This window comes from Aulonocara stuartgranti (assembly GCF_965226115.1).
Source record: "Aulonocara stuartgranti genome assembly, chromosome: 2".
Lineage (NCBI taxonomy): Eukaryota > Metazoa > Chordata > Actinopteri > Cichliformes > Cichlidae > Aulonocara > Aulonocara stuartgranti.
The window spans coordinates 15,515,173-15,587,261 of NC_138940.1; the positions used below are offsets into that span (position 1 = coordinate 15,515,173).

The window sequence follows — 72,089 nt, forward strand, 5'->3', positions numbered from 1 at the left end:
TGAGTCATGTCGGAAAGCCAGGCAGAACTGTCTTTATACAAGCCACTTAGGCGAAAATATCAAACTCTGCGAGTCCTTGTGGATGATTTGTGTGTGTGTGTGTGTGTGTGTGTGTGTGTGTGTGTGTGTGTGTGTGTGTGTGTGTGTGTGTGTCAGTGGGCGCAGAGGTTGAGTTCTTGCAGTATGACGAGGCGAGGGTGTGAAATGTGTGAAGCCAGTATGAATGAGCACGACTGCCTTTGCTTTTTGTATGTGAAAATGTCACAGAGAGGAGAAAATCATTTCCACAGATTACTCAGGAATCTGAGTAAAACCAGTAAAACTTATAATCAAGACCACTGTTGGCTGCAGAGTACTCAGATTACTTTTTATGGTGACAAGCTTTGGAATGCAAGTACACAGTTATTTACTTTTTCAAATAAGAAATCAATTGCAATAAAAATATAATTATATTTTGGAGAAATAGGAAATAGAAACCTGTTCATCCCCCTTTTTTATACAGCCTCTGTGGCTCTTTCAGTTCAGCTTGTTGTAAATTTGGCTGCTCACATCAGTTTCAGTAGCTATACTCTTCCACCACATTCACATCCTGCCTCAGGATAGACACAAGTCATATAGTCACCATGTTCCTTCTGAAATCAGTAACCACCTCTCTGGTCTTATTCAAATTCAGAAGTAGATTATTCCTCCCAGACTACTTGATGAAGTCATCCATTAGGACTCCGTTTACCCCACTCGTGCTCACTGTGCCGTAGATGAGGAGTACACAGTCCCCTGAGGAGCTCCTTTATGGCAAATTACCAAAAGTAATTAACAAAATTAATTAAATCTAATTGAAAAATACATTAAATGTTATTATGAAAGCTTTTTAGTTTGTAACTGTCAAGGTGGCTGCGTGACGGATAGTCGGGCCCAGACACAGGACTCAGGATGTGAGAAATAAAAGCAGCTTTATTGCTGAACTTAAATGTAATGTAAAATAATGCAGTAACAGACACAAGGAAAACAAATCTACAAATCTTATATGAGGAAAAAACTGCAAATGAGGACACGCCATAAGGGAGGACTGCTGTAAAAGGCACTAAAAGTGCAAACCCAGTTGGAAGGTCCAGTTTGGTGACTGAAATTAGCAGGGTAGGGGCCTAGCTGCAGATGCCTGTGTCAGCAAATTAGCCAATCAAAGCAGCCATGCCATTAAATAACCTCCTGTACGTTAGAAGGAGAGAGCATATTTCTCCTGGCTTCCCTTCATTGGCTCCTTGTTAAATCCAGAGTTGAATTCAAAATCCTGCTCCTCATATAAAAGGTCTTAAATAATCAGGCCCCATCTTTTCTTAATGAACTTATAGTATCACCCCAGAGCGAAGTGATCTGGGGTGATATGGGGTGACTTCACTCTCACACTGCAGGCTTACTTGTGGTTCCTAGAGTATTTAAAAATAGAAAGAGAGGGAGAGCCTTCAGTTTTCAGGCCCTGAGGTTTCCTCCTGTTAAAAGGGAGTTTTTCCTTCCAAAGTGCTTGCTCATAGGAGGTCATATGATTGTTGGGTTTTTGTCTGGATTTATTATTGTAGGGTCTACCTTACAATCTAAAGCACCTTGAGGCGACTGTCGTTGTGATTTGGCGCTGTACAAATAAAGTTGAATTGAAATCGAACTGGTCATGCCCCTAATTGTTTTTTTTTTTGTTTCATGAAAAAACAAAAAACATTTAGCTTTCTCTGAAATAAAGGTTTAGAGTTAATATTACTGTTAGAGACTGGGTTGGAGTTGACACTGATAATGAGTCCTTCAGCACATCTGAACTGTACCTCAAAACCGTAACATATACCATACCATTGCCCTCAGCAGTCCAGTCTTTTATTATGTATTTCAGCTTGTTTCAGCTGACTTCATCAGACTTCTTTCTTCCTTCAAATGAAGAGACTTGACTTCTTGGAGATAAATGAAATTCAGCAGCGTGACCACACCTCCAAACATGTCACTTCTGGTTCTTATCTATTTATGACATCCCCAAGGTGTTCGCTCTCTTTTTCATGCCCCGCCCTCCCTCCTCTTTTTCAATTCTTTCACTTCTCATTAGTACTTGGGGATCTGCTTGGCCCAGGAGCCACTCTGAGTCCCCTCTGAGACCTCCCCCAAACCGCATCTCAATTCATATTTGAGCCATCTGCCTTTATCTACTAAAAAAACGCTGTCAAACCTAAAATGAGGACCTGGGCCCAGCTAGTGAAGGACAAAATCTGTTATGAACAGATGGAGAGTTAGTCTGACAGTAAAGCCTTAATCTAAATGCTCATGACATTTTTGAAAACCAGTGATGTTGTGGTTATCCCCATTATTAGTCTCCAGCAGAACCAGTAGTTCTTCTGAACACACCTAAATGAAAACATTTTGCAGGGCAAATAAAAGGTTTTTAGAGGTTAGAGCAATTGTATCAACAGTGAATGCACCTCAGTTATATGTTAACAAGATAAATATAAAGTCTTTACTAGCTTCCAGAGTAAGACTATGAATGTTTCTCTTGTATTTAAGATTTCAGTATTTCTGTGTACAAAGTTAGCAGTGTAGTGGGCAGCTTCACCAACATCATACTATTTGGGTTTATAGCCTCTAAAGTTCAAGGTTTTCATGGAACTCTGCCCGAGCCTAGTGTGCTTCTTGTAGGGTGTTTTTCTTGCTACTCCAAAGATATCCATGTAAGAGTACTGTCACTGTGTACTGGCTATTTCTTACTTGTACCATTTTAGGGTCACGGAGAGTGGGTGAGCCAAGCCAGTCTATGTATATACTGTTCAATTACTGACAAACTCTATATTTTGCCATCACAAATTTTAATTCATTATATGTACCCAACAAGCTGCTGCTGAGCTACGACCAGTTTGACAAGTAAAAATAAATAAATAAAAATAATCTTGTTAGCCCTGATTTCTGGATTCTGATTTGGGTCTTTTCAGTTTATATGTTTGAACTGTTTCCAGTGCCATAACCACATCAGATATGTCACCTTCACTTAGTGTGCACACTTAAAGATATCTTTGTCAACTTTGTATGCTCAAATTGCAAATCAGCTCATTCACAAGGTGAGATAAGCAAAACTGTGACGTTATCTTTATAAGTGTCATAATTTTCAGACATTTTTCTGCTTCTGTTTAATGTTTTCTGTTCACTAAGGAAGATTCATGTTTATATTTATCAAAGTAAATTTAACTTCACTCTGTGCTTATCTGAAATGGCTCTCCAATTCTCTCATTGCTGACACATGTGGCAGCCACCATTCAATATATTTTGAGCACCGATTTAATATTATAATATGTTCAAAAGGTTAAGCTCTCAGTTTGGGTGGCTGTGGTAGAGCAGGTCACCTACTAATCTGAAGGTTGGTGGTTTGATTCCAAGATCCTGGTTTAAGAGTTTCCTGACTTTGCTTTGATCGATCCTTTAAAGGAACAATTCAGCTCAAGTGTGAGCTTTGAAAACACATCTTTCTCCAACACGAGTTTGAATTGGAGAATGAAAATAAACTGTAAACCACTTTGTATGTCAAGGCAGAAAAGTTCTGTAAAATTTATCATATTGCTATGACCTACTCACTGACCTGCAATTGCATACTGAGTAATGAATCACCAAGCACCGTGGATATTTTCCATGTTAATCTGATGTGTCAACCATAGCCTTTGAAAAGGTGTCCCTGTGTGTCTAAATCTGATTAAAATGTAAAGGTAAATAGCATTCTTTAAAGACTTGGATTTACCCAATGGCCTGTTTTCTGTTATTATCTTAAAATTCAATTGTGATCAGGGCAAACATCACATGAATTTTCTTTAAAAGTTTAGTAGACGATTGATTACACCTGGCCTTTGTTTCAAAAATGTAACTGTATTTGAATGAGTATATACAGACTTTGGAATGGCACTGTAGGATGATTTATTATTCCTCTTTCTGGATACCTAAGGTCAAGATGAATTATGCTGTTCTTATCCAATCAGGAGACCAGACCTCAATTTCAGTTATAGAGCAGCCTTCCTGCTCTGTAGCATTTATATTATATCAGTATTATTGGAATTACTCAAAAAAAAAAATCTAAGAATTCTGTTTTGAAAGACCAAGCAACCCTTTGAGAGTCCCTGCCAGAGTGCTAATGCAGATTATTCCAGTACAGTTCTGAGAGCAATTTGTTCTGGTTAAATCTTCTGTCTGTGGATGATTATACAATGTACCCACTTTCTAGCATGTTCTTCTTTCTGATAAATGTGTAAAAGACAGACATTCAGTTGGAGCAAATGAGATGTAAATGTTGATATCATTCTGTTTTTTAAAAAGTGGCTTAAACTTAGACTTTGTATTTTTCAGCACAATGAGAATTAGATGTATTGATCTTACTACTGCAATGCTAATACACACACAGTTAGTCCCTGAGATTCACTTCAGAAAGTTCTGTATTTTCTGGTTAGTTTTGTGTTTCTGCTTTTAGAGTCTACATAATACATATTTTAAGATTCAGACATTAACCTGACACAACAGTAATACAGTCACACTGACTGCTGCATTATGACAGTCATTTCAGTATGGCATGTATGGGTTTGACTGAAGGAGGTTTTAAAAAAAGAAACTATATTAAAATCTCTGTATGCACACTGCTGAAAAAACACATGTAGACATTTATTAATTATGCACCAATCTCCATATAGAAATGTGAATATTGTTAGAAATATCACTACTATTATTGAACAGCAGAAAGAAACTCACCTCTATACATGCAGAATGAGAGTTACATGGCAGAACCAAAGTTTTAACCCCGCACTCACAGCTTCATACAGCTGTTCTGACAGAATTTCCTCCATCATCCCCAACTATTAAAGATCCCACAAACAAAATAAAACATGCCTAATTGGACTCATCAGTCTCTTAGATTAATGTATGAATTACAGTATATAATACTGCCTTTAATAAATACCTAGCATTACATTTTACACACACACACACACATGCATATAAAAGCTGTAACACAGCACACTGGTTTACATAGTGGAATACTTAATAAAGTAGTCCTCCTCTGAATGAATCCTGCTCACCACCTGAGCTGTCAGTTATATCTATAAATCTAATGTTAATTCTGTGAAAAGCAGTGGAGTCAAATTTCATAAGAGTATACATGAGGGAAAGAACTGGTGTCAAAGTTAGAGAGAGAAAGGGGAGCTGTCCCACAGGAAAGAATGAAGACGAAAGAGAGAGCATGAGAGGAGACAGAGGAGAGGAGGAGAGCGCTGTAAGCAATATGTAAAAACTGAACAAGACATTCAGACAGATTTGATCTCTTTTGCTTCGTTTTAGTAACAAATAACTCAAATGTGCATAAGCAAACATGTGACTGATGTGCTTCACTAGTTAGACAAATAGCACTACATTGTGCTATTTGCCCATATTTGCCTCAAAGCAATTTATTTAAGTTCATTGTATGTGTGTATTAGTCTTTGTCACAAGCCAAAGACTTTAGCAAAGTCAAAAAGTTGTCCCTTGATTTCCGGAACAGCATACTGTACATAGTAAGCACACTTTAAGGCACTCTTTCACTTTTACTTGAAGAGAGAAAGTGCTAATACCACATTCTTTAGTTGCGAACATCCACCAACTGTGTATTTATTCTGCCTTTTCACACAGTAACAAATACCTTGAGCAACATTAACATTCAGCCTGAAACACAGATCTGACCACCTCGTATGAAGCTAATAATAATTCTCCTCTAAAGTTATATTCTGGTCTCCACCAGTTCCTGAGATGAACAGCTTCTTATTAAACTTATAACACAATAATACCCCGTTAGTGTCACGGCTGATGGAAGGTATGGACTCAAGCGCGGAGCTCTGGGTTGAAGCAGACAGTGCGTTTATTTAAAGTGCGTGAAAGATAGTCCTTAAACATCAATATATCCAATAATTGTCCTTTCTTTTTCAGTTCCCAGAAGTGGTGAAGGTGAGTTTTCCCGTGAGGTCTGTGTGCGCTCCTTCCGTGTGACACCAGTGAATCCTTTACTCCACTCCTCCGTCCCGTACTTCTCCAATCTGAAAGTCGAGCAAACACAACAATGGATGAGAAGGCTTGCCTGGCCACGCGGGTGACAAGATCACGCGCACACTTAGCTACCGAGCTCCGAGTACAATCCAGCGTCGACTGCCGTCTGGACACATCGTTAAATACCTCCGTCTAGTGAGGAAAGATTAGCGGCAGCTGGAGCCGAAGATTACACTTCCGGGTCAGAGATCGGCCTTTCTCACTCTCTCGGAGACGCCGTTCCTCGGCAGCCAGACCCGCAGAGTAGGGAGGGAGAGAGAAAGAGAGGAGGGCATACACACACACACAAACAAACAAGCAGGTCGTCCGGGAAGACCATCCGACCGTGACAGTACCCCCCCTCTAACGGGAGCCCCCGGGCGACCCACGAAACTTATCCGGGTGCCGGCGGCGGAATTCCCTCACCATACCATGGTCGAGGATCGCAGACCGCGGCACCCAAGAACGCTCTTCCGGACCGTACCCAGCCCAATCCACCAGAAACTGAAAACCCCTACCGCGCCGCCTGGCATCCATAATGCGAGTAATGTCATAAGCCGGGGCGTCAGCGACCATCTGGGCGGGCGGCGGGGGCTCAGGAGGCGGGCACAACGGGCTGGTCCGGACCGGCCTAAGTTGAGAAACATGAAACACATTATGCACCTTCATGTTGCGCGGGAGGGCCAGCCGGACCGTAACCGGGTTCAGGACAGCTTGCACCGAAAACGGGCCCAGAAACCGGGGACTCAGCTTCTTGGACTCGGTCCGCAGGGGAATAGTCCTAGAGGAAAGCCATACCTGCTGGCCCACCCGATAGGCCGGTGCAGGAACGCGACGACGGTCAGCAAGCTCCTTATTACGTCCGCACGTCTGCAGAAGAGCTGCCTTGGTCGCCCTCCAGATCCGTCGACAGCGCCTCATGTGTTGTTGGACGGAAGGCACAGCCACCTCGCCCTCGGAGATGGAGAGAAGCGGGGGCTGATACCCCAAGGAGGCTTCGAAAGGAGAGAACCCCGTAGCAGCCGACGTGCTGGAGTTATGGGCATATTCAACCCATGCCAACTGGTCACTCCAGGAGGACTGGCTGGAGGAGACGACACAGCGCAGCAAGGCCTCCAGCTCCTGGTTAGCTCGCTCCGCCTGTCCATTAGTCTGCGGATGAAAACCAGAAGACAGACTGACCTGGGCTCCCAGCTCCGCACAAAACAGCCTCCACACCCGAGCGGTGAACTGGGGCCCACGGTCCGAGACAATGTCCTGCGGAATGCCGTGAAGGCGAAAAACGTGCTGGGTAAGGAGCCGGGCGGTTTCCAGTGCGGTGGGGAGTTTGGCAAGGGCAACAAAATGGGCAGCCTTAGAGAAACGGTCAATGATCGTGAGTATTACGGTGTTACCAGAGGATGGCGGAAGGCCGGTGACGAAGTCCAGAGCGATGTGCGACCATGGCCGGCCGGGGACGGGCAGCGGTCTGAGGAGTCCCAATGGAGGGGAGTTCGATGACTTATTTCGAGCACACACTGGGCATGCCGCCACATAGTCGCGGACGTCCTGAGAAAGAGATGGCCACCAGAACAACCGTTGCAAAAAAGTGACAGTGCGGTTCTTACCCGGATGGCAGGCGAACCTCGCGGCGTGGCCCCACTGGATAACTTTACACCTGGCCGCCGAGGGAACATACAGTCTGCCATCCGGACCAGTCCCGGGGTCGGGTTCCTGTCGCTGGGCGTCCCGGATCACCCTTTCGATCTCCCAGGTAAGAACCCCCACAAAGCAGGAGGCGGGCAGGATGGGCCTCTCTTTCTCCCCCGGGTCGACGTCAGGTGCGAACTGGCGTGACAAGGCGTCCGGTTTCGTGTTCTTGGACCCGGGTCTGTAGGTAATGGTCAGGGTGAACCGAGTGAAAAACAACGCCCACCTGGCCTGTCGGGCGTTCAGACGCTTTGCCGCTTGGAGGTAGGCGAGATTCTTGTGGTCGGTCCAAACCACTACTGGATGCTCGCTCCCTTCCAGCCAATGCCGCCATTCCTCCAGCGCCAGCTTGATGGCCAACAGCTCCCGGTCGCCCACGTCGTAGTTCCTTTCCGCCTGGGTGAGACGACGGGAGAAAAAGGCACAGGGGTGCAGTTTACCGTCGAAGCGCTGTGAGAGGATGGCCCCAACCCCTGAATCCGAAGCATCCACTTCCACCATGAACGGTAAGGCGAGATCAGCTTGGGCGAGAATGGGAGCCGACGCGAACAGGCGTTTGAGACGGTCGAAGGCCTGCTGAGCTGCTGGAGACCACAGAAAAAACAGTTTGGGTGAGGTGAGTTGAGTGAGAGGCAAGGCTACCTTACTGAAGTCCCGGATGAAGCGCCGGTAAAAGTTGGCGAAACCAAGAAAACTCTGCAACTTCTTCCGGGTCGTGGGCACTGGCCACTCCAGAACGGCCTTGATCTTCGCGGGATCTGCTCGCAATCGGCCCTGTTCAACGATAAAGCCCAGAAAAGAGACAGAGGAAACGTGGAACTCACACTTCTCAGCTTTGCAAAACAGGCGATTCTCCAGCAGACGCCGCAACACCAGCCTGACGTGCTTGACATGCTCTGTTTGGGTCCTGGAGAAAATCAAGATGTCATCAAGATAGACAAACACAAAGCGGTTAAGAAAATCTCGCAAAACATCATTCACCAACGCCTGGAACACAGCGGGAGCGTTTGTAAGCCCAAAAGGCATCACCAGATACTCAAAGTGGCCCAGGTGGGTTTTGAAAGCAGTCTTCCACTCGTCCCCCTCACGGATACGAACCAGATGATAGGCATTGCGGAGGTCGAGTTTGGTGAAAACGGTGGCTCCCTGGAGGAGCTCAAAAGCTGACACCAGAAGAGGAAGAGGGTATTTGTTCTTGACCGTGATCTTATTCAGGCCCCGGAAATCTATGCAAGGGCGTAGGGTCTTGTCCTTCTTTTCAACAAAGAAAAACCCAGCGCCCAGTGGAGAAGTGGATGGGCGAATGATGCCCACAGCCAAGGAGTCAGTTATGTAGCGCTCCATAGACTCACGCTCGGGCTTAGCGATGTTATAGAGACGGCTTGAGGGCAAGGGAGCACCAGGGAGCAGGTCTATTCTGCAGTCATACGGGCGATGGGGCGGCAGCGATTGGGCTCTGTCCTTGCTAAACACCTGACTCAGGTCGTGGTAATCCGCCGGTACAGAAGACAAATCGGGTGGAGTGGGCAGCCCGGCCGGATCAGTAGTCACGCAGACAGGCACTGCAGAGCGTAAACACTGCTTGTGGCAATACGTGCTCCACCCAGTAATACACCCCCTAGCCCAGTCTATATGTGGGTTATGCTGCTGAAGCCAGGGAAAACCCAAAACTAAGGGGGTGTGGGGCGCCTTGAGGAGAAACAGGCGAATCCTCTCTGTATGATTGCCGGACAGGGTGAGAGTAATTTCTTGGGTGCGGTGAGAGACAGAAGCTAGTGTGCTGCCATTAAGCGCCGAAACCTCGAGCGTTTCAGGGAGAGGGACGACTGGCAAACCTATCTTGAAGGCCAGAGCCTCATCCACAAAACTCTGCTCGGCCCCAGAGTCGATCAGAACGTTACATGGGTGAATGCAGGAAAGAAACTGTAATTTCGCGGGACAGCTAAGGTGGAGAACCGAACTTGCAGGTGCACCCGTCAGTATCCCCACCTTTACTGACGGGCAGACTCTTTTGACCGAGAGGGGCAGGCATCCGCGAAATGCCCCCTCTTCCCGCACTCAAAGCACTCACCCACCAGTCGTCTTCTTCTCCGGTTGAATCTAGTCCGCCCCAATTGCATGGGTTGCTCCTCATCAGCTGGAGAGTCGGGTTCCTCCTCCCTCCATTCCAGCGAGGGAATTCCCACGCCCCCTGCTGACCTCCGCCCATCTCCAGATCGCCTCCCAAACTCTCGCATATGGTCATCCAGACTGATACACAAATTCACCAAGGCACTCAATGATTTAGGTAGCTCTTTGGATGCCACCTCACGTTTGATGTTCTCATTCAAGCCGTTCAAGAAGGCCCCTCGGAGTGCCTTCTCCTCCCAGCCGGCTTCTTCAGACAGGATCCAAAAATCCACGGAGAAGTCAGCCACGGTCCGCCGACCCTGTTTCAATGCAAACAAACGATGAGCAGCACTGTCTGGGTTAGACCCCTTATCAAATACACATCGAAACTTGCTTAAGAAGTTACTGTATGAGATAGAGGGCTGAGCGCTCAGCACCGCTTGAGCCCACTGCAGAGCCCTTCCCGTCAGTAGCTCGACCATAAAGGTGATTTTGGTAATGTCAGAAGCATACGCTTGAGTCTGCTGCCTAAACATCAAGGAGCATTGAATCAAAAACCCCCAACATTTATCCAGGTCCCCGCCGAATTTCTCAGGCACCGGCAACGCGTGTTCACGTCGTGGCGGGGGTGGAGACGGCGGAAGGGGAGACGCCGCCGCTTCGTCAAGCAAGGCTATAGGTGGTTGTGGTTGCGCAGGGCCCCCTTGTGGCTGAACGGGTGCCCTGGGTGTAGCGAGTAGCATACCTTTTAGCTCCGATACCACCTGTAGTAATGCGAACTGCTCTTTGGCGACATGCTGCAGCATTGTCTCGTGTCGCTCCAATCGTTCAGCCTGAAGCGCGATTTCGCGCTGGAGGGGGGTAGAGTCCGCTGAGTCCATTGCTGGCTGGATTGTTCTGTCACGGCTGATGGAAGGTATGGACTCAAGCGCGGAGCTCTGGGTTGAAGCAGACAGTGCGTTTATTTAAAGTGCGTGAAAGATAGTCCTTAAACATCAATATATCCAATAATTGTCCTTTCTTTTTCAGTTCCCAGAAGTGGTGAAGGTGAGTTTTCCCGTGAGGTCTGTGTGCGCTCCTTCCGTGTGACACCAGTGAATCCTTTACTCCACTCCTCCGTCCCGTACTTCTCCAATCTGAAAGTCGAGCAAACACAACAATGGATGAGAAGGCTTGCCTGGCCACGCGGGTGACAAGATCACGCGCACACTTAGCTACCGAGCTCCGAGTACAATCCAGCGTCGACTGCCGTCTGGACACATCGTTAAATACCTCCGTCTAGTGAGGAAAGATTAGCGGCAGCTGGAGCCGAAGATTACACTTCCGGGTCAGAGATCAGCCTTTCTCACTCTCTCGGAGACGCCGTTCCTCGGCAGCCAGACCCGCAGAGTAGGGAGGGAGAGAGAAAGAGAGGAGGGCATACACACACACACAAACAAACAAGCAGGTCGTCCGGGAAGACCATCCGACCGTGACAGTTAGAGCACTTTGTTCTCAGACTGATTTCCCTTTTGATAAAGCTCAAAGTTAGGGCTGGATTACTTTACCCTGAATCCCCTATTAGTTATGCAACAATAGGCCAAGACTGTTGGAGGCCTCCCATGATGCACTGAGGGTTTCTTTATCACTCTCCTCTATTCATTCATGTTTCATTTCATGTGTTTATACAACACTCTGCATTTAATTATTTTTAAGCTTTGGCTCTCTTCCACAGTCTTTTGTCCTGTCACCCTTCCCTCACCACTAATCAGCGGTGGCAGATGGCTGAGTCTGGTTCTGCTGGAGTTCCTATTAAATCTTCCTATTAAATGGGAGTTTTTCATTCCCACTTTCCGATACGGGGCCCACACAGAGGTCACCCGATTGTTGGGGTTTTCTCTGAATTATTCTAGTGCATTTACCTTACTGAAACAAAGTGCCTTGAGGCGAGTGTTGTGATTTGGTGCTATATAAATAAAATTAATTTAATTGACTTGAAAATATTGCTCCCACTATTTCCACCAGCTAATCACTGGCAGTGTCATTCTGCATTGTACAACAAACAGTGGATTTATGAGAAGCTGTTTTGGCTAAGAATACCTGGGTACTGCACAAAATGAGCTCGTAAAATTGGATGTAAGCACTTCGGGAGCAGGTAATGTAACTACAATAAGAGATTACAATATACTAAAACCTTCTGCTCTGAGCTGCAGAGATGAGTGGGAGCTTTGTCTTTGGTAATATAAAATAAGTCATGTTACATCTGGCTTAAATTGCTGAAACACAGTTTTAATCTTTCTCAGACAGTGCAATCATTTTCAAGATTTTTTTATAACAATAATATATATATATATATATATATATATATATATATATATATATATATATATATATATATATATATATATATTAATAATATAATAAAAGCTACTGGTTTTCACTTCTTGGGCATGAACTAGAAAAGTAAGACAACCAACAGAAAACTCTATTTTAAGGAGACCTGTTGTCTCAGAGAAAATAAATCTTAACCAATAAAGGCTGAATTGTGTCTTTTCTTCCCTGCTGAATTTGATAGGATGAAAAAAAAACTTGCCACAGAGAATAATTGGGGCAGGGGATTGCTAAAAAAGTGGAAGAGTAATGGAAAAATCAAATGATTAAAGCAACATAAAGTCTGAGTATTGCCTATTTCTTGAACCATGCTCGATTTAACAAACAACAAATACAGATGACAACAACCAAAATACCATGGGTCCATTTTTGTTTGTTTTTCAGAATGGATACACAGTTTCTTATCACTATAGCATACATATATATTTACACACAGTGAAGGTTTTAAAAACGTCAAACACTGTGATGTGTAAGATGGTAGTCATTGGCTGTCATTAGGTAGTCATAGATTATTACAGTCTTTATGTGTCATATAGATGAGACACTGCTCTTATGGGGTGCGTACAGTGAAGGTGATGATGCATTTTGGTTATTGAGAGTAAATAGTAGCTTTAGGCCAGAACTGTTTTCTTTTCTTTTTTTTTCTAAATATATTTCTAGAAAGTAACGTGGCATCTGGCAGAAGATGAAATGCTGATTGCCTATGGGGAACACAGAGAAATAAAATAAAGCAAGAAAGTGGGGCAGGAGATTGAAAAAGAAAACATTGCATTAATCAGCTGGCTGTGGTTTTGGACCAGCAAGCTACGGACGACAATGGAACTTTGAATTAGTTGTGGAAGTCAGCTCATTCCAGCTGCCCTACTTTTCACAGAAAGCCCTAAAAAACTGTGCAAGCTCATATCAAACACATATCCCAACTGTTCATAATAAAGGTACTGGATATTGCTTTTCATTTTCAGGGCAAATACAGTTAACTACAATTGATCTCTGAGTGTGTACTGAGGGATCCTCTTTATTACTTCTACTTCTAAAAAAATGATTATTTGCAATCATAACCATGCAGCAATAACTTTCAGTTAATGTAACTGAAACCAAAGCCTTATTTATTGAAACAATTGATAATTAGGGAAGATATGCTTGGTATAAACTAGATTTACACCAGTCAAGTAAATTTGACCGAGATTCTATTAAATTGTGTACTTTATTTTAAGTTTCCATTCAATATAGCAGTTTACTCTGTTCGTATGTAACAAATTGACATGAAAATATACACAGAATCAAATTACTTAAACTCAGCATTTTGGATATAAAGATGTTTTTAGTGTAGTTTGATAGTTTCCTTCCAAAAACAAATGAAATACACGAAACACAAGCTTGACAGTGGTGTTTGAGCTATTTCTTTGTGACATATCTTGTTTTCTAATATATTATTACTACTAAATTGATGTTATCATTCATTCTGCTTTTCATTGTGTAACAGTGATGATTTAGCTCATGTGCAAAGTGGTGGATTTGATCATATCTTTTTGAATGATGTTTGATAAATTTAAAACCACAGCAACTGGTGTAAAGTAAAAATTAAACGGGGAAAAGTGAAATGACAAGATTGACGTTTTAAGAGCAAGAATTTGAAAAGCGTTTCTGTCTGTCCCTTTGTTGAACTCAGTAGTAAGCTCATTATAACTCTAGAGCAAACACCTCTAGCTTGAGGTCAAGAATGGAAGCACCAAGCAAGTGATTCCAGCTTTGCCTGTCACGGCGGGGTGCGCCGGTGTGTGTGTGGAAAGAGGACCCAAAAGCAGATGACGATGAGGAGTAGTAAGGTTTTAACAGAAGGTGAAGCTTTATTGCGATGCCGGCAGGAAATAAACCAAGAGACCAAAACAAGCTGGCAAAAACACTAAGAAACAAAAAACACTAAACTGGCAAGACACTAAGAAACAAAACACTAAAGGTACTAAGACCAAAAAACTATAACTATGACTGAGGTGAGATTAAACAGACGAAAACTATAACCATGACTGCGGTGATGTAAACAGACGAACCGACAATGGCATGGAGAAAACAAAAGGCTTAAATACAGACATGAGGTGATCAGGGGAAGTGGCGACACATGGGGGAAAACAGCTGACAGACATAAACCTAATGACAGGACCAGGAGAGGAAAGCTAAATACAATAAACAAAGAACACATGACATTGCCAGAATAAAACAGGAAATACTAAAACATGACAACACAACTTAACAGACCTAATACGTGATGAATAATTACAAAACCCCAAAACATAGAAAACCAAGAACAATAACTGCCTAAACTAAAGGAAAATACGAAATAACACAAAACTGATCACATAACAAAATGAGACAAATACAAAGAAAACTCAGAGTGCTGGGTCGGAGACCCAGCCTGTGACATTGCCCCCTCCCCTAGTCATTTTTTTGGCTTTTGTAGAGTTTGTTTAACTATTAGCAGATGAAATGCAAATTATGTTTTTATGCTTAACATGTGACTGATCATTTATGAGTGAACGAATGAGTTGCACACTTAATATTCACAGTAGTGGATTAACACTGACTGGAAAATAAACAGCAAATTAAAAGTGTGGTTCCTAATGTAATTTCTTTACCAGCATGCAGTGGGTGGAAAGAGAAAAAAGGTTCCTTGGAAAGGTTGCATGTGTATTCATATTGGTTTGTTTATTAGGAATTGCAACTGTGAGACTTCTGGAGAAGACTGGACCGGAGTCTGTACCTCATTATACCATTAAATAAGCACGAAAGGTGCTGATTTCCCCCGTTCCTGAAGTCTGACCCAGCTCCATAATATATTCTTCTCATTTATAATATATTCATTTATTTCACATCCACCACAATGTGCAGTGGTTAGACTTTTGCCACACCCACTCACAATGCTTGAATTTTCACTTGCACCCAGTTTTAGTATATGTCCTTTAGAATACACATTAAACAAATCTGTAGAACTTTATTAATTTGTGTAATATCACTAAAATTAGAAACATCCTGTCTCAGAGTGGTGTTGAAGAGCTAGCTCATACATTTACTATTTTAAGGCTGAACTGTTGAAGTAATTATTTATTATATTATTATTATTACACTGAAAAAAAGGGATTGGCCATCTCTTGGATTTATGTGAGCATATTGCGTGTATTCAACACAATTGTCTCATGCTTTAAAGTGAAGTGTAACTATATAGTGTGTTGGGGGAAAACTCTGTAAAAGACCCAGGAGAAATAAAGACACAATGAGACAAAGTTACTTTCTTTATCAAACGTGTACACGGGTGAGCTGCTAAGGACAACTCACACCATGCACAGTGGCTTGGTAATTTTTATAGGAAAGACAGTGAGAACAGGATAAGAAAATACAAAACAAATAAAATAAACAACTCCATATGTGGCGCTAGTCTCGTCAGCAGAGAGCTGGGAGAAGGCTGTGAGAGATAAAACAATCTAAAACAATATGTCCCAGAAACAAGATGTCTTTGCTGGGAAAGTCTAAAAAGATCTGTAACATTCCCTCCTGTTTTAACTTATTTTAAATGTATACAACAATTGTCTATGAAGGTTATTTATTAAGTATCTTAGGCAATTTTTAAATTTTCAAAATTTTCAAAATGTCAGCATAGCAGAAATGGCAGTCATTTGGTCTAAAGAATAAAACAAAAGAAAATAATAAAAAGAAAAACATAGTAAATGAAAATCATAGTAAATGAAATAACAAGTGGAATAAACAAGAAAAAATAATAAAACTAAAACTACAAAAAATAAAAGGATGAAAACCTTATATTTTAAAACGAAAACTTACAAAAAATAAAAGGATGAAAAGTAAAATGAAAACTTTATATTTAAAAATGATGAAAACCTAATATGTAAAATGAAAACTTCAAAAAATACAAGGATGAAAACCTTATATTTAAAATGATGCAAACCTTAAATTGAAAACTTTATATGTAAAATAATGAAAACTTCATATTTAAAATGAAGACTTCAAAAAATAAAAGGATGAGAACTTCAAAAAATAAAAGGATGAAAACTATATTTAAAATGAAAAACTTTATGTTTAAAACTCAAGACTTCAAAAAAAATAAAAGCATGAAAACTTGCATAACCTACTAATGTTTTAATCAGTGCATGATCACTTGACAAGTCATTTTTAATCACCACGTCATTTATTAGCAGCTAGTACAAGTTCTCCTCTAACAGAATTGCAACGGGATGTTGTTCTTCTTCAGGCACGGCAACATAAGCAGTCATTGTAGTTGTTATCATCTGTGAAATCATTACTCTTAGGCATGGCAACACACACAACACTAATATGAGCAGTGCTATCATGATGAGACCTAGAAGGAAAAATGACTTTGCTACAGCAGCCAGCCATGAACCGCTGAACAGCCAGTCCAGCCAGCTTTGTGCTGTAGCTGCTCCAGGTGTGTGGTCAGTGACATATTTTTGCAGAGCGGTCAAATTCTGCAAAGCTTCATAAATGTCTCCTCCAGTTTCGTATCCATCAGGGATAAAAGTGCAACATGTTTCCCCGATCAGCTTGCAAACTCCTCCTTGTGATGCTGTTAGCAGGTCTAGTGTCAGTCTGTTCTGCAGCACCATCGTTCTGATGGCCTGCTGTTCTCCTGCTAAGGCGGTTCCCAGGGTCTTAGTCAAGTTGATGTGTCGTAGCAGAGCATATCGGTTGATTTCCACATGATCCCGCACCTCGGCAACTCCAATGCCGGGGATCAAGCTCTGTAAGAATTTCACTCCACCTCCCCAGATGCGAAACTCTCCCGGCACTCCAGTGTCCACAGTAATGCCGAAAGAATTGGGGGAGGCGATGTCCACTTCACGTCTCTGCCGGCTGCTTGGATGATGTGCAACACTTTGCATGAAGAAAACGTGATCTGATAATTCCACCAGGGCGCACAGACCTCCCCAACCTTCAGGGAGTGACAGATAAGCCTTGTTGCCACATAGGAAGTACCAGTCAGCCAAAACTCTGGTTCCTCTGCTGCTGGGTGCCGTCCGTGCACATCCTGTCTGGTACTGAGTCTTTGTTTGTAGTGGCATTCGGTAGCTGTAGTCGGAGCGACAGTTTAGGCCCATCAGCGTCGTGTTACTGGCACAGGTTTCGTTGAGTGAACAGTCCATACACTTCCTCTCGTTCCTCGGTGGGCAGAAAGTGTATATGTATTTGCATAGCAGTCAGTTTTATTATTCAAGTAAGCTGTAGTGTTCATAAACTGCCACCAGAAATTAGTGGCATAGCCATGGGGAAACTTGGTGTACTTTCCTTTGTCATACAGTGTCTGCCTTTTCTTCATATAGCGTGACTTATTGTCCCTCACGGAAGCAAAGATGAGGAGCCCGGCCATGGTCAGGGCCGCTGCAGTTGTTAAGAGCCACCACCTCATGACGACGGAACACACCCTCCTGTCGCGAGTAGACCCCCCGGCCAGGAAAGCTGACCCCTCCACCGGGCGAGATCACAACAAGCGGGCAAGCCTGCCGTCAGCTGTGTTTAGATGGCTTCACTGACTCGCCTGCAGTGACTCTGATGGATCCAGGATGGTCGTTCCGCAATTTTGCAAGCTCCAGTTTTTCCTTTGGAGCACTTTGATCAGAACCCAGTCACCGGGCTGTGATCTGCAAGACACTTGATAGACATCATTACATTCTTCGTCATTTACAATCATCTCTTTATTTTCCTACAACTTAGACATACATTTTGCTACTGAAATTGTATCTGCCTTTTTCACTGGGTAGATTTCTGGCCACTTTGAGAATACATCTATAACCACTAGGGTGTATTTTTACCCTTGGCATTCATTTAGCTCAATAAGGTCCATATGGATTGTGTGGTCTCAGGTTTCCCTGAGCATTATATTTTTGACACGTCATGCACGTTCTGACAAATTGTTTTGCTGAGGTTTCAAAATTTACAGTGTAGAATTTACAGTGTAGAAATGAGAGTTGACAATACTGGTCAGTCCCCCCGTTGACAAATGCGTACAGCCATGAGTCACTAATGCCGCCATTTTGTGGAGGAATTTTGGCAACACTGGCTTGCCATAACACATCATTAAATCGTTTGTCAGAACTGCACCGTGTTTTAGCCATTTTGCCTGCTCTGCTGTGCTTGCTGCTTTTGTTCATTTTTCAACACATCCAGTGGAATCTGATGTGTGTTTACTGCCATCAATGTCATGTTTGTCTTTTGTGCCGCCTGTTTTGCTGCTCTGTCAGCAAAATTGTTGCCTGTAGCAATAAAAGAGTCAGTAGGCTTTGTAAGAGGTTGGCATGGTGAACCTGTTTTCCAGTTGGTGTAATCATTCCTCTGTTATGCCAAATTTTTTGCAAAATGATGCACAGCAGAGAAAACATACTGGCTGTCTGTATGTATGTTTATTAGTTTGTCTTTGTGTATTTCACTTTCGCGTATCACAGCTATCAGCTCAGCGCTCTGTGCAGAACATGAAGAAGAAAGGGGTTTTGCTTCTATTATTTTACCATCTGTGGTTACTGCGTAACCTACAATCTCGTGTGAAGTGACCTTCCTCTCCACGGTTCTAGCAGGCGTTGTCTCTATGTTATCTGCTGTTTCTGCGTGGCTGTCTGCAGCCTTGGTGTTTGTGACTTTGCTCGCCTCTCTGTTCCTGATAGCCACCTGCGAATTAGTGTTTTAGTCTGTTGTCAACACGTCAGCCTTATTTCTAAGTTACAGAATGCTTCTTCTCCCTTTTTTTTTTTTTTTTTGTTTGGGAGAATAGATGCAACTCTACATTTTCACTTAAGGCAGTTTTTAGGTAATTTCTAGTTCTTCAAACAATTCATGGATCTCACACATTTCAAACTTTCAAGTTAGGGTTGTTTCCCATTTATACATATATATATATATATATATATATATATTTAACTTTGCATTGCTCACAGCTCATAGCTCACAGCTCTAAACCTAGGCATTTTTCAATCATATGCCTAATCACTATGTGTCACTGTGAGTCTCAAGTATTGTCACAAGTTCGTTTAAATTCGTTTCCAAAACCAACAAAATAATCAAACAAAAACAAAAAACATAAACGTGTCAGGACACAAAAGAAAAAGAAAAATGCTGCCACCCGAACAAGGCAGAAGTCTGCATATGTTGGCTTGTAATAGCATGCAGCTTGTAACATGGTAGACTAATGTGCCTGTGTTAATTCAGCTCCATATTATTGTGTGAAGTTGCACTGGGTTTGGGAGTGGTTTTGTGGTTGTCACATTTTTGGTGAGCCAATGGCTGGAATGGGGTTGGACTAATTAGAGGCAGGTGTACTTGATTGCACTGATACACTGGTCTACTTATAGCCCACACTACAACCACTGCTGTTTTGTTTTGTCTCTCTGTGCAGGTATGTAATGTGATGAAATCAGATATGATTGGGATGGATTGGTTTTGCGCTATGAATTTTATATTAAGTGTGTCGTTTTGTCTCTCTGTGCAGTCCAGGGCCTATTATATGCCACAGCCTAAAGGCAGCAGGGTTGCAGAGGCTGGAGTGACCACTGACTATATGCTTGCAGGGTGGTGGGTCTCCAAGGACAACTTCTAACCCTGTTAAAGGCAACATGTGGGGTGCAACTTGGCCGTGTGGCATAGCTGGCTCTGGCCTTGGGACTGTGTGTTTTTATACAATTCTTAAGTGGGACACTGGACTGTTTTATCTTTTATCTCTTGATATATTTTTTGTCAATAAATTATCTTTTAGAATTTTATTGACTGACATCTTTTTGCCCACGACTGAGACGGTTGGTCAGACCTAGAGTCTTTCTTTGGGTGTGTTACAGCAGCTTCTGCTCTAAAAGAAACAAATAAATAAAAAGAAAAGAAAATGTGGAACATGCTCATCAGCTTAGCAGTGTCTACATATTTAATTCAGCTTCTCAATCCTGTAGTTTTAGCTGTTGTCTACAGGGTTTTGCTTATTGGTTGTTATTATAGGTGTGCTCTATATCTCAGCAATGTGTCATTCTAGGATGATAAGTTTCAAGCTGGTCAAGTGCCTCTATGCACTTCATTAGTTTAGTTATTCTCTGTATTGTCTTCATCTCACATGTCATTACACTGAGTTTCAGCAAACCTTGATGCAGACTACTGCTTAACAATTATCCACCTCACATCATAACCGATTAAGGTGCCTCTTCATATTAATATTATGTCATTGTTAATATTATCCTCTTTGTCTTATATAACAGCAATATCATATTATAATATTTTATCAGTGTGTACCACTATACTACTACTGAGCCAATTTGTTAGTTAGGATCATCTTATTCAGCAAACAGATAATTTAGAATTCATCCAATCTGCGGTCACATTTGTTCTCTCTGTTGCATGGCGGACCAGGCAGTTCTATTATAATATATTATTTATATTTTATTTTGTATCCATCAAGGGCTTCAGATGACCTGCAGAATCATCCTTTTCCCAAGGTGGAGACAGTTACCTTTTCACACACTGTCCTTGGCTGAACAGTGACACAGCCTTAATATACTTTATTTATGTTATTAAAATATTTTCGTGTGAATTATTTGCTTTATATTCATTTTATACATTGTGGGCATGGTCATCATGCCAACTGTGTTTCATTGATAATATCACTTTACAGGTTGTTATCCTTGCTATTATTAATTTCAAATACTCTAAAGATAATTTCTACTGTAATTTTCCCTTCATCTTTATTTCGTACTTTTTATATTTATATCTACTCAGTGGGGTCTGTTTTCAACCCTTTTAAACTACTACAAAACTACTGTGATCTCTAGTTTTCACTTAATAAGGGATTATTATGTTCTTCCTGATATGGGTGTTGCTGCAGATGCGGCTGCAGGAGTGAGTGATGGTTTACTAAAAGGATTGTGGGAACTGCACAGTGTCTCGTCTTCTGGTTTTACTAAACTGGCAGTTGAGTTCTGTTCTTCTGACTGTTTATATTTTGTTTTCTTAAATCTCTCAGTTTACAGACACTGTTTTTGTCCGGCGTCTGGACTTTTCTTTTCTCACCACTGCTCGTCAGCAGTATTTACTTATTTTTGTTTAAGTAATATATACACGATACAGCTGCTATCACCTTCGCTGGTATTAGAGACGAGAGTGGTTGCTCACACGCCCTTCTACTTTCGGACTATTTCCAAAAGCGGTGTGAACTTTACGAGACGGAACTCGACCGTTCTCTCAACTCACCAGCACGTCAGTGAACAGCAGTAAAAGAAAAACACAGTATGAGCAGCTCAGTCTCTTATTGGACCGTGAAAATTCAGCTTGCTCCGTTAATTAAAACAATACACACACATACATTCACATTCACACTTATTCGCGCGATCGGAACCCTTATCATAAGGGGAGCTGCCAGTCTTTCTGTAGACGAGCTACTTATTCCCTTGACCCAGCTGGGGGAGCTACCCAGAGCTCCAAACCTAACCCACAAGAGTGGGGAGCTTCCAGTCGACGAGCTCCAAGCTACCAGCCGACGAGCTACTTTAAACCCACAGAAGTGGGGAGCTTCCAGTCGCGACGAGCTACTTTCGCTATTTTAAATTCCCTGAATTTAAAATACGTTTTTACGCAAGATTGTGTCAGTGTGTCTGTATCTACCTGGTCAGTGTCGCCGGGTCTGGTCCACCTCGATCGGGTCCCACCACCGTGGGTCGCTTTCTAAGAACGTTGGCCAAGACTCGAATTTAACGCTCTTGGTCTTTTATCACACACCTAGTATGTGAGCTGTCGACAGGCGAGCAACGTGGACTGGTCACGGAGATGGGACACGATGGAGGCGCTCCGGCTCCGAAGGACCAAGAAATGTTGGGGGAAAACTCTGTAAAAGACCCAGGAGAAATAAAGACACAATGAGACAAAGTTACTTTCTTTATCAAACGTGTACACGGGTGAGCTGCTAAGGACAACTCACACCATGCACAGTGGCTTGGTAATTTTTATAGGAAAGACAGTGAGAACAGGATAAGAAAATACAAAACAAATAAAATAAACAACTCCATATGTGGCGCTAGTCTCGTCAGCAGAGAGCTGGGAGAAGGCTGTGAGAGATAAAACAATCTAAAACAATATGTCCCAGAAACAAGATGTCTTTGCTGGGAAAGTCTAAAAAGATCATTCTAAACTAATCTAACCATAGGCAAAGGGCAGACAAAAGGCATCTTTGTACATTTAAAAGAAGGTAAAGAAACATAGAATCATTTTTCCTGTAACATAGTGTAGAAACTACATGATATGCAGAGGGTATATTAAATTGTTCATATCATGTTGTGAAGTAAGTCAATAATATAGCAATGTTAAATCTTGCAACGCTGCATGTGATTTCATCTCGACGGCTTTGGATCGTGGTTTGAGGAAGGCATCCATCTCAGTCAAGTCAAGCAACAGAAATTGGGTGGTTGTTACATTAAAAAAGTCTAACTTGTAATTTGAACAAAATAATTTCATGTTTCTATGGTGAACATAATTAAATCATGTAGGATTTGTATGAAATTCAACAACTTAATTTATTCTTGTTGAGATGACATGATACAATCTAGTAAGAGTGGTTAGTTGCTGGACTCATTAAATTCACAAGATCACATGAGATTTCAAACTTCAGGAAAATCACTGGAGAGGAAGAGAACTACACACACCACGTGTATGCTATTGCTAATTATCGTGGTTTATCATAACTTTCCTACTGAATGATTAAAATATTCCAGGAGTTTGATTTGATTTGACCTTGGATGGACATGAAGAACCAATCACAGTAAACCTTTGTATTAGGATGCAGCGTTTGAGACAGACGAGACTGACCAAGCCTCCCAAACCCAGATCCCCTGGTTCTTCAACCTGCTCAAGGAGTGCAGGAATTTTTAATATTGTACATTTATTATTATGCAGCGTACTGCTCATAGCTCAGATGTGTTTACATTACATTGTTTTTGTTTTCAAATTTGTCAAACTGAGCACTTGGTGCAGCAGTTGAGCACACTGTTACTTTCTATTATCTCAACAACTTTAATGTCCCATGAGTTCAAATGACTGCTCCCTTGTTCCGACCAGAAGCTTCTGTTTTTTTTGTCTATCACCTCTGTAAGGACAATAATTAGGAACACAACTGACTTTTTAATTGCCATATTCAGTGACATTTGGTGTCTCACATCAACAGATTTTAATGCCTTTTCATGCTCTTTCAACACTGTTAATTACCTGACACCAAATAAAGAGAAAGACTATACTTGGTATGGCATAATCAGTCTTTCAGTCCATAACACCTAGGATAGGAGTTTTTTTTCTTCTTTTTGTCCCCATGCATTCAAAATGAATCCTTGCATCCTTGTGATCACCTCAGGTACACAAAATAAAATAAAAAACTATCATCTAATAATGCAGTCCCGTTCTTAAAAGGATTTATTCATCATATAATGAATTCTGAGATGTCTGGGCTTAAATGAAAAAAAAATGTGATCACTTTTACCTAAAACTGCCAATTATGTCATTTTGGCGTCATAGAAATCAATGCAAAGTCAGTCTGGTTGCCTAGAAACACGTGTTCTTCTAAACACTTATTGTTTAGGCTGCTACTACATTAGCCAGAACTAACTAGATGTGACTGACAGATAAATATAAATTATATGTGACCAATAAAGATGATTGCATGGTTCATGGGTTGCAGATATAAGAAGGTGGGGCAGAGTGTGTGATTGGACAATAGAACCTGATGAAGGTCAAAGGTTGTCACTTGTATGTCAAACTAAAAACTTGGAATAATCTGGAATACTTTCACACTGTTTTTTGCCAATAGTGTGTTGTTTATATCAAGTAATATACAACGCATAAAGTCATTCATACCAGAGTAGCCAGAGAGGATAATATATACTTAAATATATAACAGTGGAGTTCTGAAGATTTCCCTGGTGGTGAAGATCATGAGTCATCCTCGATCCCTGCAATGAGCTCCGGTCTTCCTGATGTTTCTGAAATGATGCCTCTCTCTGTGGGTCAGCAGAACATCTGGCCCAGGACAGCTGCGGTAAAAGAAAGGGAGAAAGTTTCTCCAAACCTCTGGACCCAGGAAACTCAGCTTGGCCCTGATGGTCTCACTCACTATAGTTTCTCCCCAGGGTGGATGTAGCTGTTAATAATAATGTGGACTCTAATATTAAATGAAAATAACAAATTACACTTCTGTGAAACCTGCTGCTGATGTTTTTATTTAAAGTTTCCATGTTAGCAGGCTGTGGAGTGCTCTGTGAGTGTAATGGTTCTAAAACTGTTTAAATATTCAGTTTTATATCATCCTCAGTCTTATGTTAAAATCTCAAAGGACAGCATTATATTTTTGATATTAACAGTCACTCTGGGCCTCTATGGGGTGTGCAGCTGATCTCATCTCGGTCTAAAATGGATAACAAAAACGAAGTAATGCCGAATCATTTAAATATACAGAATATTAAAGTAACAGGTGTCTAGCATGATCAACTAGCTAGCAACAAGCCTCTAACACAGTGCATATGCTAACAGCTAATCAAGCAAAGAAAAAAAAAATAACAACAGAAGGATTTTAGATGTTGTAGAACTATAAAATGATAAGCTGTGTGTCTTTTTTCATTTCATTTCATATTCACCTTAATTTAACGAGTCGTCAGTTGCAGTAAACCCATCAGTAGATAAACTTTAACAGCCTAGCTACATGAAAAGTGCAGGGGGGATTGTTCAGGGTCAACCCCGGGCGGGGCAGACGCTCCACCTACTGATGATGACGATGATCCCCTTAAACCAGGGGTGGCCAACCCGCGGCTCTCGAGCCGCATGCGGCTCTTTGCCTGGTTTCATGCGGCTCTTACGTTCATATCAAAGTTTGTGTTTTGGGGGGTTTTTTGTGTTGTTGTTTTAAAATGTGCACGTTCGCTTTGCTTGAGTTCAATACGGTATTTTCATCAAATGGCCATGTGTGTGAGATGAAAATACCGCAAAGTTTCCCAGTAGGAGCAAGTTTGCCCTTAAAATGGCAAGGAAAAGATACACAGCAAAAAGAAAATATGAAGATGAACACAGGACGTTTTTAACAGAGAGGGAGAGTTTATATTTTTTTGTTGAATGCAATGGCAAGCCATTCTGCCTTATATGTCAGACGTCATTAGCGCATTTCAAAGCTTCAAATCTTCAGCGCCACTTCAGCTCACTCCATGCTAACATCGACCAGAACCATCGACCCAAAAGGGATTGAACTTCGCAAGCACGAGTTGGCCACTTTGAAACATACAGTTTTTCTAAAAATTTACGAAGCGGTCAGAGACCATAACGCTCACATCCTATCAGCTAGCTTGGAACATTGCACGGGCTAAAAAGCCATACGATGAAGGGGAGTTCGTTAAAAAATGCCTCAGTGACATTGTTGAAATCTTGTCTCCTGAAAACGACAAATTAAAACGCATGGTATCAGACGTCCAACTGTCCCGCCACACTGTTGAACACAGAATATCGGACATTAACACGGCTATTGAAACACAGTTGCACTCTGACCTTCAAGCATGTGAGTATTTTAGTGTCGCATTGGATGAGAGTTGTGATATACAAGACAAGCCTCAGTTGGCAATATTTGCACAGTCTGTGTCAAACGATTGTGTGATCAAAGAACTCCTGGATATTGTGCCATTAAAAGACAGAACCCGTGGCACAGATGTGAAAGAAACCATGATGGCTGCATTAGAAAAAGCAAATCTGCCCATAACGAAATGAACTGCAATAGCCACGGATGGAGCACCAGCCATGATGGGATCTGTGAACGGGCTTGTGGGGCTGTGCAAAGCTGACCGAACTATTCCTGACTTTTGGAATTTCCACTGCATCATCCACATGGAGCAACTCGTGTCTAAATCATTGAATTTAGATAACGTCATGAAGCCTGTGATGGAAAACGTCAACTATATCCGCACACATGTGCTTAACCACAGTCAATTCAAGAATCTCATTGCTGAGCTGGACCAAGGGCTTCCAGGTGACCTGCCGCTGCACTGTGAGGTGGCTGTCAAAAGGCCAGGTACTCTCTCGCTTCTTTGAGCTTTTGGATGCCGTGAAACTGTTTATGGAAGAGAAGGACAAGGACTATCCCGAGCTCTCGGACCTCAAGTGGATTATGGATCTGGCCTTTTTGGTCGACATGCTGTGTCACTTGGACAGACTGAACCTGACCCTGCAGGGTAAGTTAAAAATGCTGCCTGACCTGGTGCAAAGTGTGTTTGCGTTTGTCAACAAACTGAAGCTGTTCAAGACACATATTCAAAAGGGAGATTTAACGCATTTTCCCACTCTGCTAAAAGCCAAGCGGGCAAGTCACCAGCGCTGCCCTGAGTAAGCAAAGAGCCAGATATGCAACGCTGATTGAAAACTTGCACGAAAGCTTTGTGACCCGGTTCCATGATCTACAATTGAAAAGGCCACAGATTACGTTCCTCGTCGACCCATTGAATGCAGAGACCGGCTGTTTGAAAGTCTCGCTAGTCACAGATGAAGCTGCGGCTGAGTTGGAGATGATCGATCTTTGTGAGGAGGACCAATTGAAACCTGCTTTAAGGGAAGGGACCATTGAGATCTGGAAAAGTATGCCAATGGAGAAATACCCCAATGTCAAACGGGCTGCTCTTAAGATACTGTCAGTGTTTGGGTCAACATACGTCTGCGGGTCTGTGTTTTCTACCCTAAAAAATGTGAAATCAAAGCATCGATCTGTTCTGACTGACACTCATGTGAAAGAATTGCTTCGAGTGGCAACAACGGAATACAAGCCAGATTTGAAGAGGATTGTTCAAGGCAAGGAATGCCAGAAGTCCCATTAAACAACATGCATTGTAAAAGTAAATGCTATTGTAGATTATTATATTTTTGTTTATGGACTTGGTTGAACTGAGAGTTTGTGTGTGTGAGACAGTGCGCACAATTGTTGAAAATGACTGGCCTGTGGTTTTAGTACTGTAGGAGTCATTATCATGTTGGTGTGTGACATTTACAATAAATCTGGCTGAGCAGAATGTGTGTATTTTGTGTGTGTGTGTGTGTGTGTGTGTGTGTGTGTGTGTGTGTGTGTGTGTGTGAGTGAGAGAGAGAGAGAGAGAGAGAGAGAGAGAGAGAGGGAGGAAAGGATGGGTGATGTTCATGTGTGCCCATGCGTATGATGTGGCTCTTTGCGGTAACACAGTAAAAAAAAAAGTGGCTCTTGGTCTCTGACTGGTTGGCCACCCCTGATATAGGAGGTCAGTTTTGATTTTAAAAAAAAACAGTGGGCAACAGCGCTGTACACATCGGTAGACTTGTGCATAATAAGAAAGCAAATAACACAGAAAATAGAGATTTTTGATGGTAAACTAGTCTCTGAGTATAGAGAGAGAGAGAAAGAGAGCTGTGCAGGAAGTGTGATTTATCATGGTGGAAGCAAAACGGCAAAGGTAAGAGGAAATTAATGACAATGTTTTTCAAACATGAAGCATAGTTTTGATCTTTTGCTGCTGGTTCAGTGAGTTTTGGTCAGAGTGATGAAACCTGCAGCTTCAGAATCTGTGAGATGTCGGCTTTCAGCACACGACGGTTTGTACGCGTACGTTGCTGTTTTAGCTTTTTGGTGGTTGTTGAAATAGTTTTGAGAGGTTCAAGCTGAGACTCTGGCATTTCTGGCAAATACATTTGTATTTAAAAATTGATTCAGGATTTAATGAATTAATATTGCATTACTCAAACTAAAATTGATTTGAATTAGGAAAAAAGATTTTTTAAACCCACCCCTACTTGTGACTGTCTAGGACTTAATTGTGTCAGTCAATAAGTGGTGACAGGAGAAAATGCAAATATGAAATACAGTGGTCCCTCGCTATAACGTGGTTCGCCTTTCGCGGTCTTGGTGTTTTGCAGTTTTGGGGGTTTTTTGTGCAATTTTGGATGCCTTTTTTTTTTTTTTTTAAACACAGGGCATTGTGCTCTGCGTCCTGACTGGCTATAGACCATTGTGACTGAATCTCATGCCGTGTCTCCTTTACAGTACAGGATGCGTTCAGGTTGTCAAATTTACATAATCTTCTATCTCTAGCAGTGTGACTCTGTCAGGCGTGGTGTGGAGGCGAGGAAGAAGGAACCCAAACGCAGGACTCGCAGGTACAGAAATGACGGGGATTTATTGGAGCGGGTGAATGAACAAAGCAGGAATGAAGGACTGGCTGACTGAAAGACTGGATGGATGGCTGGCTGACTAACTGAACATACATACGGGGAGACGACAGGAACATCACATGTACATCAAAATCAACGACACGACAGTGAACGAGTAGAAACATAGGGCTTAAATACACAGACTGATGATAATGATAATGAGAGACCGGTGAGTACACAGCTGAACATAATGAACTAATGATAAATGGGAAGAGGACTGAACATAATGCACACAGACCAAGGCTAACACAATAAAACAGGAAGTGGAACAGGCAGTAGATAAACAGTGAACGTGAACTGAAAATACTGGGTCAACGACCCAGAAATCCTGACAGACTCTGAAGTGATGTACTGTATGTTCGTAAGTTTTCTCCCCAACAAAAGCATCAACCTATTGCGGGTTATTTTTAGAACATGACTCCCGCGATAAACAAGGGATCACTATACAACAAACTACACATTTGAGGGAGGATGAAGAATTTGCATATAAAAAAACTGTTTAGTGCATTTTAATTTTGATTTTAAAATCACAATAATCAAAAGAAAAATGTCATTTCCATCTATGGTAATTTCTATTTGGTGCTATGATGGAACGGATGAGGCATTAGCGATAACAGACATGAGTCTAAGTCGCATAGACCACAAAAGGTAGAGCAAATATCTAAATAATATCTAAATTTATCAGAAGACAACATAATCGAGCTCTTGACTTGGTTCAGTGGATGATGATGCTTGATCAGTCTTGTATGTTGGCTTACTCAGTGCAGCAGGTTGCCCAAATAAATATGTTACATAAAGTCCTATACAAAGTCTCAGTCAGTTATATTAAGGTACAAAAGCAGCACTGAAGTGCCAGGCTGACATTAGTTTTGACACATTTTCTATTGTTCCATGTTATATTACAGCGGGCTGGTGCTTCTGCTTTTGGACACTATTTTATCTTTACATAAGCGTTTAAGGTGAGTGTAGCGTGCATTTGTATTCATTTAATGAGGAAAATAGAATATGTAACAAGAATATGCTGAGCTTTTGGAAAATAAGTGCCGTAATTAACTTTGCCACCCTTGTATCCTCCCTTAAAGTGCTGCGTCACACAGAATACTGAACACACACAGGTGAAAACACCATAATAACTTAATCAGTGAGCTGTTTGCGAGTAGTATTTCCCTCCAGGCTCTAGCAGCTCAGGCAAAGCCACTCAGTTCTTCCACTACCTTGTCGCAATTGAAAGAATTGGATTTGCAGCAAGGACAGCTGGCGTGATTATTAAATTCACCGACACAGAAACAAAATACACTTGAACAGAACTTTAGAAGTCAAATAGTAATCATTTGTATACGGTTCAAGTATACCTATAGAAAGTGAGCCACTTTTTTAATTAAAATGCTGAAAGAAAATATCTTTTTTTTAAAATTTCCTATGCATTTCAAAAGTGTCCAAGTTAAAAACAGGAGAAAAATAACAAGAAATTATTTAAAAGAAAACTAATCCTGAACATAAAAGCAGCACTGAAGCAAAAGAAAAACACGAACAATGTAAAAATACGTATGTCAAAAGTTCATAAAATGGCTCAGTAAAGAAAGGATGGTAACCCCTTATTGACAAGGAAAAATCCCCCTTTGAGTCATGATTTCATTTAATTTTTTTGCACTTAGCAAGCAGTTGCCTTGGTCATTGGTCACTGTACCCATGTAAATCATTTCATGCAATGTTTTTCAGAAGGCTGATACAAGATTGCAAAATTAATTGCAACATAAACTCCTTTCAGATAAACAACCACTCTGTATGTTTAAAGCACTCACTGCACAAGAAGCGTAACTTAATTGAGAAAGCATTGCTTTATCCAGCTTCATTAATTAGTGCACATTAAAGTCTCAAATGACGCAAACAGCAGAAGGGTTGTGCTGAGTGCAGACACACACTGGAAGAAATTATGTTTCTAAAGCATAAAATGGTATTACATAAAGTACAAGAAGCAGCTATTAAATTAATGTAAATAATTTAATTAGAACTTTCTCCTTTCTGCTTTATTAGCTATGGCAAGGACATTGGAGGAAGAGTCCTTGAAGGAATAAAACTGTATATTACATTAATAGATGTTTATTATGGACTGTATAATAATATTTTATGCTGAATGTAACTGCGGCTCTGCCCCAGGGTTTTACCTGTTCAGATCTCATCCAAACACCTATGTGTTTGAATGAGAGGTGAGAGTATACTGTGAGAGTATACTGTAACCTCAGTTTACCTGCATATATGTAAGGTGTACTACAGTGGGGCAAAAAAGTATTTAGTCAGCCACCGATTGTGCAAATTCCCCCACTTAAAATGATGACAGAGGTCAGTAATTTGCACCAGAGGTACACTTCAACTGTGAGAGACAGAATGTGAAAAAAAAATCCATGAATTCACATGGTAGGATTTGTAAAGAATTTATTCGTAAATTAGGGTGTAGGTGCACCTACAACTAGGGCCCAGCTTTCTACTGGAGCCAGCTTGAAACTTGAAAGTCCCCAGGCTGTAGTGATGGGATTTCCGGCTCCCTTTAGAGAGCCGGCTCTTTTGGCGCCCAACCAGCTCTTCGGGTTGTTTTGTTGATTTAATTAATTTATTATTAACAACAATATAAAATTATGCACAAAAGGAGTTACTAATGTAAAAAAAAAGTGGTTTTATTTATATATGTTTATATATAAATATATACGGTGGCCCCTAGAGACAAAGCACGTACCAACTCCAAAACACATTTCTAGCATTAACTGAACTTCTAAAACAGAGCTACCTAGATCACTTAAATTACACAATTGAAAGGATATGTGTATTATATATTCAAATAATTAAAAAAAAAAGTTCATTTACCTGTTACTACCACACACCAAATCCGGTCATTGGTACTTCCTGGCTTGTGTACCACTAGGTAACAAAAGCTCAACACTGCCCCTACCATCCTGGAGCACTTCTTTTGTGTTTTGTACTTGTTTTGGAGTTTGTACGTGCTTCAGGGTTTGTACGTGTTTTGGAGTTCGTATGTGCTTTGTCTCTAGAGGCCACCGTAAATATACTTTTATTTATTCACTCCACATAAAATGTAATAAATCATATAATACAAAAAATAATATTTTTACATTTCAACTTTTAACTGTTTAAATTTTCAGCTTTTTCCTTTTAAACAAATTTAAAGTGAAACAGCACAAACCCACAACACAATTAAATATAAATTATAATATGAAAACAAAAAGAACATGCATATTCTCTGTCATATGGACCTGCATGAATAAACTTTCTGAATTCTTTATCATCCGGAACTGAAAATAGTTGTGGATGATTATTATACCTTTCTAATGTGACATTGTTGTCCCTGGATCTCTTTCTCTCTCTTTCCTTCCAGCTTTGTTCCTGTGTTACTGAGAGTGTAACTACCGCCCCTCCCCCCTCTTCCCAGCGCAAAGCACAAGGCTCGCATGCGGAGTGAAGCTGAAAAAAAGTGCGAGAGAGAGGCTGAGAGAAAGAAAAAAAAAACCCCCACGGCTCCCAATCAGGAACCGGCTCTAAGAGCTGTTTTGTTCGCGACCGACACATCACTACCAGACTGCAAACCTAACAAAGACATGAACATTCTTGAGTAGGTAGATTCTAGAATCAACAGACACCTTCATGCGCATGCTCTTGAAAAAAAATTGGTGCCATCTGCTTAAAAATGGAACGCAGCTTTTGATAAATGTTCGCAAAAGTTATTTATTTAGTGAGAAAAGAGCAATATGGAGTCCTTGAGAGAAAGAAGACCCAGCAAACTGCACACACTGAGTTGTGCAGTTTCAAAACCAATTGAACAGCATTCACTGATAAGCCAATGTTGTGTATTCGGTTCACCAAGGTGACAAAGTCAACTGTGTCAAAGGCCTTTGGCATTCCAGAAGAAGAACAGCACAGCCATTATTTATTTTTTGCTCTCTATTGCATTAATACTGTTATCCACCATTTTAATAGCAGGAGTTATTATGCGGTGGTGTTTTCTAAAAACATGACTGATGTTGGGAAATGACATGAATTTTGTATTCAATTTCAGTATAAGCTTTATTGGAATCTTTACATCCAGAATTAAAACTGCTGATTGAACAGGAGACTCTCTGCACAACCATAAAGACCCTAAAGAAACAAACATTTTGTTAAAGATGCAGTCAGTAATTTTTGGACATTAATTTACTAGATTTTGTACCCATATTTACTCTCTGTTCCAGCTAATAAAGTTTTACATATGTGGCTAGAGTAAGCAGACTCAAGATATGAATGATCATAACTGTTTTATCATCAGAGAAGGATTTGCCTTCATCAAACAAGTGAAAATGTGAAAGAAAGGAACAGATTGACCGGTCAGGATAAATCAGCTGTAAATACTGACACAGGAGCATTTCCTAAATGGAAGGAGTTTCACAGGGAGAAGGATTTTAAAAGTGACGTTGGTAATACAACCTAAAAATCTAAATGTAACATTTTTTTACATGTCAATATCAAATATTAGTGTAACATTTATCTCCCTTGCAAAAGCATATTTACCGGAACTCTAAGTGCTAGTTTTACTAGTTGTCTCACCGTACCACTGGACAGTGCAGTATTTTTGTGACAGTGTCCTGGTCCTGACCTGTTGAATTTTGTTTATCATGAATTATGTTTAGTTTAATTCTTAGTTTCCTTATGGTGTAGTTTTTTCACCAGCTACAAACGCCCCACACCCACTGTTGAAGCAAACAAAGACCTGGCCAATGAGTTAAATACATTCTGCTGCAGGTTTGAGACGGACAGATTCTCCTCCCCAGAGACATTGTTTCAGACACTGACCCCAACACACCTCCCACCCCTCCCCCCTTCCCCCTCACCCTCCCCAATCCAGACTCAACGACCTCCATCACACCTCTCACCCCCCTTTCCTCCTCCCTGAAACTCAGAATACACACTGAGGATGTGAGCCGACTATTTCAGGATTAGAAGCCCCCAGCCAGACGGTGTCTCACCCTCCTGCCTCAAAACCTGTGCTGAACAGCTGGCTCCCATCTTTACCCGCATCTTCAACAGATCCCTGGAGCTGTGTGAAGTTCCCTCCTGCTTCAAACGCTCCACCATCATCCCTGTTCCCAGGAAACCCACCATTACAGGACTGAATGACTACAGACCTGTGGTCATGAAATCCTTTGAACAACTGGTGTTAACCCATCTGAAGGACATTACAGGCCACCAAATGGACCCTCTGCAGTTTGCCTGCCAGGCAAACAGGTCGATGGATGATGCAGAGAACATGTGGCTGCATTACATCCTGCAACATCTCAACTGCCTGGGAACTTATGCCAGGGTCCTATTTGTGGACTTTTCTGCTTTTAACACCATCGTGCCTGAACTTCTCTCCTCCAAACTCTCCCAGCTCAGCGTGTCACCAGCTACCTGTCAGTGGATCACCAGCTTCCTGACAGACAGGAAGCAGCAAGTGAGGCTGGGGGAGATCACCTCTGAAACTCGGCCCCTCAGTATTGTTAACCCTCTACACTAACGACTGCACCTCTAAGAACTCGGCCGTTAAACTCCTGAAGTTTGCAGATGACACCACCATCATTGGCCTCATTCAGGATGGTGATGAGTCTGCATACCGGCAGGGAGTTGAGCGGCTGGTACTGTGGTGCAGTCAGCACAATCTGGAGCTGAACAAGCTTAAGACTGTAGAGATGACAGTGGACTTCAGGAGACATCCCTCAACACTGCTCCCCCTCACCATGTCAGACAGCCCGGTGTTGACTGTGAAGATCTTCAAGTTCCTGGGTACAACCATCTCCCAGGACTTGAAGTGGGAGACCAACATCAACTCCATCCTCAAAAAGACACAGCAGAGGATGTACTTCCTGACACAACTGGGGAAGTACAGTCTTCCACAGGAGCTGCTGATCCAGTTCTACACTGCGGTCATTGAGTCTGTCCTGTGCTCCTCCATCACAGTCTGGTATTGTGCAGCCACTAAACAGGCCAGGAGCAGACTGCAGCGGACTGTACGAGCAGCAGAAAGGATCATTGGCGCCTCCATCCAGGACCTGCACCTCTCAAGAACCAGGAAACAGGCAGGGAAAATTATCACAGACCCCTCACACCCTGGACACAGACTTTTTTATCTGCTGCCCTCTGGCAGACGGTATAGAAGCCTGCGGACCAGGGCCACCCGACATAGGAACAGTTTCTTTCCCCTCGCCATCTCCCTCCTAAACAGTTGACCTGTCACACTGCTCCCACTAGCAGACTGCAACTGCACCTTATGTACATTCTGTGGTATTCATTCCACCTCATTTCATTTCTATCATCCTGAATTTTATGTATGTAAGTTTAGATTACTTGGTTATTTATAGTTGGTTTACACAGCTTTGTGTATGTATTTGTATGCATGTGTAATGTATATATAGACACGTGTGTGTGTGTGTGTGTGTGTGTGTGTGTGTGTGTGTGTGTGTGCGTGCGTGTGTGTGTGTGTGTGTGATTTACATTGTTGTGCTGAGAGTCACCATCTAAATTCCTTGTATGTGTCTGCACATATACATGGCCAATAAACACGATTCTGATTTCTGATTATACTTTCTGCTTCCCTCATGTTCTTTGTATCCTGTCTAGCCTTTGACACAGTGTTGGATGTTCCTGTTATGTTATTTCCTCCTTTATTTTTTTAACTCTTGGTCACCTTTCTATGTTATGTATTCAGATTTCTTCCCCTCCTCTTATTTCCTGAATTCTTAAATTTCCCTGAGTTTATTTTTGTTCATTGTCATGTCATATAATTATTTTTTACTGTTGTCCCCATGCTCCCGGGGTTACCCCCTAGCATGTCCCCTGTTTTTCATAGGCTTGGTTTTCGTCTGCCTTTTGGATGATTCTTTTTTTGCCCACAATAAAAGCTTCATTCTTACTTAATTACTGCCTGCTTGTGAGTCTGATTTAAGGGTTCATGTTTATCATTTAACCATGACATATTTCACCTCCTAACATTCCAAAATGAACAAAAAAAGAGAGTGGTGTAAATAACCTTCTTCCAAATGGGGAAGGGGGGTGTGCCAAGCTATTATCACAAATAAAGGGCCAGAACTCAAAAGAGCTTGTAGAACAGACTTGTTGGTATTTTTCTTTGAATTTGATCATCAACTATTCGTTTTGGTTTTGAGAAGAGAGTCATGTTGAAGTTTTTTTTTTTTTTTTTAACTTTCCAGCAGCCTCTGTTTGTACGTTACTTATTATTGAAGTCTTACATTTTAGGTTACCTTTACTTTTGGTTTCTGAGCATTTTGTTTAATCAGAGTCTGGTTTTCAATTAATTGACTTGTTATTATGTTGTATTTTGAAGTATTGTTTATCTTCTGCTTTGTTTTTTTAATGGTTTATTTTCTAGGGTTGTTCTTTGAGTCTTCTAATCTAATATTTGTTACTTTGACTTTTGTCTGTCCTTCTTCTGTCTCATCTTTGCCTTTCAGTATCTTCCCGTCTCTGTCCTCCCTGTGTTAAGTCAATCTCTTTCCCAGTTTACTAGTTGTGTCTCACTTGTGTTATTTTGGTAATCATTATCTGTTGTGTCTTGTATTTCCCAGTCCCGTTATGCTATTGTTTTCACCTGTGCTTAGGTCCTCACGTTTTTCCCCTTACATCATCTCCTCATATTGCTCTGTCTTCCCTTGTCTGTAATGTAGCCTGGCACTGAAATATTAATCACTGCTGTTGTTTGTTCATTCATGAGAGAGCATGCTCTCTTAATGCTCTGCCTCCACAGACTGGGAGGAGCAATTACAAGGACACAACTTTTGATCAACTTCCTGTTATTGTGTTTGATGAAAACCCTCGTGAAGAACCCTGTCCTAGTGCTGGTTTGTCTATGTTAGCACAGCTGCAGCGGATTCTACATGAAGATAACATCATCTATAAGCTGTATGAGAACAGCTGGAGGCAGCTTGCAACATACTTGAACCTGCCATTTAGAGATATACAAATGCTCTCAGGACTGCTGTAGTGTGTGACAGCGTGGCACCTTTGATGCCAACATCACTACAAGAGCCACAGCAGTGATCATCCATTTGCACAGCAGTTGCGGCAGTCGCTCACATTTTCTAACTCTATCCTTGCATAACTGTATAAGTTTCTTGTCACCACCAGTTGACCACCACCATCATGCCCGAATTCATTTACTTTTCTCTGACGTTTAGATTTGTCACACTGGACACTACCGATGGATATGGAACTCCAGGCCTGTTATGAAATTTGAAGCTTGAGATTTTATTATCAAGAAATAGTTGTGAAAAAACTGTTCTCCTGCTAAAGATTATGAAAATAGACATGATAAACTGCAATACCTACTTTTGCTTACTTTTCTTTAAATGTCTAAAGCCTTCAAAGGAAAGATATCATGGTCCTGCATCCTACCACCACTGTGGAAAATGAGAACAAGGAGGTCATTAATCTAGCAACCACAGACAAGTGGCAGACATCCTGGAACTGTACTATGATGGAGAAGGAGGTTTTTATCTAACCATGGATACGTTTTCTAAAGAGAGAAGGCTGATTGAGATCTGCTCATGTGCAGATAAGAGCCGTTATGAATAAATGCTTTTGAGATAAAATGTATAACAATGCGCAAGTAGCAAGATAGAGAACAGAATGATTTTCCTCTTCACCTCTTCAGGCAGGTGCTTGGAATACACCACAGTCTGGACATGGTGCATAGCGCTAAAAGAAATTGCTGGTGTAAGTTAAAGGGTGGTGTCTTCATGTTGTTCTTTAAAAAATCACTACGTACATTATTTATTGTTATCCATGTTTGTTTTACTTTTCCTTCAAGGCAGCGAAGATCAAAGGGCAATCACCATTTGTGTTGCTGTTGTAAGACAGCTGAGCAGTTTTTTGTTGTTGGTGTGCTGGCTCAGTCACTGCAAAATGAAGAGCTTACCTGCTCTCCACCTGCCTGCCAATTCTCCAGCCAGCCAAGTATTCCTCCTGAGTACTCCTGAGGAGTATGGACAATTCAAGGAACCTTTTTGAAGTAATATGTCATATGAAAAGGCATGGAAAGAGCTATACAACATATTTAATTTTTTCAATATAATGCCCTGTGACAATTTGTTCTTACAGCTCACAATAAAGTCAATAAAAGAAAAACACACTGAAGGTTATATGTTGATAGGTACGCAGCAGGAAGATTAATGTTGGGAAATTCAACTTGAATTCAATTTTAAAAAATCTGTTCTGGTCCTGGTTTTTACTTCTTCCCAGTCATATTCAGGTTACCTCAGAAGCTGGAATTCTCGGGGAATGTTGTTCCCAATTAAATGTGTCTCAGTAGTAAAATCAAAAAGTGGTGATAATGTAAGTCATTCTTCACATTAGATCCACTTAACCTTTATTTACTTACATTTTAAGAGTGTCGTCTTTGCACACTTCCTGATTATAGAGTTAAACTAGAACTAGTTGGATCCAGAGGTAGTTAGAACTATACAATTTTAAAATCACTAAACTGTCATAGAGCAAGAGGTGGGGGAGCGGTTACCAGTTTGCTGCAGGGCTAACACAGTGAGAGACAGACAACCATTCACACTTACTGACAATTTTAGAATCACCGATTAACTTAACCCCACTAAGTGCATGAACTGTGGGAGAAATACCCAGAGAGAACCCATGGAGACACGGGGAGTACAAGCAAACTCCACACAGAAAGGCCCTGGCCAGATGGTGGATTTCAACCCAGTGTTAAACACTGTGCCACAGTGCTACTTTCACTATATATAGGAACAGTAGTTATTCCTAAACACTTAATAATTTAGTTAAATCCTCTGAATTAAAACTAAAAGTCTGCACATCAATCATTTTGAAATCCACTGTGGTAGTATACAGAGGCAAAGTTTGGCTGTCATTTTTCAAACACTTAAGGACATTTCTGACTGTATTAAATAAATCTAATTGACTTTGGTATACCTCCATGCTAGTGATGTTATTTCTACTTAAAGTCTTTGTTAAATTGTTAAATGTCCCACTTTATATGAGCCTACTTAATGCATAAAGTCTTGACACAAGGGCACTTTGGACGTCAAGGGGCAGAGGAGCAGGCGCTCGAGCACTCTTAGCCATGTGCCTGCCTGGCATGGTCTTTGGCTCCAATCCAGTTCTGTGCCTAAACATTATTCACAGTGATTCACATTCAGCACTGCTTTGCATGTGTGCTCACAGGCACACAATGATCCAGAGCTTTAAACCATTTCAGTAACATGGCTACAGAGATACAGTATTAAAAAAATATTTTCATGTTTAAAGTGAAAATATTTTAAACAATAATTTTTTGAAACGTTTACGCAGCTTATGTTGGCATTAAAGCTGTGAGGTCTAAGTGATCCTTGATGATGAGAAGAAAAGGCAAAAAGGACTTTCCTAACCTTAAAAAGTTTAGGCACTGAAATGGAAGAGAAGTCTTAAAATTCTTTTAAAGCCTGTTGGTCACTTGAAGCCATGCCTGAGCCCCACGTGTCAGCTGAGAGGTGGTGAAAGGTAAAGTGGATGTGACAGATCATGAATCAGGAAGTCAAACTGTGTCTTCCCATCTGGAACCGCAAATCCTTTATTAGCTGGTTAATACACAATCAGTAAGGAATGCACATGCACGCACACAGTTGCGCAGGAAACCAGGGTCACATGGTGTACAAGAACAAGAGAGGGCAGAAGATTACACACATACACACACACACACACACACACACACACACACACACACACACACACACACACACACACACAATGTGGCTCATTAATGTTAAATTATACTCAGCACATTCTGCCGTAATGGAACAAGACTGAGAACTAACAGTTCTTCCTCTCCACTCACTGAATGATAAATGACAGTGTAAGTTGAACACTGTAGAATGATAAATGAGGGATAAAGCAGGTGAGGCTATGTTACAGAATATAAAGTGTGTTTAGCAGACCATGATAAAAGCTGTACAACACTCTATTCACATTACTGCTGTTTAAGTGTTAGCTGTCAACACTTTTAATAACTTTACTAAAACAGAGTAGACTTATTTGCCAAACTGTGACTATTTTAATCATTGCAAATTATTGCAAAAGTCTGCAAAGTCTCTGCAAAGTTTTGGGGGATTAAGTAGTTTGGAGTCGTTTGTAAAACTATGAAAGAGTAGACTCAGATCACCGACAAACAAATTTGGAAGACTTATTCACTTCAGTTCAGTTCAATTCAATTTATAGAGCGCCAAATCACAACAACAGTCTCCTCAAGGTGCTTTACATTGTAAGGTAGAGCCTACAATAACAGGATTATTTACAACAGGATTTGGGTGAATAAAGGACAGGCGGTTATTCAGACTATGTCTTAATTCAATAATGGTGTTCAGGGAGTATCTGCAATTGTACTCATTGTAACTGTAAAAAGTCCAAACTTCTCTGAACCTCTCCAAAACCTTAATTTTGGTGTTTGTTCTAACCATTAAGAGGTGAAACTGCTGCTGTTTTTCATTGTCTTGCTACATAATAAGCCCCAGACAATCACACTACCGTCACAGTGTTTAACTATGATGTTCTTTTTATGAAACACTGTCATTTTTACGCCAGATGTAAGGGGACACAGATTGCATTAGTAACATATATTTCAGAATTTACTAATAAAAAACAGCACAATAATTAAAATAATAATTCAATTATTTTAGAAGAAGAACATTATGTACAGTACAGAAGGTTACATCACCAGGCTGGTTGGCTGACTGAGGTCCATCCATCCATCCATCCATCTTCATCCGCTTTATCCGGGGCCGGGTCGCGGGGGCAGCAGCCTAAGCAAAGAGGCCCAGACCTCCCTCTCCCCAGCCACCTCCTCCAGCTTATCCGGGGGAATACCAAGGCGTTCCCAGGCCAGCCGAGAGATATAATCTCTCCAGCGTGTCCTGGGTCTGCCCCGGGGCCTCCTCCCGGTGGGACATGCCTGGAACACCTCACCCAGGAGGCGCCCAGGGGGCATCCTTGTCAGATGCCCGAACCACCTCAGCTGGCTCCTTTCGATGTGGAGCAGCAGCTGCTCTACTCTGAGCCCCTCCCGGATGGCCGAACTTCTCACCTATCTCTAAGGGAGAGGCCAGCCACCCTTCGGAGGAAGCTCATTTCTGCCGCTTGTATCCGCGATCTCGTTCTTTCGGTCACTACCCACAGCTCGTGGCCATAGGTGAGGGTAGGGACGTAGATCGACCGGTAAATTGAGAACTTCGCTTTTACACTCAGCTCCCTCTTCACCACGACGGACCGGTGCAGCGTCTGCATTACTGCAGCTGCAGCCCCAATCCGTCTGTCGATCTCCGGCTCCCTTCTCCCATCACTTGCGAACAAGACCCCGAGATACTTGAACTCCTCCACTTGGGGCAGGAACTCATCCCCGACCCGGAGTGGGCACTCCACCCTTTTCCGGCTGAGAACCATGGCCTCAGATTTGGAGGTGCTGATCCTCATTCCCGCTGCTTCACACTCGGCTGCGAACCGTTCCAGTGCGAGCTGGAGGCCCTCACCCGATGAAGCCAACAGAACCACATCATCTGCAAAAATCAGAGATGAGATTCTGAGGCCACCAAAGCGAAAGCCCTCAGCCACTTGGCTGCGCCTAGAAATCCTGTCCATAAAAATTATGAACAGAACCGGAGACAAAGGGCAGCCCTGGCGGAGCCCATCACCCACCGGGAACGAGTCCGACTTATTGCCGGCAATGCGAACCAAGCTCTTGCAACGGTTGTATAGGGATCGAATGGCCCGTAGCAATGGGCCAGACACCCCATACTCCCGCAACACCTCCCACAGGGCACCCCGAGGGACACGGTCGAATGCCTTCTCCAAGTCCACAAAACACAAACAACTATGACTGAGGTCATAGAATTAAATTATTTTATGTTAGCTAACCAATAACAGAAAAAATACCTCACAGGAAAATAAGGACACTAAAACTAAAGATTAGTTTAAGGCAGGGGTGGCCAACCAGTCAGAGACCAAGAGCCACTTTTTTTTTTACTGTGTTACCGCAAAGAGCCACATCATACGCATGGGCACACATGAACATCACCCATCCTTTCCTCCCTCTCTCTCTCTCTCTCTCTCTCTCTCTCTCACACACACACACACACACACACACACACACACACACACACACACACACACACACACACACACACACACAAAATACACACATTCTGCTCAGCCAGATTTATTGTAAATGTCACACACCAACATGATAATGACTCCTACAGTACTAAAACCACAGGCCAGTCATTTTCAACAATTGTGCGCACTGTCTCACACACACAAACTCTCAGTTCAACCAAGTCCATAAACAAAAATATAATAATCTACAATAGCATTTACTTTTACAATGCATGTTGTTTAATGGGACTTCTGGCATTCCTTGCCTTGAACAATCCTCTTCAAATCTGGCTTGTATTCCGTTGTTGCCACTCGAAGCAATTCTTTCACATGAGTGTCAGTCAGAACAGATCGATGCTTTGATTTCACATTTTTTAGGGTAGAAAACACAGACCCGCAGACGTATGTTGACCCAAACATTGACAGTATCTTAAGAGCAGCCCGTTTGACATTGGGGTATTTCTCCATTGGCATACTTTTCCAGATCTCAATGGTCCCTTCCCTTAAAGCAGGTTTCAATTGGTCCTCCTCACAAAGATCGATCATCTCCAACTCAGCCGCAGCTTCATCTGTGACTAGCGAGACTTTCAAACAGCCGGTCTCTGCATTCAATGGGTCGACGAGGAACGTAATCTGTGGCCTTTTCAATTGTAGATCATGGAACCGGGTCACAAAGCTTTCGTGCAAGTTTTCAATCAGCGTTGCATATCTGGCTCTTTGCTTACTCAGGGCAGCGCTGGTGACTTGCCCGCTTGGCTTTTAGCAGAGTGGGAAAATGCGTTAAATCTCCCTTTTGAATATGTGTCTTGAACAGCTTCAGTTTGTTGACAAACGCAAACACACTTTGCACCAGGTCAGGCAGCATTTTTAACTTACCCTGCAGGGTCAGGTTCAGTCTGTCCAAGTGACACAGCATGTCGACCAAAAAGGCCAGATCCATAATCCACTTGAGGTCCGAGAGCTCGGGATAGTCCTTGTCCTTCTCTTCCATAAACAGTTTCACGGCATCCAAAAGCTCAAAGAAGCGAGAGAGTACCTGGCCTTTTGACAGCCACCTCACAGTGCAGCGGCAGGTCACCTGGAAGCCCTTGGTCCAGCTCAGCAATGAGATTCTTGAATTGACTGTGGTTAAGCACATGTGTGCGGATATAGTTGACGTTTTCCATCACAGGCTTCATGACGTTATCTAAATTCAATGATTTAGACACGAGTTGCTCCATGTGGATGATGCAGTGGAAATTCCAAAAGTCAGGAATAGTTCGGTCAGCTTTGCACAGCCCCACAAGCCCGTTCACAGATCCCATCATGGCTGGTGCTCCATCCGTGGCTATTGCAGTTCATTTCGTTATGGGCAGATTTGCTTTTTCTAATGCAGCCATCATGGTTTCTTTCACATCTGTGCCACGGGTTCTGTCTTTTAATGGCACAATATCCAGGAGTTCTTTGATCACACAATCGTTTGACACAGACTGTGCAAATATTGCCAACTGAGGCTTGTCTTGTATATCACAACTCTCATCCAATGCGACACTAAAATACTCACATGCTTGAAGGTCAGAGTGCAACTGTGTTTCAATAGCCGTGTTAATGTCCGATATTCTGTGTTCAACAGTGTGGCGGGACAGTTGGACGTCTGATACCATGCGTTTTAATTTGTCGTTTTCAGGAGACAAGATTTCAACAATGTCACTGAGGCATTTTTTAACGAACTCCCCTTCATCGTATGGCTTTTTAGCCCGTGCAATGTTCCAAGCTAGCTGATAGGATGTGAGCGTTATGGTCTCTGACCGCTTCGTAAATTTTTAGAAAAACTGTATGTTTCAAAGTGGCCAACTCGTGCTTGCGAAGTTCAATCCCTTTTGGGTCGATGGTTCTGGTCGATGTTAGCATGGAGTGAGCTGAAGTGGCGCTGAAGATTTGAAGCTTTGAAATGCGCTAATGACGTCTGACATATAAGGCAGAATGGCTTGCCATTGCATTCAACAAAAAAATATAAACTCTCCCTCTCTGTTAAAAACGTCCTGTGTTCATCTTCATATTTTCTTTTTGCTGTGTATCTTTTCCTTGCCATTTTAAGGGCAAACTTGCTCCTACTGGGAAACTTTGCGGTATTTTCATCTCACACACATGGCCATTTGATGAAAATACCGTATTGAACTCAAGCAAAGCGAACGTGCACATTTTAAAACAACAACACAAAAAACCCCCCAAAACACAAACTTTGATATGAACGTAAGAGCCGCATGAAACCAGGCAAAGAGCCGCATGCGGCTCGAGAGCCGCGGGTTGGCCACCCCTGGTTTAAGGGGATCATCGTCATCATCAGTAGGTGGAGCGTCTGCCCCGCCCGGGGTTGACCCTGAACAATCCCCCCTGCACTTTTCATGTAGCTAGGCTGTTAAAGTTTATCTACTGATGGGTTTACTGCAACTGACGACTCGTTAAATTAAGGTGAATATGAAATGAAATGAAAAAAGACACACAGCTTATCATTTTACTTCTTGAAGTTATTTGAACAACTTAAAGAAATCCAGTTGCTTTCTTTCAAGCTCTTAAGAAAGTCAACCTGATCCACAATCTTGGCAAATCGGGTGATTTCAGTGCTAACTTAGGCTCAGCTTATGCTCTTCAACATATCCAATTGGCTAATTAATTTAAGTTGTTTTACAGTAGCAAGCTACCTCCTTTTCATGCCTGATCTGACTTAATGTTTTATGTTTAGCATCTTGCAAGATAACTTGACATAATAACTTACACAGAAATGTGCAGATTACAGAAAATCCAAATTTGTGCACCCGCTTTGTATTTTTGAAGTCATTAAAAAGACATGCTGTACAATCATTTGACCCTGGAAAAATAACAGTTCAAAGAAATCGATTAAAATCCCCAAACTATCCATCATTGTCCATGATGAGTGTACTTCTGATCACAGACAATTACATATCCACATCAGCTGTCCATTGACTTCTCCTTTGTCACAAGGAGGCATCACAGCAAGTAGCTCTGCGTGTTTGATTTGGCAGATTTCTACACCAGATGCTTTAATTTAAGTCTCCATCTGGAATCAAACCAGGAAGCATTAGCTTGCCAATTAGCCTATTTGTTAAACCTCTGCTACAGAGACTTCAACTCAAAAATCAAGGACCACAATGCCAAAAATGTACCAACAGCAATAATTAATTGTGAGAATGATTGAGAGTTCACCAAAGATCTGCTGCACCAACCAGGCATGCCAGATCCTCCTGCTCCCAATGAGAATGGGTGACAGATAAAGGAAGAGGGAGGGAGGTATTTATAGACACATGACAGGAATACGAGAGTCTGAAGTGTGGTCTTAAAATTATCTCCAGTATTGTGTCTCTGAAAGCATTCTCCTACTTTCCTCATATCATATCTCGTTATATAATCTTCCTGAAATGACTCCACTGAAATCAATATAACCTAATATAGATCTACTTAACCTCAGACCATTCCAACATGAAAATGAGTTTGATGTCCTTCTAAAGCACTCGCTGGGAGCCAAATGAATTATAGAAGGGACTTGAATGAACTCCATCCGACTTCAATCGCAACTCGATAACTCTCGGTGTCTGAAGATGACTTCAGTGACCGGAAGATGAGTGGAGCACGCACAGTGACTTGATACTGTTGTTAGAAGCCCCTACACAGTACATATGGAGCCATAGGACTGCAGTCAGTTAGTGATGACTGCAAAGAGCTTTGAGCGTACTGTATATAGAAGTTTTGTGCCAAAGGGAAAAAAAGATATTGTGATTAAAGTACCTCAGATATATATGAGCATGTTTGTGTCTATGAGTGTGTGTGTTTGTGTGTGTGCTTGATTGAACTTTGAAAGACTTACTGCGTGGCTACCTACATACATCTATCGTTTAACCCACGCACACACCTACACACACACAAACTACTTGTGAACTTGGTCTTGAACTGCTCTGTGCAAGATTCCTGAGGCAAAAAAACTATGTATGTTGTGTGTATGTGTGTGAGTCTGTGTATGTGCGCGTGTGCGCATGTGAAGTGGAAAATCAACATAGCCAGTCTGTATCACATGCCCTGGGGAGTAGACCAATCAATAATGGAATGAACTGCAATACATCCACTCTGTCTCTCTCTCTCTCTCTCTCTCTCTCTCTCTCACACACACACACACACACACACACACACACACACACACACACACACACACACACACACACACACGTTGCTGTCCCAAGGGGGTTGTTTGGGTGTGTGTGTGTGTGTGTGTGTGTGTGTGTGTGTGTGTGTGTGTGTGTGTGTAATATATAGAGACTAAGAAAAGAGGGAAAAGGAAAATGTGTATATGTGAGAACATGTCTCTCACACACACACCAAGCCACAGGGAGCTAAGGTGCTTCCTGCAGGTGTTGTTGATATTGTGAATGTAAATCCAGGCTTTGTAGCACGTAGTCTCATAACCAATGCTGCAGGGTCTCACTTGAACTCACAGCTTATAAACTCATCATAGGGAACATTTCACTTCACTTATCTGCTCGATTACTAGTTATTATTCTGGGTCTTCCAGTGTCCAACACTCTTTCTTCAAAAACGTCATATTACTCAGCACTCGTACCAGTAAATTCTGATAAAGTCTGCTCAAAACATTTAGCAGCTTTTTACCAAAGAAAGTTTAAAATGCTTTTTTTCTCAACAAACTATATTTCTACAGCTAAAATGCAAGCTTATGAACATATTGGTTTTAACAGCAGTTTGGCTCATCCCACCAAATAAATTTCAGAAGCCGTACTGCATACATTTATCATAGGGATATAACCTGAAGGCAAAGTTGCCATAACATTATATCTGCTGACAGGTGATGTGTATACCAGATTATCTCTTCATCATGGCACCTGTTAGTGGGTGGGATACAGTGGGGCAAAAAAGTATTTAGTCAGCCACCGATTGTGCAAGTTCCCCCACTTAAAATGATGACAGAGGTCAGTAATTTGCACCAGAGGTACACTTCAACTGTGAGAGACAGAATGTGAAAAAAAAATCCATGAATCCACATGGTAGGATTTGTAAAGAATTTATTCGTAAATCAGGGTGGAAAATAAGTATTTGGTCAATAACAAAAATACAACTCAATACTTTGTAACATAACCTTTGTTGGCAATAACAGAGGTCAAACGTTTACTATAGGTCTTTACCAGGTTTGCACACACAGTAGGTGGTATTTTGGCCCATTCCTCCATGCAGATCTTCTCGAGAGCAGTGATGTTTTGGGGCTGTCGCCGAGCAACACGGACTTTCAACTCCCGCCACAGATTTTCTATGGGGTTGAGGTCTGGAGACTGGCTAGGCCACTCCAGGACTTTCAAATGCTTCTTACGGAGCCACTCCTTTGTTGCCCGGGCGGTGTGTTTTGGATCATTGTCATGTTGTAAGACCCAGCCTCGTTTCATCTTCAAAGTTCTCACTGATGGAAGGAGGTTTTGGCTCAAAATCTCACGATACATGGCCCCATTCATTCTGTCCTTAACACGGATCAGTCGTCCTGTCCCCTTGGCAGAAAAACAGCCCCATAGCATGATGTTTCCACCCCCATGCTTCACAGTAGGTATGGTGTTCTTGGGATGCAACTCAGTATTCTTCTTCCTCCAAACACGACGAGTTGAGTTTATACCAAAAAGTTCTACTTTGGTTTCATCTGACCACATGACATTCTCCCAATCCTCTGCTGTATCATCCATGTGCTCTCTGGCAAACTTCAGACGGGCCTGGACATGTACTGGCTTCAGCAGCGGAACACGTCTGGCACTGCGGGATTTGATTCCCTGCCGTTGTAGTGTGTTACTGATGGTGACCTTTGTTACTTTGGTCCCAGCTCTCTGCAGGTCATTCACCAGGTCCCCCCGTGTGGTTCTGGGATCTTTGCTCACCCTTCTCATGATCATTTTGACCCCACGAGATGAGATCTTGCGTGGAGCCCCAGATCGAGGGAGATTATCAGTGGTCTTGTATGTCTTCCATTTTCTGATGATTGCTCCCACAGTTGATTTTTTTCACACCAAGCTGCTTGCCTATTGTAGATTCACTCTTCCCAGTCTGGTGCAGGTCTACGATACTTTTCCTGGTGTCCTTCGAAAGCTGTTTGGTCTTGGCCATGGCGGAGTTTGGAGTCTGACTGTTTGAGGCTGTGGACAGGTGTCTTTTATACAGATGATGAGTTCAAACAGGTGCCATTCATACAGGTAACAAGTGGGGGACAGAAAAGCTTCTTACAGAAGACGTTACAGGTCTGTGAGAGCCAGAGTTTTTCCTTGTTTGAGGTGACTAAATACTTATTTTCCACCCTAATTTACGAATAAATTCTTTACAAATCCTACCATGTGAATTCATGGATTTTTTTTTCACATTCTGTCTCTCACAGTTGAAGTGTACCTCTGGTGCAAATTACTGACCTCTGTCATCATTTTAAGTGGGGGAATTTGCACAATCGGTGGCTGACTAAATACTTTTTTGCCCCACTGTATATTAAGAAACAAGTGAATATGTTGTCCTCAAAGTTGATGTCAGAAGCAGGAAAAATGAGCGGGTTTGACAAGGGCCAAATTCTGATTGCAAGAGAACTGGGTCAGAGCATCTGCAAAACTGCAGCTTTTGTGGGGTGTCCCGTCAAAAGAATCAGTGGTGGACAAGCCAAGGTTCAATAATGCCCATAGAGACTGAAGCTGGCTTTCTGGTCTGATCAGACGAACTGCATCTCAAATGTCTAAAAAAAATAATGCTGGTTTTGATAAAAAGGTGCACTCAGTGAAAGAGTAAACAGTGCATCACAGTTTGTCGCTTTGTTATGGGGCTGCATAGTGGGAGACCAGTCAGAAGGCTCATGCTGGCTCTTGGCTCCTGTAGTCCATTTGTATGTTAACTTTGACAGGTACCATCTACGTGGTGGTTCAGGAATGGTTTGAGGAGCACAACAACAAGTTTGATGTGTTGACTTGGCCTCCAACTTCCCCACCTTTCAATCCAATTGAGCATCTTTGGGATCTAATGGACAAACAAATCCAATTCATGGAGTCCCCAGCTAACGACTTACAAGACTTAAAGGATCTGTTACAAACATCTTAGTGCAGATACCACAGCAGACCGGCCTTCAGGGTTCTACTGGAGTCGTTGTCTCAATGGGTCAGAGCTGCTTTCGCAGTGAAGGGAGGACCAACACAATATTAGACAATCTTTGATTTAAAAGTTCTGTCTAAATAAAAATGGTTAGTTTTAACCTTCCCACAAAGATTGCCACAGAGTTGCAAGAACTGCTTGGAGAAGGACTTTAGGTATCTCGCAGGTGTGGCCAGGGCAGACAGCAGTCTATGGATCAACACTACATGAAACCAGAAACACATTACCTTGACTCAGGTCCTGTTATCATAAACTCAACTCAACAGCTTTTCCAATATAAAAAAAAAAACGTTTCAACTGGGTCATCTCAGTGTAAACTCAGGTTTTGGACAATAAGAGGTACTCTCAAAGTAGTACTTTGATGATTTAGATGAATTATGTGTTCACTTCCCTTATTTATAGCTATACTAGTTAATAGCCTTAACACATACAGGTATGTTTATCTCTAAATTCTTGCCTTTCTAAGTAATTGTATGCATTGCAGTAGCAGTAATTAAAAACGAAACCTGCAGTTCCTACAATGTCCACTTGAGGCAACTGAGGCTAGCTCCAAAAGCCAATCAATCTCCATAACTACAATGTAAAATTGACCAACTTTACTGCGATAAAAAGTATGTTTATAGTTGAAGTTTGGCCTCTATGGAAAGTTGCCCATAAAGTGGGTGAATTATTATTATTTTTTACTTATTCTTTTTAATGCATCAAAATTGATAGGGCTTACATTTATGGATGTGGGTGTTTGTGTAGCTGACTGGTGTCTGCTCACTGAACTGGCTCTCACCACTGTTTTTGTGCTGTTTGTGTATTTTGGAGCTTCATTAAATTATCTGATGAATAATATGGCTAGCTTCAGGGTTGGTGAGTGAAACTATAATAATGTTGAGGATTTAAGGTGCAGAGCACAGTCACATCCATATAACCTGCTCTCTGTAGACTTTCCCAGGCAGAGTTTATATGTGGCAACATCCCTGATGATGATGATGATGCTAAAAATAAGAAAATAATAATAAAAAAGTAGCTGCACTAATGAACATATTTTAATTTTTATCACATATGGCATACGTGTTCATGGTATAATGAGTCACCGCTATCGCACATTCCAGAACATGTCAGAAATCATCATCTTCATACTTGCCGTTAACATAATAGGTCATGTGGGAGAGGAAGTAAAGATTGTTTCAACACAGTAAAAATCATCTTAATACTGAAACATGGTATGCTGTGTATGTGTGTGTGTGGGAGAGAGAGAGAGAGAGCAGAGTAATTCTTTCCTGTAGTCCATGAGTCTGATGTTGTGTCTGTTGAGATTGAAATCTCTGGTTGATTTTACGCACGATGTCCTCCCAGCACTACTGCACATACAACAGACGAAGCATTTCAGACACTGAGAATGACCAAATTAGTGGCACAGTTAATGCAACGCATGCCACCCTGCAGAGACCAGGGAGAGAGAGAGAGAGACTGCAGAGTACTGTCTCTCTCTCTCGTCCCCTGATTTCACTCTATCTCTCATGATGGAAGAGAGCATCCGCTGTAAATCTGGAATGGTTGGATGCACAACACACACATGCACACACACAGAGGTGGTGAATCTAGGCTGGTTGCTTCTTTTATAAATGAGCTCTGCTGTGCAGGGAGGTCTGCAGTGATGACGCTGCAGAACCAGGACGCCGTGGCTCGCGCACACACACTGCAGAATCAAACACTGGCACACTAGACAAGTAAACACACATTCCATATACATGTGATTAGGAATGTGTAAGTTTGGGGCTAAGTGCCCTGGAAGCCCCTGACTGATCTGCTTCTCTGTAAATGGACTAATTATTATGTAGTGCTTTTCTTCTCACACAAGCACTTTGTTTTTTTATAGCTAAATGCTTTCTTTCTAACTTTAACATTTAGACAGAGACACATTATTTTAGATCAACTTGGGGTTAAATATCTTGCCCAAGGACACTTGGCAGGCTGGACCCAGTGATTGAACTACCAACCCTGCAATCAGTCTCCTTTATGTTCAGTGATTGATGAACGAATGCATATCAGCATTATACACGCAACTACATCTGCTCCCTAATACATTCACACAGCGATTTAAAAACAGCCTCCCTGATACTTACAGTTTGGCTTTTCACCAGTAAGCAGTGACCCGATGTTAATGCGTCGGAGTAAAAAACTCGGATTGCTGATGCAGCGTTTCCTCTATCACACCGACTCATCTTCTGTTGATTAATGTGAATATTTAATACTTAAATCACAATACCCTGTTGCCATACTTTGTCAGTGCAGCCACCAGTACACAGCTGAAACAGATTGCATTATGGGTGTGTTCAGGTAGTGTACTGAGTGGGTCATTTAAGTTCATGTACGGGACTGCAATAGAAAAACACAGCAGAAACACTTCTGTTTGAGGATCACAGACGTAGTTTCCACTTCCCTGCAACTGAGATGAGCCCTGTAGCTTCTGGAAGCACATTGTTTTTCAGCAGGCAGGCTCAGAACACAGTGGAGCATTTGATAGCCTTTTTGCCTTTTTTTTAGCCCTTTTTTTTCCAATTTCAAATCACGTTTATTTCTCCTCTGTTGCCAACTCACAACAACAGTCACCTCAAGGCACTTCATGTTGTAAGGTAAACAGCCTACAACAAAAAAACGACAGTGTTCCCACATAGCAAAATTGGTATGGCCCGGACCTGTCCCAATGTGCTTATACATGGCCCACATACTGCAAAGAATGACGGCCCTTTGGTGACCCAAATCTCGTTTGCCAGATGTGGCCCACACATGGGCCAGCACAAGGCCAGTTGCAGACACACTGCTGGCCCTGTGCTGGCCCAGAACAGTTTCAGCTCTGGCCCCAGATGTCAGCTTGATGTGTACCTTAATCAAGCCATGTAATAACAACATGTGCCGGAACATAATAGTGCAAAAGTAACATGACGAAACTCTGTTCAGACACTGATTCTTACACAGACCTTTTTTACTCTCCCGTATTACTCAAAGTGCTCTATACAACATGCCACATTCACCCAATCGCACACTTTCTCTAAACTGAGGGTTTCCTAACTGCATTCATACGCATTCACATTTGACGTGCAGACTGGAGAAGCCAGGGATCGAACCACTAACCTTCTGATCAGTAGGTGACTTGCTCTACCTCCTGAGCTCCAGCCACCCGCTTGCTACAATGAGTAAACTGTCACTAGGTTTGTACACTCACAAACTTGTCAAACCTGCATTTGAAACATTGGCTACCATAGCAGTATTGTGTTACAACATGGCATTTGGGTCTTCTAACTAAAATAGGACAATAGAAACATAAATAGTGCCATCATTGCCAGACCTGGCCGACATCTGGTTGACAATACACTCTGCCATGACACCAGTCAATCAGAAGTGTCTGCTTGATGCAAGATCCAGGGAAGACCTGTTTTCTATGAGCCTGGGCCACATACACCAAACCACAATCGAGCCAGATATAGCATGCCATTGCATAAATAGTGGCATCATTGCCAGGCCTGGCCCATATCTGGATGACATACATCTTATCATGCCAGAAGTCAGCCAGCAGTGCTGGCTTGATACCAGATCCGGGCCAGACCTGGTTGCTATGTGGGTTTGAACCAGCACCTGGGAAGGAAGAGCTCCTTTTTTAACAGGAAGAGACCTGTAGGTATGAATGACTTAATGTCTGATTGCCACAAAATAGTGCTAGTCAATTTCATGAGGTCGTCACTTGTGATAATGATGCTGTCCATTTTTCTGGAAAAGCAGCAGTGCAAAGCTTTAGATGTGAGTGAGCAAAATATTGGTTCCCTAATTGTCAAGACTTCAGAAGACATTTTTTTAGTATAAATGACATGTCCTGATTATATAAAAGGTTAGGATTCATTTTGAGGTGATCACTAATGATGATTTAGTCCTCACAGGGTTAATAAAATTGGGATCTGTGAATTCTATGAAATGAGTCTGTGCTGTTCATCTGTTTCACTTTGTGGAGGCTCTGAAAATTCTTAATTTTTGTTTTTATTTTTCAATTTCCTCTAGTCATTTTCCACCTGTCACCCTTTAATACTGTAAAATGGATTAATTATGTGATGTCAACCGGAAAGACGATGAAATCATGATTCCTACATCAGTGTTTGTGTAAATATCTGTAAACAGGACCACTGATTTAAATACATAAAAGTGTAGTTAGTGCAGCATTTACAGACAAATATCTGTTCCTACATATTCAGGCATTCAGCATGATTCTCGTAGTGCCCATGCCTGTCACTCACACACGCACAGCCATATCCATTCACAGAGCGCCCCTCTGAATCCTCTCCTCGGGTTCAGAATATCGACCTTGTCATCAGAACGCAGTGACCCCCAAGCAACAAATAATGAATGGTTTGACATCAAAAAGTGCTGAGATAATAGAAACTGTCAGCTGTGATGGGCAAACATTTGCTGCCTAAGCATTTTGGCCTGCTACTCAAGATATTGTTTATGTGTTGACTTGGCAACCCTTTAAGCTATAGTGTCTCAGGAATCCTAATGAGTAAATAAGTATTATTTATTTGCACAGCTGCAGGGATCCTACTCCTGACAAAGCTGATTGTGTGTGTGTGTGTGTGTGTGTGTGTGTGTGTGTGTGTGTGTGTGTGTGTGAGTGTGAGTGTATGTGTGTGTGTGTGTGTAAATTTTCAATGAAAATGGACACTGATGATTTGTGAGATTTAAAAGTTTTGACTTTCCTCAGCATTCACTTTGATCTATTAGCTTCAGTTGTACTTTGTCTTAGAACATAAAGTTGTTGGAGAACCAAATGAAGTAAGTTTAGCTTGTATTTTAGCTATATGTTAAACAAGCTAGTTTCTGGAACTACATGACAATGACCTCTCAATGAAATGGCTTATGTGCAAATGGGACTTACAGTTGCTATAGTTTATGTGTATGTATGAACATGAGCATGAACTCCTTGCATCACTATGCTGTATATCTCCAGTCAGAATCATTGGGAACATCCTACAGGACTGGAGATCACAGTGGAGGAACATGCATCCATTGTCTCTCACTGTGCAGGTTCTGTGCAGCTTGGTGATGAGCTGTTTCTGCAACACACAGCCCACTTTGACCTTAACTGGGCCAGAATAGTGAAACTCCTCTTCCTGACAGTGTAAATAAAATTTAACTACACACTGAATCTATCAGATATCTTAGCATAAGGAAAAAGACGAGCAGTTTTAGCAGTGCATTTCAGTTTTTCTGCACGATAAAGAATTGCTGCTGTAGTTAAAAGAAGAAATTAGAAGAAATCTTTGGACTTCAATTATAAGAAATACATGTGCAAAATATATTCCCTGATTCTGAGCGTTATTCAAGTGTGCTTTTAATTTCAGATTCAATGAGCTTATATGACTCTTCAGCTAAAAGTTGTACAAACTCCTGGAAAAGAAGTTGAACAATGTTAAATTAAGGGTTGGAGAGCATGTTACACATTACAGGACAAGTTGTTTCATTTATTTGGAGAGATGTTTTCTCTACAGACTTTGTACCTAAAAACTGTACCTAAAGCCCAGGATGACTTAAATATAAACTATTGATTTTCATCTAAGTTGGCTGTTTACATCAGCAGAAAACAGAAAATTGACCATTGATTGCATTGTGATGTTAATGTTGATCAGAATGATTAAAACGCGCATAAACATTGATTACCATTATGATCATGTGATGAATGATAAATATAAATAAGTAAGAAAAAAATTGGGTTAGTACTTGCAGGAAGAGAGGAACAATTTGGGGGAATTATAGATTTACATAAATCTTTATATTTGTCTTTTGGATAAATAAAATGGTTTTTAAAAAATTCCACAATTCTCTGTCACACTCCTTCAATCTACCTTTTCCATTTGTTCTCATGATTTTTTTTTTTTGCCCTGATTATTTGTAAATTCGCTAAGGGTAGGAGGATGCAAAGAACTGAACACAATTTATTCAAGCACAGAGTTAGAGTAATAAATCACTTAGCAATTAGAAATCAATGAAACTATAAAGCACCAGGAACAGGTTTGTAATCCAGTAATTTATTTATTTTTTGTCCTTTTCTTGCGAACTAGAGTGATGACAACAGAATAAAGATCTTCTTTACTGAACTTCCAGTTAAGTCTTGTTAAATATAATCTTTTAAATAAAAGAAACTATTAACAAAAAACCCCAAATCCAATTCAAGCACCACCAGATACCAGAGTAATGAACATGTGCATACAGATGGATTTGTTTGTGACTTTAAACAATATTAAATCATCAAGCCATACTGAATTCTATCACAGTTTTTGGGTTCCTAAGCATTCATTGTTGATTTAAATTAGAAAAACAATTCCAGGATCTGCATATCACTTATATAATTTTTACATGATTTTGTACATTTGTCATAATGCTGTTATACTTACTAGTTTGAATTTGCATTGTTTTATTTGCCAAGCAGCTGAAAACAGCAAACACTTGAATCTTTATTTCTAATGAGAAAGCAGAAACTGCTGTGAAATATTTGTTTTGGGCTGATTCTAGCTTCCTTTTTCTTCCTCAGTGTTAACACAACTCATGACGCCATGCTGATGTTTAACTCTTGGTACATTCTGTCAGCCACTGATTGTTACCCAGCCATTAAGCCTGATGTTAAGTGGTCAATTACATTGCAGTGAGCTCTTTTTACACTTCCTGAGGTGCCCCTAGGTCTAATTAAACTGACTAAACATAGCCCAAATTCAGCACTACTAAAGCTTCTCTTTTATAAATGACCATTGCATTATCTCTTTAAAAACAGGTATATGTTTTCCACTGTTGTACAGATAATGGAAAACAATACTAGGGTCATATAGTGGGTCCTCGTGTCTGACCAACTGACAAGCAACTCCAAAAACATTTGTTATCTGTGTTAGTCTGTGATCCTAAAGAGAGACCTGAGTCAGAGTCCCAAAGCCAAGCTCTCAATTCAATCATCGATCTTGATTTCAGTCCTCACTAGTGGTCTTGAGCCCTGGCTGCTGACTGAAAGAATGAGATTGCAGATGCAGGCTTCAGAAATAAGGTTTCTCCTAGGGCTTCTCCTGTGCAAATTGAGTAGAGCCAATTTAAGAGTTTCAGGCAACTGGAAGAAAAGATTCTACTACCAATGGAGTGAGATAATACACCTGGTTTCCAACTCTCTTTCACAAAATGAAATGAAAAGGGGCTGAAAAGAAGAAAAGATCATGAAAAAATGTGCACCCTGTGATTAATGTCCAGTGGTAAACTTCAGTGTTATTATGAAGCCATAAAATAATGTTATCGGCTTTTTTCTGTATAGGACATTATAATATAAAAGTGCCTTTGAGGATCCTTAGATTTTAATGAAACTCAGTTTTGTGCCATTGTTAGACACCCACAAAGAACAAGTGGGGAGAAGAAGAAAGTAGACAGGAGTACTGGACAGCTTGGAAAGAGAGAAGTGGCAAAGACAAAGGTAAAGGCTTGTCGTGAGTTCTAAGTGACATTTTCTCACAGGAGAAAATGAGCGAGAGAGGACAGCTACAGGACAGTTAGCGAATCATAAAGTGCAGAGGATTAGTAAAGGAAGAAGTGAGGGCAGCCATGAAGATGATGAAGAGGGGAAAGGCGGTTGGTCCAGATGACATACCTGTGGAGGTATGGAGATGTGTCAGAGAGAGGGCAGTGACATATTTAACCAGATTATTGCATACAGTAGATGCCTAGAGTGGCACTGTATGAGGAGGCCAGAGGAGTATGTGAGGATGGTGCAGGACATGTACACTGAATGATTACTATGACTGAATGACCCAAGCTGCAAAAGTTATATAGTGAGCATTCATCCATACCATAGTAACCATGGCATGACATGGCATTGTCTTTAAAAAACACACAATCTATTTTTTTTACTCAATCTTCGTACTGTTTTCTGGAATTTGAGTTACCGAATATCACTACAAAATGAGTGTTTTCCAAATTAAATAAAAATTCTTGAACCATATAACCTAAACTGATTCTTTTAAAGTTTTACTTTCTGATGGAAATCCTTCACCGAAGCCCTTTGCCAGCATTTATCCAAGTATATGCCAGTGTTTAATCTGTTAGGGCCCACTTGGCCGTCTGGCAGTTAACTCTGGATATAGCGCACTGTAGAGGTGAGAGGTTAACGCTGTTAATGGTGGGCAGAACACACCAGCAAATATCTTCCTCCTAGTTTCTGCCAGTGGCCATGGTAACCACAGTGAATCCTAGCACAGAATCTATAAAAAGGCTGCAGAACACAGCAACTGGCTGCAGAGTTGGAAGAGAAGAAGGAGGAGAAGTCGGGAGGCTGACTCATATTAAAAATTGGTAGCAGATTTCAGAACCACTATTTGATACTGGCTAATAACCAACAAAGCCTGAAGGAAAATGAACAACTGTGACACACAGAGACTAAACATGTAACTTAAGCAACTTATCTGGTTACATTGCTGAATATGAAAACTCTTCCAAAGAGCTATATCGCTTTAGTAAAATTGTGTTTCTCTCCAAAATGTCTGCCAGAATTTAGAGAAACAGCAAGGCAGGGAAAAGAGAGGTAGAAAGATGTCAAAGTGGGAGCACTGCTAACCTTCAGCAGGTTATGAGATTCTGTGGTGGATGTGAGATGGAACCAAAGGCAGAGGACATGCTTTTTAAAAAAAAAATTCAATACATCGCTAAGTACCACTCAGATTCAGATTCTATGCGCACACATGCTGTGGTAAATATGTTATATCATCACATCAAATGAATTTTACACTGATTTCCCAAAAGGTGGGCACAGTCTTGTAACCTCGAGCAGGCTTCTGTTCTGTCTGCACTCGGGCAGACTGAAGTTCTCCTGATAGTGATTATAAGCAGAACTGTCAAACTAGGAGTTAGCAATGGACCCAGCAAAACTCTTTTGTTGCAGAGTTTACACTTATTTTAATCTCCCTCATCCATCAGTTAGACTTTTGCAGTGGAGTAAATCTGATTTCTTTAAAATGTCATATTCCACAGAATATAACTCCTAGGTTATGATGACCTGCAGTTACTGTGCTGACTGTGAAATGCAGCAGCTCATATAAACCAGTAATTGCTGACAGTGTCTACAATGTGTGATCTAGGACTGATGATTTTATGTAATTGCATTTAACAAACTGGTAGAAGTACACTATGAGTTCTGAAGAGATTTCATCGATACTAGTATACTGAAAGGATTTGCACAACCACTCAAGTTGCTCTGTGAGGCTATACATAGTGTGTGTCTTTACATTATCAGAAATAGGAGGAGGATAACATCATTTTTTGTACTATCTACAGTAAGAGTACCCCTTAGGGTTAAGAAGTTTAATATGTGTACATCTTAAACAAGCCACAAGACAGTGTATTTCTACTGCTGGTCCCACTGTGTGTGCAAGACAACAGATAAAACAGAAGCAAGGCCAGCACTGGAGGAAAGTTCTACTCTTCTTCTTCCAAAATAATCGACAGTGAATTATAAAGAAATGAATTATAAATCTAAACTAATTATCTGCAAAGATGAACAAACATAGCCAAATGGAACAATATTTATAAAACGTTTCTGGACATCCAGAAGTTAATGTCATCAGTGCAGCTCATTAGTTTGTGAACAGAGGTTAGTTGTTTACATATTTATATAATAATTCATTCCCCTCGGGTCCTTTACCAGAGGTCTGGGAGCTTGAGGATATCTTAGCTGTTCCTTGGACTGCGCTCTTCTCAACAGAGATCTTGGATGTTGTTCCTGGGATCTGCTGGAGCCACTTGCCTAGATTGGGAGTCACTGCACCTAGTGCCTCCACATCTTGTCAATTACTCTAATGCCATGGTGCTGGGTCCTTTTGACCCAGCATTTTGTATTTCTTGTGTTTTTATGACTTGTTGTGTTATGGTTTATAATCTGAGAATAACCTCAGGATTACCACTATGTTAACCATTGTACATTTAGGCTCCCCTCACGTCTTTGCCCCCTATCTGTGTTTGCGTTTATGTGTGTTGTGTCTTGTTTCCCCTCCTTGAGGTTTATTCATGTTTCCCAGTTTGTCATGTCTCTCTCTTCGCCTCCCCTCTCTCTCCCTCATGCTCCTTGTTCCCTCGCTCTCTCTCGTCTGCCTCTTCTTCACTCCTGTGTCATGTTCCCCAGTTTCCTGTTTTATTGTGTAAGTCTTGTGTTTCCATGTTTCATGTATCTGGTTGTCTTGTCTAATTAGGTTCAGCTGTGTCTCCCTCCTGTGTGGCATTTTCTTGTTACCTTGTGTGTATATTTAGTGTGTGGTTTCCTCTGTTCCTTGTTGAAGTGTCTGTGTATCATTCTGTGTATCATGCCTGTTGGTCATCCTATTCATCTTCCCCAGTGTATATCCAGCTACGTTTCCATGTTTCAGGTTGTTTAGTTTTCTGTTTCTAGTTTCCTGTTTAGCTGTCCCCAGTAAGTCTTACAGCCACAATAAAGGCTCATTTTCAGTTTGAAACAGTTTGCCTCGCAAACTGTGACATTTAATGCTCCCAAAAGTAATTTTACTACCTGCACGCTGCTCAGAAACAAATCCTCCGCATACTCAAAGATCTGTGAGAAACTCCAGATTATGTGCAAAACCTTAATGCGCCTCCTACATATTGATACATAACAAAACTACAGAGTCTAAAATTATTTAACAGTGGATTTCAGATAAAGAGTGTGAAAAAAGGAGCCCTTTAAATTGAATGACCTTTGTGTTCAGTTTAACCATTGGTGCCAAGTGTCCCATTACAAGAGAAGAAATATTGATCCCAACTGTCTGCACACTTGCCGTCTACCAAACAGCAAACAGCTTGTGTCCTACTTAGAAAGAAACAGACTGAATGAATAATCCTTTTTAACCTTTCATGTCTTATAAACATCATGACCTGAGATTAAATTCTTGTAATGATATTACAAAGTTTGGCTTTGTAGTGACACAGATGTTAATTATTTGTTAGATATTTATGACTCTTTCTGTAATATTACCCAGGAATGTGGGCTGATAATGGGCACGAAAGGAAAATAAAGATGGTGACAAATGATACTGACACACCTTTGCACAAGAGGGTTTGGTGTTGATTAAACATAGTAGTTTTGTTTTTGGAACAAACTGTGAAAACTTCCCCTCCCTTCCACATAATGAATTGTTCCCCTATGATGCACAAGGACAAAACTTCACTGCAAGTTTAAGCAACATAAATAAAACCTGGGCTGACAATGACTCGACTAAAGTAGTGACCAAGGGACATGAATAAACAAAAATGGGTTCTGACCAAACCCTGCCAGCTGATACACACAAAATGAACGCTTACATACAAGTAGCAAGCGCACACACATGAGACACACACACACACTACTAGTCTAGCCTGGGGCTTTTTATCCCATTTTCTAATGCACTGAAAAGGTCAGACTATCAAAAACCCACTTGATAGAATAATGAGGCGATGTACAAATCCCCGAAATGCTCTGACAGAGCGTGCTGTCCACCCTGCTTACTGACATTCTTAATTCTGTTGTTTTGCTTGACTTCCACAGAGACTTAGTAACTGCTGACTTTCTGTAGGATTACAAGAGTTTATTATATTTCTTGACAGTAATAATAATAATTGTGAAACTGCATTCATTTGGTGGTATTGGTGGGAAAAACAGTATTATACTGGCTAATGATATTTAAAATTATGTATTTCAATGTTTGAAATTGACTGGATACATTTTGATTCACATGATATGAGAGGCACGTGAGAAATGTCATACTTTTACCTGTTTATTAATCATGGTCAGTGTAGGGACTAACGCGTTATTAAGTAAAGCGTTATTGTTGTGGTAACGAAACATAGCAATTTGGGAAAAGGGCAAATATTTTTTCATAACACTGTGTGTGTGTGTGACATCTTCTGAATCTGAAGAATGTTTTGAACATGAACAGACTAGACAAGTGGACCTTAGTTAGGATAGTTTTGTGGGCATTTTGAAGAGGTTTCATCTCTCAGCCAAGAGGCTTTTTTTCACTTTCTGAAGAAGATAGCTGTATTTGCATCATGGCTGATGTTGACCATTACTTTAAAATATTAGGACCTCCATTACAAAACGGGTGTCAGATCTTCGGAAAGCTGCAGCCTCAGGCAACACTGACTCTGTAATAGGGGAGAAATCGTCATCATCATCTAGTCTCTCTTGTTTCAGAGTTTGCTTCTGGCCAGAGACTGACAATTGCAACAGTTACCTGCAGATCTTGTGATTACATTTTGGCAAGGCAAGGCAAGGCAAGGCAAGTTTATTTGTATAGCACAATTCAACAACAAGGTGATTCAAAGTGCTTTACAGAGACATTAGAAACAAGAACAAATAAAAAGCATGATTTAAAATTGAATAAAACAAGCAAATAAACTAACTAACTAATTAACAAACAAACAAACAAACAAACAAACAAACAACAGTATATAAAATCAAAACAGATAAAATCAGAACAGTAGATAAAATCAGTAGTTAAATGTAAGTTTTGAAATTTAAGCTTAAAGTGTGGATTTGGTGCTTTATTCAAATGCAGCTGAGAACAGGTGAGTCTTCAACCTGGATTTAAATAAACTGAGTGTTTCAGCTGATCTGAGGCTTTCTGGGAGTTTGTTCCAGATATAAGGAGCATAAAAGCTGAATGCAGCTTCTCCGTGTCTGGTTCTGACTCTGGGAACTGATAAAAGACCGGATCCAGATGACCTGAGGGATCTGGATGGTTCATACTGGGTCAGGAGGTCATTGATGTATTTTGGTCCTAAACCATTCAGAGCTTTATAGGCCAGCATCAGAACTTTAAAGTCTATCCTCTGACGGACAGGCAGCCAGTGTAAGGACCTCAGAGCTGGACTGATGTGGTCCACTTTTTTGGTCTTAGTGAGGACTCGAGCAGCAGAGTTCTGAATGAGCTGTAGTTGTCTGACTGATTTTTTAGGTAGACCTGTAAAGATGCTGTTACAGTAATCAAGCCTACTAAAGATGAATGCATGGACTAGTTTTTCCAGGTCCTGTTGAGACATCAGATCTTTTATCCTTGATATATTCTTGAGGTGATAGTAAGCTGACTTTGTTATTGTCTTAATGTGTTTTTCTAAGTTTAGGTCTGCATCCATCACTACACCCAAATTTCTCGCCTGGTTTGTGGTTTTTAGATGTATAGATTGAAGTTCTCTGGTGACCTGTAATCGTTTTTCTTTGGCGCCAAAGACTATTACCTCAGTTTTGTTTTTGTTTAGCTGGAGAAAATTGTGGCACAACCAGTCATTGATTTCCTCAATGCATTTACCAAGAGCCTGTACAGGGCCTCGGTCTCCTGGTGACATTGTGATATATATTTGTGTGTCATCTGCATAGCTGTGATAGTTTATTTTGTTGTTGTTTATAATCTGTGCCAGTGGGAGCATGTAGATGTTAAACAGAAGGGGTCCCAAGATGGAACCTTGGGGAACTCCACATGTGATACTTGTCTGCTCAGATGTGAAGTTACCTATTGATACAAAGTATTTCCTGTTTTCTACGTATGTTTTGAACCAGTTTAGTACAGTTCCTGAAAGACCTGTGCAGTTCTCCAGTCGTTTGAGTAATATGTTGTGGTCAACTGTATCAAATGCTGCACTGAGATCCAGTAAAACTAGGACTGACATTTTTCCACTGTCTGTATTCAGACATATGTCATTAAACACTTTGGTCAGAGCGGTTTCAGTGCTGTGGTTCTGTCTAAAACCTGACTGGAAGGCATCGTAGCAATTATTCTGTTTTAAGAAGTAACTGAGCTGTTGAGAAACTGCTTTTTCAATGATCTTACTTAAAAACGGGAGATTTGAGATCGGCCTGTAGTTGTTCATTTGTGTCTTGTCAAGATTGTCCTTTTTCAGTATAGGTTTGATTACAGCAGTTTTTAGTGATTCTGGAAACACACCTGATAATAAAGAAAAGTTGACGATCTGTAACAGGTCTGACTCTAAAGTCTTTGAGACCTTTTTGAAAAAACTTTTTGGCAGGACATCTAAACAGCAGGAGGAGGAGTTCAGTTGACCTAAGATGTCCTCCAGGTCTTTGTTGTTAATAGGTTGAAACTGTTTCATGGTGTTTAAACAGTTTTTTGGTGGACACAGTACATATCCTGGATCTGCTGTTGATGTACCAATTGCTTGTCTAATTTTTTGGATTTTTTCAGTGAGGAATTTGGCAAAGTCATTGCAGGCCATGGTCGAATGAAGTTCAGCTGCCACTGGCACAGGAGGGTTTGTTAGCCTGTCAACTGTAGAAAATAAGACCCGAGCATTATGGCTGTTTTTAGTGATGATGTCAGAGAAGTAGGACCTCCTTGCATTCCTCAGTTGTAAATTATAATTGTGAAGTTTCTCTTTATAAATGTCATAATGAACCTGGAGGTTTGTTTTTCTCCATCTGCGCTCAGCTTTCCTACACTCTCTTTTTTCATTTTTCACCAGTGTGGAGTTTCTCCATGGAGACTTTTTCCTTCCAGAGATAACCTTCACCTTAATGGGAGCAATAGTGTCCATTACATTTAACATGTTAGCATTGAAGCTATTGACGAGCTCATTGACTGACCCTCTGGGCAGGTCAGGTGTTAATGGGAAGACCTGGTTAAAAATTGCACTACTGTGTTCAGTTATACACCGTTTTGTGATCACTGTTGTTGATATATTTGTGTGGGCTGAGATTTTACTTTCAAAGAAAACACAGTAATGATCAGACAGGCCCACATCAGACACAGTAACCTTTGAAATGCTCAGGCCTTTGGAGATCAGTAGGTCAAGAGTGTGTCCTCTATTATGTGTGGCCTCTGTTACATGCTGAGTCAGCCCAAAGTTGCCCAGAGTGTTACTCAGGTCTTTAGTCCCTTTGTCCTGAGGGTTGTCCACATGAATGTTAAAATCCCCAGCAATAATTACACAGTCAAAATCAACACAGATCACAGACAGCAGTTCACTGAGGTCATTAAAAAAGTCTGTGCAGTATTTGGGAGGCCTGTAAACATTAAGAAACACAACTTTGGATGGGGCCTTCAGCTGTAAAGCCACATATTCAAAAGACTGAAAACTTCAAGGAGATAGCTGCTTACATTGAAATGATTCATTAAATAAGACAGCAACCCCTCCTCCTCTCCTGCTCGCCCTGACCTCACTGATAAAACTGTAGTTAGGAGGGGTCGTCTCGATGAGAACAGCTCCACTGTTACTTTGGTCCAACCAAGTTTCAGTTAGAAACATAAAATCAAGGCTGTGCTCAGTGATTAAATCATTAATTAGAAATGTTTTCCCAGCTAGAGATCTAATGTTTAATAAAGCCAACTTAAGTGTTTTAGAGGTATTACTTGTCCCCTCGTGTTTGGGAGCAGTCTGTGGCACACAAGGTATGTTTACTATGTTTAAAGATCTTTTAGAGTGCAGCTCTCTGTGTTTTGACCAGGCCACATGTCTCCTGTCACCTAAAAGTACAGAAATTTTAAAACCTTCTAATAAACAGGGTCCCAGCTTCTCCTGGGAAAAGTCATCACTGCCATAATCCTCACAGCCCGGACCCTTCACACATCACGCATCAGACTGCGGAGACAGGGCATGAAGAGGAACTAAGGGGGGCGAGGCTGGGCAATGTGACTTCGATTGCTCTGTTGAGGGTGGGGCTCGATGGCGAACCTTTGGCCGCTCTGGTGGGGGGTTTATGGGGGACAAAAAGGGATTGGGACGGGGGGTAGATCTGAGCCCAGCATTGACCCGCTCCATCATCTCCTCAGTGAATTTCAGGTGTGGGGAGGAGGGAGAAAGGGAGGGGGAGGAGGGTGATGGCCTGTCAGGGGTTTGGGGGACTGGGGAAGGTCGTGGTCCCTTGTCCTGGTCGTTGGTGTTGTTGAGAGAGTTGGAGGCAAATAGGGACCCCTCTTCTTGCCTTAGATGTCTCTCCTTTCTGAGGCTCTTCCTCAGATGCCATGGATGTCTCTCCTTTCTGAGGCTCTTCCCGGGTGGGGGCAAATGGAGCTCCTCCTCAAGGTTTCTGCTGGGCTTTGTCTGTTCTTGTAGTACTGTTTGTTCCTCTTTATGAGATAACTCCTCGTTTATCTCAGCCTTGGCACCAAGCACGGATGGATGACGTATGGAATAAAACAAGTTGGAGGTGAACAGTTTCACCCCTGACTTGTTAAAATTAAATCCATTTGCTTTGAACAGATGCCTGCGTTCCCAAAAAATATTAAAGTTGTCGATAAAGTGCACTGAGTGGTCAGCATATGCTGATATAAGCCATTTATTCAGTGTAAACAACCTGCTGAATCTCTCGTCTCCTCCTCTGACCGGCGGTACAGGTCCACTGATGAATACAGCTGCATTCAGAGAGTTTACAGTATTTAATAATCCAGTAAAGTCCCGTTTCAGAACCTCCGACTGTTGTTTGGACACATCGTTTGACCCTGTATGCAGAACAATGTTTGTCACAGTTGGATATTCATCTGCAATTTGAAGAATTCTCTCCTTCAGGTTGTTGACCATATCGTTAGGAAAGCAGAGGACTTTAGTGTTCTTACCGCACATCCTTTGTACATCCTTTACGGCAGAGTCACCCACAATCAGAGTTTCAGGCCTAGCCTTTAGCTTTCCCTGTGGCCTTTCACTTTTCAACAGATTTTCAGACCTTATTTCGCTGCTTTTAGATGGATGGTTGTCCGATATAGATCCAGGGTCCTTTGATAGTGGAGCAAATCTGTTCTGCAGTTTCACATTCAGTTGTTTTGGAGGTTTGTTGTTAACCTTCCTATTCACGGTTGTCCAGTCCTGTTTCCTCCCGTATACAGGGGTAGAAGAGCTTCTCTGTCTCGTAGGAAGTGAAGGCCAGTCGGTTTCAGAGATTTCAGCTCGCTGTGCCCTGCCTGTGATACGTCCTCCCCCTTCCAGGAGACATGATTTATGTCTTGGTTTTGCACCAAGACAGTCTAAGGGGGGATTATCACTTGAGGATTTATAATAATGCACAGAGTCTACTTTCTTGGTCATGTTATCTGTGGTCCTTAGCTGTGTACTAGCTTGCTCATCGCCATTGTTTTGAATCAAAGGCAAGGTTGTTTCATTTCCACACAGTCCATTTACCTCCACGTTTACTTCTAAGCGATGAATTTTTGTCTCCAGTACTGCAATCTTCTGCAGGAGGCTGTGGTAGTCATCTGTGGAGAGGGAAGGCATCTTGTTGCTAGTTAGCCTAGCGGTTAGCACCTTTCCAGGCTATTGAGGCTGCTCGGTGCCCAGACGCTGTAATCAGGCTTCAGCTGTGTCTAGGCCACAGACACACGGAGCGCTGAGGATAAGGTAACCATAAAATGTTGCTGTTTCTGTTAAGAACACTCTAGTCCTAATGATCTACAAGTGTCCAGAAGTTATCGCAGGTAAGCTCACACGGAAAAAAGGGAAAAAATCAGCGTAAAAATCAATAAAAATCAATATAAGAAGCAAAGCATTCAAGAGCAAAGAGATGAAGCGTCCACACTCACAAAGGGGAGGAGCAATCAAAGGGACATTTGAGTCAAACTGTTTGCTATAGGGCTGACTTGCTGAGGCAGCCATTGTACTACCAGTTGGTTTTACACCAGTGGACATACCATTAACTATTAGGACTGATCGACGTTGGGCCTGGGCTTGGCATTGATCCACAGTAGAAAGATCTGGGAACAGGCGAGGTCAAGAAACAGAGAGGATTCTGCAACTCCTGTGTCCTGTCCAAGAGTGCTCTGTGATGAAATATGGTTGCTCCTGTTTCCTTACGGGGGTTTTTAAATCCCTTGCCAGATGCACAGACAACTCCCAGTTTTTTCACATATAAGTTTACCCAGGAAGAAAGTGTATGTCACGTTGAATGTTATCAATGTGGTTCATGCCTTTCTGTTCACATATGTGCTACAAGCCATTTTCTGTAAAGAAAGAAAAATGGAAAGTCTCAGGTTGTCTTCCACCAGCCTTTGCCTCAGTGTGGTGTACGTCTGATCCGCTGTTCAAAAAGCATAAATTAACTGTGAGACTTTGATTAGAGCAGGTTGAAACGATGGCCGTAGGGAGAAGCAATGGAGAAAGAACAACACCTAATTTAACCCTGACTGGATAGACTTTACAAAAACAAAGGAGGGAGGGGTTATCCATGCATTCACTACTTCATTCCCTTTCTGTTTCCGTGCACATAAGGGTGCAGTGCCCAGAACAAACTTTCTGCCTCTGTTGTTCTGTTTTTTCATTGCACACAGGCCAATGCACACAGTCTCTTACTATCTTTCATTCCTTTTTTACTCTGTCTCAGCCCTCCCTCTGCACACACACCTGCAATCTCTGCAGAAGCTCCTTCAGAAATGGGTCGCGCACTATCGTTTTCTCCTTCCACGGCTATTTATTTATATATTTGCTAATGAAGAGATGGCCGAACTTGTACGTGAAAAGCCACTGACCCAGTTTCCCGTGAGTCTGCTTGAGGTTTGCTTGCAGCACTTTTACCAAAGCATACAAATGGAAAAAAAAAGTTTTCTTGATGATGGCAGTTTAATGACCAAAAAAGGTTGCTCCCCGATCCAATGTGTAATAAGAAAGTTGCATTTACTGCAGGCAACCTAGAGCATCACTAAGTGCACATTTGGTGCTCGCAAATGTAGTTGTGTAGATATGCACGGGGCGATCGTGGCTCAAGAGTTGGGCGTTCGCCTTGTAATCGGAAGGTTGCCGGTTCGAGCCCCGGCTTGGACAGTCTCGGTCGTTGTGTCCTTGGGCAAGACACTTCACCCGTTGCCTACTGGTGGTGGTCAGAGGGCCCGGTGGCGCCAGTGTCCGGCAGCCTCGCCTCTGTCAGTGCGCCCCAGGGTGGCTGTGGCTACAATGTAGCTTGCCATCACCAGTGTGTGAATGTGTGTGTGAATGGGTGGATGACTGGATATGTAAAGCGCTTTGGGGTCCTTAGGGACTAGTAAAGCGCTATATAAATACAGGCCATTTACCATTTTACCATATGCAGATCTGTGTATGAGCTGTGTGTTTGTATGGTTTTTAGGACCAACACACACACACAAACCTGTATTTAACTCCATTTTCAAAGAAAAGCTCAGAACACACTCTTGTGGCTTGACTGGAGTTGTTGGTAAGAAAGCATGGATCTGGGTTTATTTAGTGATCAGGGAGTGCAGAATTATTAGGCAAATGAGTATTTTGTCCACATCATCCTCTTCATGCATGTTGTCTTACTCCAAGTTGTATAGGCTTGAAAGCCTACTACCAATTAAGCATATTAGGTGATGTGCATCTCTGTAATGAGAAGGGGTGTGGTCTAATGACATCAACACCCTATATCAGGTGTGCATAATTATTAGGCAACGTCCTTTCCTTTGGCAAAATGGGTCAAAAGAAGGACTTGACAGGCTCAGAAAAGTCAAAAATAGTGAGATATCTTGCAGAGGGATGCAGCAGTCTCAAAATTGCAAAGCTTCTGAAGCGTGATCATTGAACAATCAAGCGTTTCTTTCACAATAGTCAACAGGGTCGCAAGAAGTGTGTGGAAAAACCAAGGCGCAAAATAACTGCCAATGAACTGAGAAAAGTCAAGCGTGTAGCTGCCAAGATGTCACTTGCCACCAGTTTGGCCATATTTCAGAGCTGCAACATCACTGGAGTGCCCAAAAGCACAAGGTGTGCAATACTCAGAGACATGGCCAAGGTAAGAAAGGCTGAAAGACGACCACCACTGAACAAGACACACAAGCTGAAACGTCAAGACTGGGCCAAGAAATATCTCAAGACTGATTCTTCTAAGGTTTTATGGACTGATGAAATGAGAGTGAGTCTTGATGGGCCAGATGGATGGGCCCGTGGCTGGATTGGTAAAGGGCAGAGAGCTCCAGTCTGACTCAGACGCCAGCAAGGTGGAGGTGGAGTACTGGTTTGGGCTGGTATCATCAAAGATGAGCTTGTGGGGCCTTTTCGGGTTGAGGATGGAGTCAAGCTCAACTCCCAGTCCTACTGCCAGTTTCTGGAAGACACCTTCTTCAAGCAGTGGTACAGGAAGAAGTCTGCATCCTTCAAGAAAAACATGATTTTCATGCAGGACAATGCTCCATCACATGCGTCCAAGTACTCCACAGCGTGGCTGGCAAGAAAGGGTATAAAAGCAGAAAAACTAATGACATGGCCACCTTGTTCACCTGATCTGAACCCCATTGAGAACCTGTGGTCCATCATCAAATGTGAGAGTTACAAGGAGGGAAAACAGTACACCTCTCTGAACAGTGTCTGGGAGGCTGTGGTTGCTGCTGCACGCAATGTTGATGGTGAACAGATCAAAACACTGACAGAATCCATGGATGGCAGGCTTTTGAGTGTCCTTGCAAAGAAAGGTGGCTATATTGGTCGCTGATTTGTTTTTGTTTTGTTTTTGAATGTCAGAAATGTATATTTGTGAATGTGGAGATGTTATATTGGTTTCACTGGTAAAAATAAATAATTGAAATGGGTATATATTTGTTTTTTGTTAAGTTGCCTAATAATTATGCACAGTAATAGTCACCTGCACACACAGATATCCCCCTAAAATAGCTAAAACTAAAAACAAACTAAAAACTACTTCCAAAAACATTCAGCTTTGATATTAATGAGTTTTTTGGGTTCATTGAGAACATGGTTGTTGTTCAATAATAAAATTATTCCTCAAAAATACAACTTGCCTAATAATTCTGCACTCCCTGTAGAGGTATACTTTGCCAAGCCCAGTTATGTCAAATAGCTTGCACAAGCAACTACAACTCTCTCTCCCTCTTTCTCTCTCACTATGGCATTTTTTTTATATTATTTAATTGCTGGAACATTTGAATGTTTTGTAATTGGCTGGCACTTGAAAAATTGCACATTTCTCAACTTTTCAGTGCAAGCATCACACCAAAGTAAAGCAACAGGTCTGCACAGTTCAGTTTGGCAACAAATGACATCACCCCATTCAAAGTGAAGAGGCGCGGGCACTGGAGCCTGAAACTGCTAGATGTGAAGCATCCCTAACTTGGGATGTCTAGAGTGGTTTGGGTCTCTGCAAATGAATGCAAAAAAACAGACATTGCACTTACACTGGAGCCAACACAGTTCATCCATTCATTTCTTCTTTTGTTTTTTATCCACTGACTTTACAGCCTTTCCATTTACTCTCAAGTGGATCAAATGATATTCCCGCCTTCATGTGCCAAGCAGTAAAGATTTTTTTCATGGAAGTGCACATATTGTATTAGTTCTGGGACACTTATGTGTGAATGTGTGCGTGAATGGGTGGATGACTGGATATGTAAAGCGCTTTGGGGTCCTTAGGGACTAGTAAAGCGCTATATAAATACAGGCCATTTACCATTTACTTACAGTTTGTTATCTGTTATAGCCACCTAAAGCTAAAGTGTGTTACATTGGTTCAAAGATTTGCAAGGGTTTTTTTTTTTAGTATCTCTCTCTGGTAGTCTCAAGCATAAAGTTAGTTCACACAGGCCTCAGTCATGGCATATAAGCTGATGATAGTGCCAGCCCACATTAGCTGGCAGCTCAGCTGATACCCTTCCGCTTTACCTGACCATAGAAGCTGCATATCTGCCAGCTACTTTGCAACCCACTTCCATCCTGGCTTCTTTTATCAAAATCATATCTATTGTCACTGATCCCTTCTCTTTGTTTCCTTCTCTATGTTGAAGGTTTTTGGGATGTTCTCTTTAAAATCATATTTAATTACTGCAGGATGGAAATAAGAATGATTATCACTCCATAGTGTGATGGTTATCACATTCACTGGGCAACTAAAAAGGTTTCTTGTTTCATTCCATCCAGAGACACACAACCCCAAAGGGCTTGTGTCAGGAATGGTATGTGGTACAGAACTTTGGTTAAACCTTGTGACAAATTAGCAGCCAAAAGTAGCAAACAACAATGTTCAGTGGATTAAAGTGGTTGTAATTTGTAGACATACTTTGTCCAGAGTAACAGTGGAAATCTGAGTAACGGCATGTTTTATAGGTCAAGTGATGACTTTTTAAGTAAAGGTTTAATAGCTACCACCTTAAAATTCTGCAAATTATATAACCATCACAACCATTAAGCACTGTTGTCACTGTAATCTCATAAAAAATCTTTGTAAGTACCATCTGTAATTATCAATATTAATTAAACATTAATTAACAAATAAAAACCTATTAAAACACATAGAATAGTTTTATTTTGTTTTTGTCTTTTACTCTAAACTAGGCAGGGGATTCAAAGCAATGGCAGGAAAACTCACATGTGTAGGATTTGCACATGTTTCCTACACTCACTAAAATGACAGCTCAGGTGCCTTTATGATGTTATTAACTCAGATATGTAGCATATATCAAAGTTTCTTCTTGAAAGCCTAGCATCCAGAAGGGCACAAGTATAGACAGAATCAATAATGTGGTAGCTCCTCTGGCTCACGATCCATCACCACATAACCTTGTCCTTGAGCACAGTTTGGTTGAAGACCCATTAGATGATCAGTGTTCAAGTTTGATTAAATTCTAACCAACCCTGTAGGAGGAATAGCAGCGAAGAATGCCTCGCCATGTCATAAGCTAATGAAATGCACAAACAATAATAAACCTCATTTGTTTAAATACTCTCAAGTTAATAGAATTTTTAGGAAGAAACTCATACTTATTCAATGTGTAACAGTTGGTCTATTTTTTTCAGCGTGCTTCTCTCAAGCAGGTATTGTTGCTACGTAACAAAAATTGTTTTCTTGAATGTTTTCTTCTTTGCCATAATATCCACTACTGATGTCATAAATTCCACCCCTTTTTCATTTGCTTGATTGGACAGAAGTGACACTGATAAATGTAGTAGTGTTCCCAAAGTGGAACTGTTTTCAGCTGGGAGTGAGGAGGAAAACTTAAATGGAATGTAAGTTTGGTGAAATTTGTTAGAATTTTTGTAATTGTTTTGAAAGAAAGTCATTCAGAATACTTTGGTGTTAAAATTGAATATTGAATCTTGTTATATTTTCTGAATTTTTTGCAATGTTTTATTCTGGAGTTTCTTGTGAATTGAAATTGTGTGTTGATTATGATGAGCAGATTTAATTTTTTATTATCAAAATATCTACTTATCTGCAATAAAAAACATTCTTTTTGTCATTTGTAAATCATTTGTAAAAGCTTTTGACAAGTATTGGTGTCTGAAAGCTCAAGTGAGCTATATTTCATAGGAAGGGTCTTTTTTCTGCTTGGCATGCA

The 72,089-nt window shown here is 41.4% G+C and overlaps 1 protein-coding gene and 1 long non-coding RNA gene across 2 annotated transcripts; one reads left to right on the forward strand and one right to left on the reverse strand.

Moving 5' to 3' along the window:
* Positions 1–15,768: 15,768 nt before the first annotated feature.
* LOC309719886 (syncytin-A-like) lies at positions 15,769–18,464 on the reverse strand. The gene is made up of 2 exons (XM_082556287.1): positions 16,044–18,464; positions 15,769–15,991 (listed from the first exon to the last, which is right to left on the reverse strand). Exon 1 carries the CDS (start codon positions 17,382–17,384, stop codon positions 16,422–16,424), a length of 963 nt encoding a protein of 320 aa, XP_082412413.1. The 5' UTR covers positions 17,385–18,464; the 3' UTR covers positions 15,769–15,991; positions 16,044–16,421.
* Positions 18,465–27,622: 9,158 nt separating this feature from the next.
* Positions 27,623–32,145, forward strand: LOC309713649. Its single transcript, XR_014278633.1, has 3 exons — positions 27,623–27,695; positions 28,331–28,395; positions 31,838–32,145. It is a non-coding gene; the product is annotated as an uncharacterized lncRNA (long non-coding RNA).
* Positions 32,146–72,089: the final 39,944 nt, after the last annotated feature.

Coding starts and splice junctions, on each gene's coding strand:
- LOC309719886 (XM_082556287.1), bottom strand. CDS start 17,384: ATGGACTGTTCACTCAACGAAACCTGTGCCAGTAACACGACGCTGATG.